Raw genomic sequence first — 72,089 nt, forward strand, 5'->3', positions numbered from 1 at the left:
CCAAACCAAATTCAAGCTACAAAATGTACCTTCAGAAACTTACTGGGGATCCAAATCTCCAACACTCTCTCACAGTAACAGCTGTGCCCTTTATAATCTCAAACCTATCCATCACTTGATTGGCATTCCATGTACAGTATGAAACAGTTCCTTCTTTTGCATTATGGCTTATCTTACATTCTGTTGTCATTCATTTCCATGGAGCGCCGGTGCAGTCATTGTCCCCTCTCAAAGTGTGAATGCAGCACTTGTAGACAATATACATGAAACATTAGACAACAAGCCCTGAGATAATATTCAAAGAGGTCATGATCTAGGTAGCATTTTTGGACATTGTACTGAGACAACAGCTTAGCTTGGGGAAAACGCACAACATGTTCTGACTTGTTTTCATTCACATTGGACACTGCATGACAACAAACACATAGAGTAAGTGTTACATTTAAATCATGTGTTACTTTTCTACTCTTTCACAGCAACTTTTTTTGGATGGTTTATTTTTGGTTGTCATTATTCTTGTGCAATACTTATGTTCTGACTTGAGCCATATATGGAGTCACAGCACATGTTAGACCTCATTAAAGTACTTCCAATCATCTCATTGGCGTCCATTAAATGTGACACTTCATATTATGGACTTTTTATTTATTTTGAGAATGGCATGCATTTTTAATTTCAGATTTTTTTATTTTGCATTGCTTTTATCTTGTAAAACTTGTACAGCCCTTTCTATGTTTAAGGATATTCCAACTTGTATTCCAACTTGGGTCTAGTCATTTTTTCAGTGGTGATAACTTTGTACTCACTAACTTAATTGCTGATACACGGGACCACACCAACATCAAAACAACCAAGACAGACAAGGCTAGAAACAAGAAATCCAAAACTTGTCTTCCTTGATTCCGCCTCCAAAGGCGAAGTCTTCAGTTTGACAATTAGAGGGGATGTATTCTGCCACTCCAGCATCATCAGGTCAGTTTTGCTACATAATTAATAGCCTGACACCTGGGAGGGACCCATCACCTCATTGATAAGTTAGGCTCTTGTTTGCTTCCGAAATCTGCTAAAGTTTTGGAAAAACAATCCAACAGTATTTTTCTGTTTTTACTTTTAGTATTACCTCATTAACAAGCGGTGTGCAGGTCCAGAGAGGATAACCAGTAGCTCCATGCTGGTTGTACAGTAAGACACACACTGTACTGTAATGTCCACATTGAATATGTAGACATTACAGTACATAGCACAAAGGGATAAGTCCTATCTCAGTTTAAGCACACACATTAATAAAGGAGACCAAAGGCACTAATGGTGGTATTTAAAACCTCCTCGTGTAGGAGTACACACAGTCTATGGTCCATTTGAATATGCAGCTCTTTTATTTCAAGTGTTTTCCCAATCTCATTCTCTTTGGTCTGCTCTGGAATAAACCCATTGCAAGCATCCACAAACAGCGGAAAATCAGACAAGCTAGTGTTGCACTCTTTGTCTTCATTCTCATCTTCTCCTTCGTCCTTCCTTTTCCCTTCATCTGCAGTGGATGTGCTGCAGTCAAAAGTGGGCGTGCTGCAGCCGTAGGCCTCACTGTGAGGCCTGCGAGCCTCGGCCGGGATGTTCTTCTTCAGGTCCCGATTCCTGTTGCGCTTGGCCAACTTGGACACGGAGCCCAGGCGGTTGAAAATGTTGTCCTCAGACGTGGTCTGGTGGTTGGAGTTCCGGTCGCACTGCTCTGCCCCTCGCAGGCGAAGGTTGTTCAGCTTGGAGTCGATGCTCTCTTGGGAGGAAGTCTTATAGCTGTTGGTGTCCAAGCTGTTGAAGATGGCACGGCGCTCTGGGGAAAGCATGTCCAGGGACAAGGCACGCTGGTCCAAGCCCAGCTGACGTCCCTCCATGCTCCGGATGGTGGCAGCTCGCTGCAGCTTGTCGTGGACCTCAACACTCATACGCCGACGAGTCTCCCGGAACTCTGCTCGCACATTTGCTTTCCATTCTGCTGCATGAGCCTTGATCCCTCCAACCTTGGCCAAAGACAGTTGCAACAAATCAGTACGTCAGTTATAAGTGTATGTATACCTTGTTTAACAATAATGCTGCCTTGACAGTCATTTGAATTCCGTCAAGAGTGACCAGACTTAATGTCATCCCAATGCGTTCTGTAACACATTAAATCAGCGGTTCGCATTCTTAGGGCCCACTCCAATGCATTTTGAGATAATTAAAAGGATAGGATAGAAACCATATTCTTACTCTAATCTTTGCCTTTTTTCTTGCATATTTAACCAAATATTTACCCTCTCAGGCCTCCACACATCATCCTGATTAATCAGGCTACACCTCGTTAGTTTACTGTATGAGGCAGTATAGAGATTGCTTTGTTTTAAGGGGACACAAAAAGAAAGGTTCATATCTACTGCATTATATAACAATGCAACGCTAATTTTATAGTTCCCCTTTAGAAACACAAAACATACACAATTTGTGGTCTATTAAAGGGCAATCTTAAAATTCACATTCAGCAGGACCTATTGCATGTCCTATCAATAAACCAATCTAATAAATAGGATATACGGCCATTAGCATGGAGTTTTTCAGGATAATGATAGTCGCTGCGATATCCAATTCTAAGTAGCACCACAATATGCATACGCCTTATGGGTTGTGTTAAAATTAGTCCGAGTTTGTTCAAACTTGTGTCATTTGATCTCAATATGCAAATTAGGTAGGAGAGACAGACAAGACACCCAGATAAAAATCCCATATTACAACCAAACAAACATTTGCTCAGAGCTGTGATGGAATTGGAATGTCACAGATATAAACAGGCTAAAAGATCAATCAATTCATAGATACAAATAGTTATTAAATAATGTATAATCAACATGAATATTGGTCGTAGTCCTATTTGATAAGTGATAAATCAGAAGATGTCATAGCTTGTCCTATTCCGGTCAGGAATATAACATGATTATCAACATCTTCATTATGAGAGCATACCTCTTCTTTTGTCTTTTTAGACAGCACCCTCAGCCAGTCACCAATCATGTTCAGCACTGCAGCAAAGTAGGCCAGACCACCCAGGATCCAGAACCACACCAGTGGTCTGTACCACTTCCGGTACTGAATCCTTCTGTCTCCCCCTAATTAGAAAAAAAGTCATGAATGACTGAAGAAATGTACAACACTTTGCTGCTGCCAGCACCTGAACCAGGAATAACCAACGAATACCTTTCACAGAAACTGAATGTCATATCAGCTGAGTGAGGTCTTCATCCATCACACATGCACCAAGAGAGCTCTGAAATATTAGGTCTCGGCCTGTTCGTTTTGTGTTTGTACTTCCTGTTTTATTTTGTTAATTACCTGTTCTCTGTTGTTTCTACTTCCTACCCCCAGGTGTTCCCAATCTGTTCGTTAGTGTCCTCACCTGTGTCTCGTTCCCTCTCACTTCTTGGTGTGTATATAGAGTCTGTTTTGTTTGTCTCTCGTTGCCAGTTTGTTTTTGTACTTCGATGTCAAGAGTTCCAGCATTAGTCCCGTCTTCCTGTTTCCCAAGCGTTTGATTCCCTGGCTTCATCGACCTTGTTTCCGTGACTCGATTCTGCCCCTGCCTGATCCTTGTCTGCTGTGCTGTTACGCTGAGTATCTGCTCGTGTACCAAACCTGTTTCCGTGACCCGACTCTGCTCCTGGATTACCCCTTGATACTTTGTATGATCAACTGTCTATGCGTGTACCATAGCAATTTTGTGAAGATTTATCTTGTTCACTGGTTTATTTAGCTAAGAGTAACATTATACTGGTGACAGCGAGTGTCTGTCAATTCTTGCAGGGAGTTTTGCTGGGGTTTTACAAGCCAAGTCTTTTTTCTCTCCTCATTGTCAACTAAATCTGCTACAAGCTAAGGCTCCACTAGTGACTCGCTAGATTTATTGGTGTAATAAAACGGGCTGTGTCAGACATTAAGTCACCAAGATGGCAACTAAGGACAACATGTGTGATTAACGGACACTAGCAAAGTGGACATATATTTAATTTCTGCACTTTTCATGGATTTTGAAGCTGCTTCATATTTGACAGCTGCTTTTGAACTTGATTGTGTGGGATGGTTACCTTACATAACTCTGGATATTGCAACCTCAGAGCGTCTTGCCTAGCTCAACAAAGCTAAGACTGTTAAATTGCATAAGCCATTCTGAACTTAAAACGAGTTTTAAGAGTTGTGCGCCTTCCAGTTTAAAAGGCGGCCACTTTAATAAACCATGGTCAGTCACTATCCCTTTTGAAACTAACTGCCCTTTCCTCCTGGCACTAAATATTTTACTTCACAGTATTATAAGTGCAATGTTTCTCATATGCTAATGACACATGGAAAAGAGAACTTTTCAAAATGGTGCAATGTGCTAATTATGATGACGTAAGTTTGGCTAAACTCACCTAGGTGCTGCTGCTTTTGGTTACTGGGATAGCCTAATACAATCTGCATTTCAAAGTTATGTCAATGCGCGCTGTCACTTTTGCCTTAGGATTGAGAAACTTCATTGCTGGAATTAAACCATATCTTCAGCTACGCTGTCAAGAACAAGGTCTAAAAACACTAGATTCTGCTCTTCAGTTAGCACTTAAAAATTAAGCTTCCCATCATGCTAGACAGATACTTTCAAGGCATGAAAGACAGACCAGATTCTCTCAATCATTATGGATCATCTGAGTGCCACGCACGTGGCTAAAGCCCATCACCCAGGGACAACACATTAGGACAGACATCCCTCTGACCACTCTCAAAGTCCTAGGCATGTACGGTTCCATTCAAGGTTCACCTTCATCTAAGGTAGATGTGTCAAAAATATGTCGGTTGTAATTGAGGACACTGTTGTGCCATGCTTTTGTTTAAACCGGAACAGACAATTTGATTCTCAGGGAGATTTGACTGGTGTAGTAAAGTATATCCCAAGAGTAACTCATGTTATAGTATCTTCTTACAGTTCCAGCCATGTCATTGTGATCACTGCTAAGCTGTACCACTTAAGACTCGTACCTCATGACTATGCGGGTGTGTTTGAACCACACACTAATCATTCATTAAATGTTTTTCTCTGTGGCAAAAGCTGAACAAGGTTCCATCTATGTAAAAGTAGATTATCCCTCCGGTGAGGAAATAATGTAACATCGTGGCACTAAAACCGAGCTTTCCACCACACTGTACTCGTCTTTGCTGCCAGATGTGACACTCTCATCTCACAAGGAGCCTATAATACTTCTTCTTCCATGAAAGCAGAAATCTGCCATCTGGTGGAGGAACTTAAAGCTCAGGTTTTGATTGAGGACAGTACAAGCCCCTGGGCCAGCAAGATGGTCAAGGTGAAGAAGAAAGATGACACATAGAAATTCAGGAAACTTAACTCAGGAAACTCACTTACCATCACAGATGCATCCTCTATCAGTCAATAATAGTTTGGATACACTGTCTGCCTCTAAATTTTAAATATGTTGAAATGGATCACAACAGGTGATGGTATCTAGCAATTCAAAGTGAAACATTTTCATAGAGCTTGTTTTAAAAGGTCTCCAATGGATAACAAGTGTCATTTATCTTGATGACTTAATTTGTATGTAATCTATATTCATGTGAGAACACAATTTAGTCAAGCAGGTTTGAAACGAAATCCAAAGAAATGTGAGTTTTGATAATCTGCAGTCAAGTATAAGGGACACATTGATTCACGTGACGGACTGACAATGAACCTGGTCAACAGCCGCTGTGTCGGTAAGTGGCTTGTCCTAAGATGGGGGATCTAAAGAACAAACATTTACTAGGATGGTGAGCTTAGTACAGGCGTTTTGTGCAAAAGTACATCCTCATCCTCTTCACAGACTCGCACAAAAGAATATCCCATTTGAACGGACTGAAGGGAGCTCAACTGCATTTCAGACATTAGAAGAAGGTTTCACCTCTCCAATAATGGTATTTCCCAACATTCATCAGCTATTTATTCTCAGTAAAGATGTATCTAACTATGCAGTTAGTATAGTGCTCTCACAGGTTCAAAATGGGAAAGAACAGGTGCCGCACTTTATTTTACGGTACACTAATAAGACATGAGACGTACTTTGTATCAAATAAGACTCAAATTTGAAATATGTTCTTTTTTTAGATTGTAAATGAACTCAGTTATAGCCCTATTAGACCCCATACATATATTAAAAAAAACATATGAATTAGACTAATTTAATGCCAATAGTCAGACAAAACACTGAGACTTCAGAGGACAACACATTCACTTGGTTTTTATTTGACATACACTCACTTTCTTACAGGATCATTTGTTGCTGTACCGTAATCTAAGGTCAAACCACTGGGTCACATGTGGTCGCACACGTCCCTCATAACCTGATTGTTCTCCGGAGTTCCGTAGAGTTTGTAGGTGGACTAGTAGCCTAAGACATGTTTCCTCAACGCCCTAGTCCCATACCAGTTAAGACATCAGACCATTTAATGCCATGTCACTATCCAACCATTATAGGCTTTGGAAGACCCTTGTTAGACTTTCTTAGAGGACAATTTGCGGAACATTACAACATTACGCTGTTGCTAGGTCTCTAGTAAGTGTAAATGCTTATTCAGCAGCATTCACACTACTGTTCTTATACTATTCATTAGTGTGAATGCTGATTCAGCAGAGATCATTCAAGTATCAAAATGTTCTGTTCTTTAACACAATGTGTGCTTACATTCAACTTTTTTCTACCCTTTATAATTGTTTTAATTGCTTTTTTGAAAACATTCTTTTAACAATAAAAGTCAATAGAGAGAATCTTCAAATCCTCTTAAACCTACTCTACTTCTAAATGCTACTCCTTCCACATTCTTTCGATCTCACTCTCCTGTTTCAGTCACACCGACTGTGTTTCACAGTGATACTCAAGCACAAGGCTGTGACACGGTAGTCTACTGGTTTCTTCACACTATAAAAATACTTAAAGTAAAAGTCCTGCATTCAACTTAGGTAAAAGTACAAAAGTATAAGCATCAAATACTAAAAGTAAATATTTTGATTAGGGAGAACTTCAGAATAATATATATATATTATTGAATTATAATTATTGATTCAATCATGTGTTTGTCACTTTAATGTTGCAGCTGGTAAAGATGGAGCTCATTTTAATTACTGTATACACTGCTGGGTGGCTTAATATATGATATGATGGTCCACAAAATAAATTGCTATACAGTTGTGTTGTATCATTATAAAGTGCATATCTACAGATAGGGACTATTTTCAACAATAAAACAAGAATATTGTGTGCATTACTCCCACCCATGTTAGCTTTGGGCCAATAGAAACTCTGATATGATTGTGAAACACAGCAATACGTTCATTATTTTAAACTTTATGTACTTACTGAAAGTCAACTTTAGACTTGTAAATTTAAATGTCAGGATTTATTAGTAATCTGTCAGTCTTGCTACTGTTCATTTTGTAAAAGCTTGGCCGGGATCAATAACATGAAAAGTATAAATGCTGTTAAGTTGAGTCTGAATGTAATTTCAATACAATTACCCTCTTTATGTTGAATTAACATAATTCAAATTGTAATTAATTTCTGTTTATCACTATGAAGCCAATCTGAAGTATTTAGGTTTTAGAATACAAATAGTTCCAATGGCATCTCAGAGTACAAATGGTAGTGAAGGTTAGTCTGTGTTATGATGAGTACAGTACTTGAGTAAATGTACTGAATTACATTCCACCACTGAAAATCAGGGTTTATGCTGTAAAACATATGTGGTTAATAACTATTAACCACTGAGAAGTGGTGAACATTATTGAAGTTCCAGCAACTTCACAAACATACCGTGTTAAACCATGGCCTAAACAAAGACATATGGCTCATTAGTGTACTTCAACTGGTTTATGTGTTTTTATGAAAGAAGCGCCATCTCATGGTGAAACCCTGCAATTGAATGAATGGGCTTGTTGACAGTGGAATCTAGACACGCCCGCTCAGGAAACATAAAGAGGGGGGCAGAATACCAGCAGCTGGGATTTGGAAGGCAGTCGGTGGCAGTTCCAGTACAATTTCGGTACAGTTGTGACGTCAGAACTAAAATATAAACATTCTAAATTTGTCCCAGTTTATTTCTGGTTGCAGTATATATATGAAAGATATTCGCTGACAGGAAGTAAACAAGAACCCAAGCTTTTGCCTTGCGACTGTTGAAACACGCTAAAACTGTGCGTTTCAGACATATACAAGCTCACCTGCAACATAGTCACCTATTCTAACTGTTGTTAGAGTGATGACAACAAAATGTGTTGACTCCAGAGCCGTCCAGCCCTCAATGTGTTTGAATATCACAGCTGGGACAGTGACAAACAAGATGCAGCCAGCCAGGATGAAGAGGAGAGTGGAGGCCACACAGATTTTAGTCTGACTGATCTGGTTGTGTTTATTAAGTCAAACACAAACAAAGTAAAGATAATATGTAAACCATAAAACTTGTCTCGCTTTCAGAAGGGTTCTGATGGTGTTTGGACTCTTTAGTGGCATCCCACAGAGTCGGTGAAAGGATGTTGATGAATCAGTCACTGTGGCTTAGGGTTTTCACAGAATAGTCAACAACTCAACTATCCAAACCGCACGTCGACATCGTGCGTCGTTGTAGACTAATTGTTCTAAGTGAAATAATAAAGCAGTAGCAATGCCTCCCGCTGTAAGAAACCTGTTGCGTTGTTACTGCAGTCAAACAGTATTTCTAGCACAGACAAGCCTGCTGGGTTTAGTCCAATCAGTTTCCGGCTCATTTGTAAATAGCCTCCCAGAGCCCAGGTGGGTCCCGCTTACATTAGTTAACCCTTTTCTACCGCACCGTTTTGACGAAAACAGAGCTGAGCCAGAAGGCAAAGCTTTCGATCTACCGGTCGATCTTCGTTCCTATCCTCACCTATGGTCATGAAGGCTGGGTCATGACCGAAAGAATGAGATCGCGGCCGAAATGGGTTTTCTCAGGCGGGTGGCTGACATCTCCCTTAGAGATAGGGTGAGAAGCTCAGCAATTAATTAAACTATATTAATAAATATCTTTTATTTACCGCAACCAACTGGTTTTATGTTACTCTTTTTTCCCTTCCCGAGCCGGGTCATAACACCAGGCTTTTATATATCTGGAGAACTTGTTTATCATTTTTATTTCCAACATTATCAAAACTTTGCCAAATTCAGGTTTAATTCCATCTACTTTTATGTTGTCTTTCTCATTGCCAGTTCTTGCATTGAGATCTTCACAAATTAAGATGTGACCAAATGACTGGAAACTAATCATTTCATTATGAAGTTCTAAAAGCTTACCTCAGTGAAATAGGGGGACTTTGAGGGCAATATATAGATTGCACACAAATAGATATATCTGGTGTTATTACCTATATCTGTATTGATCTTCATCCAAAAGTGAATTTTTCCTTTTTTTCTGGTGCGATATAATTTTTGTATTGTGTTGTATATCATATTTAATGTACACCCTGAAAGTCTTCCATTTTTAGCACTTTTTTACAGAAGGTACAGCAAGTTAAATGTCATAAGTAGGACAATTAGACAATACATGTCGTAGTGAGAGTAGTTCCAGGTTTCATGTAGGATGATGATATACATATAATTTACACTACTTAAAAATACAGACTTTGTAGATTTATACCACATATGAATTATATATATCACCACAAGTTGTGGAGTACAAAACCTGCATATTCCAACTTCTAATTGAGAATGATGAAATTTTATATATATATATATATATGGATTTGTGTTTCACATATAAATATCTACAGTCTAGTTCAAAACAAATGTAAGTAGTTTAATCTACTATGTACATAATATATTTATATGTGTATCTATGTATAAATATCTACTGTGTATAATAATGAAAATAATGAAAAGAAAAGTATACAGGTGGTGGTACTTGCAGCTATTGTAACGTAGCTTTAAGGGTGAGTAAGGGCTGGAGGTTTGGTAGGGTGTCGTGGGTTCCGATAGAATAGGAGGGTTCGACTGTTTGGAGGGGGAAGGGGAAATGCTGGCATGAGGGAGGGATGACGCCTCAGCTCTTTTATCAAAGCGCGAACATCTGCCTTTACAGCCTGCAGCTGGTTGTTCTGCATGATGGAGTGCTGGATCTTTTTTCTCCCTGCTGTTGTGAAGGCAGGTCAGGGTCTTTTCTTTGAAGGGCACAATCTCTCTCTCTAGGATGGAGAGTCCTTCTCGCAACACTTTAACACCGTTGGAGAGTTTGGGACTGCAGCGAGGAGAGGAGGTCACATGGCTACTACTGAGACTGACTGATCTCCGTGGAGTCTGATTGCTGTCGGTTTCTTTTCTTCTTTTCTGCCACATTTCTTATTGTCTGGAAGCTGTTGTAAAAATGATCCAGTCTATATTCTGATCCCTGTACCATGATGGTGCCATTGTAGTATATGTTGATAGTGAGGGTCGGACAGGTGTTATTCTTCCTTGTAGACTGTAATTAATCTTCCTTTTTTGATTCCATTGTTTTTAGCATTTGTGAAATTTTGACAAAAGGACGATGCGAGAAGAAAAGCAGTTTGATTTTAACCCTGCATTTTTCTTTCATTGCTAAATCTGCAATGACCCTCTCAGGGGAGTCCTGGAAGACTTTCTGGGTTTTATGCGGGTCACATAGGCAGGATACTGGATCTCTAGTCCTTTGAATGTCCGGTGACATAAGTGGGAGATCTTGAATTTTTTAACCGTAGACCTGTTACCGATTACTTAGTATTTACCTTTGTAGATATGTATTCCTGTTTATTTATAAGTGCAATATCTCAACCATCTTACTGTTTTTATAGGTCACAGCAAATAGATTTTAATTTTATATTTGTATTATATATTTGTATTATTATTTTCTTTAACCACTGTAAACAACAGTATTCTCCCCTGTCTTGCAAGACTAAATATAATGTCATTAAATTACATTTTTCTTATTTTGGGTCTAAAAGTATTTCAAATGTAAATAATACATTATGTCTATGAATTTGTTTTTTTATGTTTAAACAACCATTATTGAAAGAAGAAAAACATCAATGTAACGGATTCCAAACGTTTGAGAAAAGATATGAAAGACGTGACATCAGAACTAACTGTGATGGGTGTATTGTCCTCTTGTGTACTAATGTCCTTATTTAAAACCAAGGGACCAAATACAACGTTTCCTATATCATTTCCACAAAGCAGACTCATAGACGTTATGTTGGGACTCACCCGGAACATCTTCTCCACCTTGGCGATGCTTTTGACAAATATGGTACCAAGCCGGTCCCCAACGCCTGCCAGGAGAAATCTAAACAGCGGAATTCCAAATATTGCAAACAGAGTGCAGAAAATCTTTCCTCCTTCAGTGCTTGGGGCAATGTTACCATACCCTGGAGATGTAAAGGAGACAAAAGGGGGTTTTACAGGACAACATGAAGCAAACAAAAGCACTGGGCAGAATTTAGTTACACATTATAATGGATCTAATGGATGTGCACGTAAGAACGGGCGTGCAAGTGGTTATGGGTGTGCACAAGTATGCAAGTGCCTTCATTCAATGGATTAATGTGTGCAAGTGCCAAAGGAAGAACAGTGCCGTGTGTGTATGTGTTTTTGCAAACATTGCAAACATGTCTAGATTCATTTGTTTTATGACTCATTTGAATAAATACCTAAAACTTTACTGTAAACTTTGAAGGGCCATTTTCCTAAAATGACACTGTAACAGCCATTATCAAATCAAATCAAATCTAATTTATTTGTATAGCCCAATATCACAAATTATACATTTGTCTCAGTGTGCTTTACAGACTGTACAGGTTACGACATCCTCTGTCCTTAGACCCTCGCACCGCACAAGGAAAAACTTCCTAAAAGAAACCCCAAAATTAAAGGGGAAAAAATGGAAGAAACCTCAGGGAGAGCAACTGAGGAGGGATCCCTCTCCCAGGACGGACAGACGTGCAATAGATGTCGTGTGTACAGGATAAACAACATAGTACAAATACAACATTTGACAGAAATTATGTTGTGTTGGAAAAAAAAGAAATAGAAAGTATGGATGAATCCAGGAAAATGTCAATAAGGCTTCCCAGTGTCCAGCAGGACCAGGTCAGCAGGCGCTGTCACGATTCATGATCCTGACGTAAACTTTATCAGTGGCAACCTGCCACATGAGAGATAGACACTCCGGGGATGATACCCCGGATGTTGAGTTAGTAAGATACATTTACAGCCAGTGCAGTGCAGCTAATACAGGAGTAATATGATCCCATTTCCTTGTTCTAGTCAATACACGTGCCGCTGCATTTTGGATCAACTGAAGAGTCTTAAGCGACTTTTTGGGACAACCTGATAACAATGAGTTGCAGTAATCCAGCCTTGAAGTAACAAATGCATGGACTAGTTTTTCTGCATCATTTTGAGACAGGATGTGTCTTATTTTTGCAATGTTACGTAGATGAAAGAAGGCAGTCCTTGAGATTTGTTTTATGTGGGAGTTAAACGACAGATCTTAATCAAAGATGACGCCAAGATTCCTTACAGTGGTGCTGGAGGCCAAGTTAATGCCATCCAGAGCTTCTATGTCATTAAAAAATGCGTTTCGGAGGCGTTTAGGGCCAAGTATGATAACTTCAGTTTTATCTGTGTTTAACATCAAAAAGTTGCTAGACAGCCAAGTTTTTATGTCCTTAAGGCATGCTTGAAGTTTAGCCAATTGATTGGTTTCGTCTGGATTAATTGATAGATATAATTGGGTATCATCCGCATAACAATGAAAGTTTATAGAGTGGTTCCTTATAATATTGCCCAAAGGAAGCATATATAAGGTGAATAGAATCGGTCCAAGTACAGAACCCTGCGGAACTCCAAGACTGACTTTGGCTGTCATGGAGGATTTATCGTTAACAAGTACAAATTGAGATCGCTCAGATAAATAGGACTTGAACCAGCTTAGTGCGGTTCCTTTTATGCCAACACAATGTTCCAGTCTCTGTAGTAGAATGTCATGATCAACAGTGTCGAAAGCAGCACTGAGGTCTAACAAGACAAGAACAGAGACAAGTCCTTTGTCTGATGCCAATAGAAGGTCATTGGTAACTTTCACCAGTGCCGTCTCTGTGCTATGATGAACTCTAAATCCAGATTGAAAAACCTCAAATAAACTATTATTATGTAAAAGGTCACACAACTGTTTTGCGACTGCTTTCTCAAGGATTTTAGCGAGAAAGAGAAGGTTAGATATCGGCCTATAGTTGGCTAAAACCTCTGGATCAAGACTAGGCTTTTTAAGAAGTGGTTTTATTACAGCTACTCTAAAGGATTTTGGTATGTAGCCAGATAATAGAGACAGGTTGATCATATTTAATAACGAAGTGTTAATTAAGGGTAAAACTTCTTTAAACAGTTTAGTTGGAATCGGGTCTAAAAGACTGTTGAAGTTAGTTGGTTAAGGTTGATTGGAGTAAAACAGTCTAGATATATTTCAGGAGTTACAGATGTTTTTAAAATTCCAACAGTTGAAGTTAAGTCATTACCAATTGAGGTCAGGAGGAGATTAATTTTGTCTCTAATAATTATAATTTTATCGTTAAAGAAGCTCATGAAGTCGTCACTACTGAGAGATATAGGAACAGAAGGCTGTGTAGAGCTGTGGCTCTCTGTCAGCCTGGCTACAGTGCTGAAAAGAAACCTGGGGTTGTTCTTATTTTCTTCTATTAAGGAAGAGTAATAAGCTGCTCTGGCATTACGGAGAGCCTTCTTATACGTTTTAAGATGATCTAACCAGACTAAACGAGATTCTTCCAATTTAGTGGAACGCCATTTACTTTCAAGATTTCTCGACTTTTGTTTTAGTTTGTGGATTTGTAAATTAAGCCATGGAGCTTTCTTTTTCTGTTTTATGATCTTCTTCTTTAGAGGAGCGACAGAGTCGAGTGTTATTCGCAGTGAGGCTGCAGCGCTATCAACAAGATGATTAATTTGGGAGGGACTAAAGTTAGCATTGGAGTCCTCTGTTATATTGATATTGAGTCCTGGTATTGAATTAAGTGCTGATGGAATCACTTCCTTAAATTTATTCACAGCACTTTCAGATAAACATCGAGCGTAGGATATTTTGCCTACTGGCTTGTAGTCGAGTAACAGGACTTCAAAAGTTATTAAAAAATGGTCTGATAAAAGAGGATTATGTGGACACACTAATAAACTTTCAATTTCAACACCATATCCCAGAACAAGGTCCAGAGTGTGGTTTAAACAGTGAGTTGGTTCATGTACATTTTGACTGAACCCAATTGAATCTAATATTGAGATAAATGCATTATTAAGGCTGTCACTATCAACATCCACATGAATATTAAAGTCACCTACAATAATTACTTTATCTGTTTTAAGGACTAAATTTGATAAAAATTCTGAGAATTCAGATAGAAATTCAGAATACGGACCAGGAGGGCGGTACACAGTAACAAATAAAACTGGCTTTATAAGTGCTTAGGAAGTACAAGTATAGGTTTAGATAGATGACAGGTAATTAGCCGATGTGATCAAGAATATAACAACATTAACTGGGTCAAGCTGGAGCTGCCGAAGTATGCTACCAGCAACACAGAAACATTAACAACCGGAAATGATGCGCTTACCGTAACCAGGAGTGTGCAATATACGAGTTATATTAACCCAGTGGTTCCCAAAGTGGGGGCCGCCCTGCTAGCATAACATGGACACGTTTGTGACAGGGCTCACAGGGGGGGCTCGAAAATATTTGTACTGTATTAGGCTATATATATATAAACATAAAGGCAAACATGGAATAATAAACTACAGTCACTGCAGGTGTTTTCTCATTCAGTGATGTCATACACCGTGTCACACTAAAATCAAAACAAGTGAACATTTCTCCTTAACCACTTTAAAGCATTGGATTTGTCATATCAGAGGGCTATAGATCAGAAGATCAATAATATAAATATGCTGAATAAATATAATAAAAACAAATAAACAATTTTCTAAAAATCAACAGTTTAGAATGATTTAAGTTTATATTTAAGCTTTCATTTTGTTCAACAGAGGTACAGAGGATTTGCAAGATGGATGAGCTATGTGACTATTTAAGGTCACGACATGTGCCTGAGGAAGACAGACAGCGAATGGAGCAGGAGAAGGTAGTTTATACAGGAAATGCTTCATTTTCACATTTTACAGATTAAAAAACCCTAAACTTTGGAAGAGCTTTGTAAATAATATCCAGTGCTGTATATGCAGGTCTTTCATTGTTGTCATTTTTTCACTTGACCTAAAAACTCTTGAAATATTTCTTAATTTTAGATTGATTCCAGTGTCATACATCTCATGACAGATGACCAGCTGAGAGAGTATCTGCCATCCTATGGTGATCCACTGGCTGTTTTTGGATACTGCAGACGGAAGAAAAGAGAACCCAGCAAGACAAAATTTTTTGAGCGACTTAGAGGAAGGCTCTCAAGAAACAAACATGATCACGTGTCTGAAAGAGAGCATCAAACTCCTCCAAATAATAATAGAGGATAATATCACAGTCAGGGAACTGTATGAGAAGATCAAATTACAACCAAGAAGAGAGACATTGCCTGTGACATCAATCTGGTAGAAGACAATAGTGATGCAACTGCTCAAGAAGGTGAAAAGACACATGACGGCCCAGACATGTATCACTTCTCTGCAGACACATCTGCAACAGACGATGTGGAGATAAGTACTTCAGATGACATTTTTGTTGGAAACAGCACCATTTCTGCAAATGCAAGCAGTGACAGTGTTTCCATTTACACCACAGTCAACTCCACTGATGCATCTAGTTTGCCAGAGCATGAAACATTGCTTCATGTTGGAGCTTTAGAGGATCAAATCGAGGTTAGACATATGGTTAAATCGAGATATTTCTCTTTTTAATCCCATTTATATAACAAAGATGGAAAGTCTTTCAACACAAACACAATGTGTACACCGCACGATGTTCCCATCTGGCAGATTCTAGCAGATTCATTCTTTTTAGAAATGGGTCTTTATTTTTCAGTTACTGGATGGAAAACAAATGTGTTCTGTTACCCATGTTCGATGAATCAGGAAACATATTACCTTGTGAGGAATTTAATTATCATCTCACATAGCTGCCTCCCCACATCCCCCTTCATTGATGATTGATGAACATAAGTAATAATAAAGTCATATTTTGCCAAAGGGATCTGCAGTCTCTTTACAAGTGAATTATGTCCTATACAATTCAGCAGAAACTCAGCTTCTCATACATTTTGTCAGCCTACCTTAAATAAATTATGCATTATCTTCCTAAACTTACCTTTGCCTCCAAAAGCAAAAGAGTATAAATATATATATAAAATATGTCCTAATAACTCCTAAAACAACATTGATCACAAACGCTATATTTTCTGTGATGAAGAAATAGAAACCACTGCGCGCTTATTTTTCTCAGTATACTTAATTTACTCTTGAACGTCTAATCGATTAATCAACTAATTGTTGATCTAGCTTTCAATCTCTTGTGCTTGATCCGTTTGTCTGTTAGGAGCAAGCTTAACGCTTGGGGAATCATTATTAACCAGCCTGGTAAGATTTCAAACTTATGTGGAAATGCAGAGGCACCCACTGCAGAAAAGAAGCCACAGTGATGTGTAACAGGATGATCTGGATAAAAGGATAAATGAGTCTTCTGTAGCCGGGCAGGGTGATGATGACACCTGGTCTATTGCAGGGAATGCTCCGGTCATCGGCTGCCCCGGAGGTTGAGTCGGGAGGCGGGCCAGCCCAGCTCCCGCGGGTCGCCGTGCAGAAGATGACGGCGGAGGACGACCCCGAGGCCTTCCTGGACATCTTCGCGGGCACGGCAGAGGCGTGCGGGTGGCCGCAGGCTGAGTGGGGGATACGTCTGCTCCCCCTGCTGTCCGGGGAAGCCCAGCGGGCCGCCCATACCCTGCCTGCGGCCTCCAGATACGACTACCACCAGCTCCGGAGGGCGATCCTGGACCGGTTGGGCAGCACACCAGAGGGACATCGCGGCCGGCTCCGGAGCCTGCCCTTCGAGGACGCTGGCCAACCCTTCGCCTTCGCCCAGCAGCTCCTCGACTCGGCTAGGCGCTGGCTCCAGCCGGGAGTCAACTCTGTGGAGGACATCGTCGGGCAGGTGGCCCTTGAGCAGTTCATCGCCGGACTCCCCCTCTCCTCGGCGAACTGGGTCCAGTGCCACCGTCCGGCCAGCCTTGAAGCCGCCGTCAGACTCGCGGAGGACCACCTCTCCCTGCCCCGGCGGAGCCTGGGGGCCGAAGCCCGGGCCGTCTCTCCTCCACAGCTCCGGCCCGTTCCAGCCCCGAGGAGGTTCCGGCCCGCCGTGGGGGCCGCTGGACCTGGCACTACGCCATCCTCCGGGGGTCCTGCCTACACCCCTGGGACAGCTGGACCCCAGTTGCTCCCTAACCAGTTTCCTTTGTTTTCCCCTCCACAGGACCCAGCCTACGCGTCTGGTCGCCCGGCACCACAGAGGGCTCCTCAAATGTCAGGGCTGGGGTGCTGGCGGTGCGGCAAGCTCGGCCACACCCAGCGGGACTGTCCAGTCATGGAGGTGGGGCAGCTGGTCCGGATTGTGGCACCGCCAGACTCCTCCCCCGGTCCGGAAGGGATGTACCGTGTACCGGTATGTATACAGGGGGGTATTCACCAGGCTCTGTGGGACTCGGGATGTACGCAGACCATGGTCCACCAGCGCTTGGTTCGGCCCGGGGCATTGCTGGAGGCGTCGTGGGTGAAGGTGAGGTGTGTGCATGGGGATATTCACGAGTACCCGGTGGTGACCCTGGTAATTTCATTTAAGGGGAAAAAGCATAGAGTTAAGGCTGGAGTTAGTACTCGCCTCACGCACCCCCTGATACTGGGAACGAATTGGCCGGGGTTTGACAAGATAGCGGGGAAGACTGGGGGGGTGCGTTCACGGGCGGTAGGGAAATGTGAGTTGTGTGCGGTGTTCAATGGGGAGACGGAGGGGGCGAACGCCGGGGAGGGGAGGCTGGAGGGGGCTTGTGATGAGCTTCCACCGTTACGTCCGGTGGAGGACTTTCCCCTCGAGCAGTCTCGAGATGACACCCTCCGTCACGCGTTCGAGCAAGTAGTGTGTGTGGATGGTTCCCCACTACACCCGAACGTCGCACTGACACACTCCCACTTCTCGGTGATTAGGGACAGACTGTACCGTGTGAGCCGTGACACACAGACAGAAGAGTTAAATACCCAGTTGTTGGTTCCGAAAAGCCGCCGGGAAACGGTTTTCCAGGCGGCTCATCATAACCCCATGTCCGGTCATCTCGGGTACAACAAGTCACTCAACCGGATCATGGCCCGATTCTATTGGCCTGGCATTCGCGCGGACGTGAAGCGGTGGTGTGTGTCCTGCCGTGAATGTCAGCTGGTTAACCCGCCGGCCACTCCAAGAGCGCCGTTGCGCCCACTGCCATTAATTGAGGTGCCGTTCGACAGAATTGGTATGGACCTCATCGGGCCATTAGACCGGAGCGCACGGGGATATCGCTTTGTGTTGGTCCTAGTGGATTACGCAACGCGATATCCGGAAGCAGTGCCGCTGCGTAACATCTCGGCAAAAAGTGTGGCGCAGGCACTGTTCCAGGTCATCTCCCGAGTTGGGATCCCGAAAGAGATCTTGACTGACCAGGGCACATCCTTTATGTCACGCACTTTACGCGAGCTGTACGGGCTACTCGGCGTCCGCTCCATTAGGACTAGTGTGTACCACCCGCAGACAGACGGGCTGGGGGAGCGGTTTAACAAAACGCTGAAGAATATGGTTGGTAAGTTCGTTCACGAAGATAGTCGCAATTGGGATAAATGGTTAGACCCTCTGTTGTTCGCAGTGCGGGAGGTTCCCCAGGCCTCCACGGGATTTTCTCCCTTTGAGTTGTTGTTTGGCAGGAAGCCACGGGGTGTTTTGGACCTGGTTAAAGAAAACTGGGAGGAGGGTCCTAGCACAAGTAAGAATGAAGTTCAGTACGTCCTGGACCTGAGAGCGAAACTCCATTCACTGGGACAGTTATCACGTGAGAATTTACTCCAGGCCCAGGCACTTCAGCAGCGGCTGTATAACAGAGGGTCGAGACTGAGGCAATTTTCACCGGGAGATAAAGTACTTGTATTGCTCCCTACTTCTAGCTCCAAATTACTCGCCAAGTGGCAAGGGCCCTTTGTGGTCACCTGGCGGGTGGGGGACGTCGATTACGAGGTGGTGCGGTCGGACAGGGGGGGGGCGACACAAATTTACCACCTCAATCTCTTAAAAGAGTGGAGAGAGGTGGCCTCTGTCTCTCTGGCTACTACGGTGATGGAGAAAGATGAGCTGGGGCCGGAGGTATTAAAAACGGTAAAATCAGCCCCGGTTTTTTGTGACAGCCAGCTCTCACCGGGTCAGAGAGCGGACGTTGCCACGTTGCAAGGGCTTTTTGCCGATCCCCCCTGCCCGGGCTCACCACCCTCGCACACCACCACATAGAGACGCCCCCGGGCGTGACGGTACGGTCACGGCCCTATCGGCTGCCTGAACACAAGAGGAAAATTGTTCAGGCGGAGCTTCAGGCCATGCTGGAGATGGGAGTAATAGAAGAGTCCAGCAGTGCTTGGTGTTGTCCCGTTGTGCTGGTCCACAAGTCCGACGGGTCAATCCGGTCTTGTGTGGACTATCGCAGGGTCAATGAGGTGTCCAAATTCGACGCGTACCCAATGCCCCGGGTCGACGAACTCCTGGACCGGTTGGGTCCAAGGGTTACTGGCAGATTCCCCTGTCTCCAGAGTCCAGGGAAAAAACGGCATTCTCCACTCCGTATGGCTTATACCAATTTGTGACTCTTCCGTTCGGGTTGTTTGGGGCCCCTGCCACCTTTCAGCGGCTCATGGACCGGTTCTGCGTCCTCACTCGGCGTATGCTGCTGCCTACTTAGATGACGTGATCATACACAGCGAGACGTGGGAGCAGCATATGCAGCAGGTGGGGGCAGTGCTCGAGTCCCTAAGGAGCGCGGGGCTCACAGCCAACCCGAAGAAGTGTGCGGTTGGCTACTATCGTCGGTTCATTCCGGGGTTCGCGGAGCTGACCTGCCCCTTGACCGACCTGACCCGAAAGGGTGCTTCAGATCCGGTCCAGTGGACGGAGCCGTGCCAGCGGGCGTTTGAGAGGGTAAAGAAAGCCCTCTGTGGGGAGCCACTACTGTTCTCTCCTAACTTTGCTCTCCCTTTTGTTTTGCAGACCGACGCCTCGAACAGCGGAGTGGGAGCCATTCTGTCCCAGGAGGTGGAGGGGGTCGACCGCCCCGTACTGTACATTAGCCGGAAGCTGGCTCAGCGGGAGGTGAACTACAGTACGGTGGAGAAAGAATGCCTCGCCATACGGTGGGCGGTCGACGCCCTGCGTTATTACCTCCTGGGGCGCTCTTTCACTCTCTGGTCGGACCATGCCCCGCTCCAGTGGCTCCACCGCATGAAGGATACCAACGCCCGGATCACCCGTTGGTATCTGGCGTTGCAACCGTTCAACTTCAAGGTGATCCACAGGCCGGGTAACCGGATGGTTGTGGCTGATTTCCTCTCCCGCTCGGCGGAGGGGGGGGGGGGGGGGAGTTAGCTTGCGGCCGGCGGGCTCCCGGCCTGAGTCGGGCGGTGTGGGTGTGTGGCAGTGGGGTGTGGTTAGGGCGCCGGCTGCTGTGGAGAGACAGGAGTGTCCCAGCTGGAGGCCAGACAGCTGAACGGAATCAGGTAATCAGTCACATAATAAATGCATGGTGATGGCCTGGTTCTGTTCTCTTGCAGTAGGCTGGGTTCGAGACTAGCTGGAGACGCTTCTGCAGCCACGACGGAGAGCAGCCTGGAGAGCAGCGGAGCAGAGCGACCGACAGGAGAGCGACCTGTGTCCGCGGTGCGCCTGTGTATAAACCCTACAAGTGTGACAATAAAGCGTGTGTTTGACACTACCCCTCCTCTCCGTCATAATTATCCCTGACTGTGGACCACAAGGGTCCACAATTACATATAATAATATCACAACATAATTTCTGTCAAATGTTGTATTTGTACGATGTTGTTTATCCTGTACACACGACATCTATTGCACGTCTGTCCGTCCTGGGAGAGGGATCCCTCCTCAGTTACTCTCCCTGAGGTTTCTTCCATTTTTCCCCCCTTTAATTATGGGGTTTCTTTTAGGAAGTTTTTCCTTGTGCGATGCGAGGGTCTAAGGACAGAGGGTGTCGTAACGTAATGTATAATTTGTGATATTGGGCTATACAAATACATTTGATTAGATTTTATTTGATATTGATACAGATTGTGGTCAGTTTTTGTCCTTGTAGAAGGAGATCATATATTGACAGGTGGATACGACCAGGTGTCTGAGACAGAGAGGCAATGAGAGAGAGAGTAAACGGCATTAGCAGGGGAAAAAAGCATCAGAAGAGAATCATCAACATGCAACGTGTTCCCTTATCAATTCAGTTAAAAAAAAAACACAAAAATGATCAGATGTAAGACGTAACTTCCTTCAGCAGAGAAATATTTTATGTATATCGTATTTGTGCTGTGGCAATTGCCACAAGTAAAATCTAATAGACACAATTATTTGTTATTTAATTTCTCAGGAATTTAAATAGGCTCTTGTTTACAGGTATCTTCTTTGCATCTGGCCTTTTAGCGTATACTCATCCTAATAGTTTAGGTTATTTTGATTGTCTCCCATGGGAGAAATTGTCTTGGAGAAAGGGAAATTGCTGCATCAAGACCAGACATAACAATAAAAAACACATTACATAAGAACACATATGCAGACATAAGCCTGAGATAAAAATAAGCAAACAAAAAACAACCAGCCAATTAATCACATTCCATTCACCATGTTAAGAGCCACCAAAATTCACGGTATACATCTCAAGAACTTAGACACAATCTATCACGTCTCACTTTACATGTTTACTAGCGTCCCTGAGTTGAGCATTGATCAGTTAAACTAATAGAGGGACAAATGGAGCCTGTACCGGGGAAAGAAGGCAGGAGTCCAAGTAAGGCAATAGGTCAGGCCCGTGTCTAACAGGCAGACAGGTGACAAGCAAGGGGAAAGGCAAAGGAATCAAAAGAAGTGGACCAGTACATGTAGTTAGTTAGTGAGTGATAATAGAATGAGATGCAGGTGAGGAGGTGGGTGGGGAAGGCCAGGTAACTGCAGGACTGATGAGGAATGTGGGAGCCGGTCTGTAGGTGGGAGGGAAGGTTAGGTAACCATGACTGGCAAGAAGGTCTGAGGGCATATTGTGAATGGTTTGCGGATGGCAGGTGAAAGGAAAGTACATGGCCTGGGGAAAGTAAACAGGGGCTGGAGACAGGAACAGAGAGCCAGGCTAGGGAAAACTATCAACCAATTAGAAAGTCCTCATGACATTAACAGTGATAAGTGTCGCCGCGATGACTGGAATGTTACTCGCCACACAGCAGTGAATAAGCCAATGATTGTGAAGCATATTGCAAACACAATGTCAGCCTATATGACTTCAGTGATCTGCCTGAACTAATGCTATGCTTCATATAATTGGATCAGTCCTGTGACAGTTTGAATAAAAGGGAAACATTATAAGCTGAACAACGACATATTTTCTGTTCAGATATTTTAATTACATAATACTGTATAGAATGGTGTTCCTGTTGTTGTCTCCAACCCGAATTGTATTAGAGTGGAGGGATCGAGCAAGATGCTGAATCCAAATCACATTAAGACAGAATCCTCAACAACCAGAGTAAGAACAAGATTATCTTATGTACCTCTGTCTCTACTTCTCTCCCCAGCACTCTGTGGAGGCTGTGAATGCCGGAGTAAATCCCATAGGTGATACCTCCTACAACTCCAGCCACTGGGATCTGGGTAGTGCCTTCTTCTTTGCTGGGACTGTCATCACAACCATAGGTACTGTGACTATGTCATGACTCAATGGCTCACACTCAATTATGTTCCCTGTACTCAACCTTATGTCTATGGATTCATGCAATTGGATATCCTACTCTATCATAAACTGCTTTGTTGATCTGAAGAAAGAAACATTTAACCAAACTAAACTGTCCAACTATTGTCAGTATGACCCACATTATCTCTGTCATTACTGCCACAGGTGGACCAAAAGTGGTAATTCAGCTCATTTATACTACATCCATTTTCACCCAGTTATTCCTATGGTATAACTGGGAACGTCTGGAGGAAGCCCCTGTCCGGCGGAGCTTTTCAGACATCCCTGTGGAGGTTGGGGGCATTGAACCTGAGTGGGCGATGTTCAAAACCTCTATTGCTGAAGCTGCGGTGATGAGCTGTGGTCTTAAGGTCTTAGGTGCCTCAAGGGGCGGTAACCCTCGAACACCGTGTTGTATCCCGGAGGTCAGGGAAGCCGTCCGACTGAAGAAGTAGTCCTTCCGGGTTATGTTATCCGGGAGGACTCCGGAAACAGTTGCAGTGTACCGAAGGACTAGAAGGGCGGCAGAGAAGCCGTGGCAGAGGCAAAGCAGCAGGTGTGGGAGAAGTTCAGAGAAGCTATGGAGAAGGACTTTCGGTCGGCACCAAGGTGCTTCTGGAAAACCATCCGGCACCTCAGGAGGGGGAAACGGGGAACCATCCAAGCTGTGTACAGCAAGGGTGGGACCCTGCTGACTTTGACTGAGAAGGTTAACGGGCAGTGGAAGGAGCACTTTGAGGAACTCCTGAATCCGACTAACACACTCTCTATGGTAGAGGCAGAGCTGGAAGCTGATGGGGGATCATCGTCAATTTCCCTGACAGAAGTCACTGAGGTAGTCAAACAACTCCACAGTGGCAAAGCCGCAGGGGTTGATGAAATCCGTCCAGAAATGCTGAAGGCTTTAGGTGTTGAGGGGCTGTCTTGGTTGACACGCCTCATCAACATTGCGTGGAAGTCTGGGACAGTGCCTAGGGGGTGGCAGACCGGGGTGGTAGTTCCCCTATTTAAAAAGGGGGACCAGAGAGTGTGTGCCAACTACAGGGGTATCACACTTCTCAGCCTCCCTGGTAAAGTCTACTCCAAGGTACTGGAAAGGAGGGTTCGGCCGGTAGTCGAACCTCAGATTGAAGAGGAACAATGTGGATTCCGTCCTGGTCGTGGAACAACGGACCAACTCTTCACTCTCGCAAGGATCCTGTAGGGGCCTGGGAGTACGCCCATCCGGTCTACATGTGTTTTGTGGATTTGGAGAAGGCGTAAGACCGGGTCCCCCGAGTGATACTGTGGGCGGTGCTGCGGGAGTATGGGGTGAGGCGTCACTTCTGAGGGCCATCCAATCCCTGTATGCCCAAAGCGAGAGTTGTGTCCGGATACTCGGCAGTAAGTCGGACTCGTTCCCAGTGAATATTGGCCTCCACCAGGGCTGCGCTTTATCACCAATCCTGTCGACGAGGAACGTAATCTGTGACCTTTTCAGCTGTAGATCATGGAACCGGATCGCAAAGTTTTCGTGCAGGGTTTCAACCAATGTTGCATTTCGGCTTGTCCGCTTGCTTTTAGCAGAGAGGGAAAATGCGCTAATTGTCCCTTTTGAAGAAGTGTCTTAAACTGTTTCAGTTTGTTAACAAACACAAAAACACTTTGCAATAGGTCAAGCAGCATTTTTATATGAATACGAACTCTCCCATTCTAATAAAACGTCCTATGTTGGTCTTCATATTTTCGCTTAGCTATGCATTTTTTCCCTGCCATTTTAGGATCGAACTCAGATGGTCAGATAGTGTTTACTCTACGATAGGTTTTTCCACCCTCGAAGGTGATTGGTTCACTGCATCGCAGGCATTTTTGTGATTAGCTCTTGGGCCACATCAAAATTAGACGCACTGTCATGCTCTCATACTGACAGCACACATACACACACTCACAAATAATTTGATATGAACTGAAGAGCCGCATGAAACTGGACAAAGAGCCGCATGCAGCTTGTGAGCCGGGGGTTGGCCACCTCTGACATAATGGCTGTTACAGTGTCATTTTAGGAAAATGCAGTAAATATTTAGGTATTTATTAAAATGAATCATAAAACCATAAAACAAATTAATCTAGACATGTTTGCAAAAACACATACACACACGGCACTGTTCTTCCTTTGGCACTTGCACACATTAATCCATTGAATGAAGGCGCTTACATACTTGTGCACACCCATAACCACTTGCACGCCCGTTCTTACGTGCACATCCATTAGATCCATTATAATGTGTAACTAAATCTGCCCAGTGCTTTTGTTTGCTTCATGTTGTCCTGTAAAACCCCCTTTTGTCTCCTTTACATCTACAGGGTATGGTAACATTGCCCCAAGCACTGAAGGAGGAAAGATTTTCTGCATTCTGTATGCAATATTTGGAATCCCGCTGTTTAGATTTCTCCTGGCAGGCGTTCGGGACCAGCTTGGTACCATATTTGTCAAAAGCATCGCCAAGGTGGAGAAGATGTTCCGGGTGAGTCCCAACATAACGTCTATGAGTCTGCTTTGTGGAAATGATATAGGAAATGTTATATTTGGTCCCTTGGTTTTAAATAAGGACATTAGTACACAAGAGCCCAATACACAGTTAGTTCTGATGTCACGTCTTTCATACCTTTACTCAAACGTTTGGAATCCCTATTACATTGATGTTTTTCTTCTTTCAATAATGGTTGTTTAAACATAAAAAATCGAATTCATAGACATAATGTATTATTTACATTTGAAATACTTTTAGACCCAAAATAAGAACATTTAATTTAATGACATTATATTTAGTCTTCCAAGACAGGGGAGAATACTGTTGTGTACAGTGGTTAAAGAAAAGAATAATACAAATATATAATAGAAATATAAAATTAAAATCTATTTGCTGTGATCTATAAAAACAGTAAGATGGTTGAGATATTGTACTTATAAATAAACAGGAATACATATCTACAAAGGTAAATACTAAGTAATGAGCAACAGGTCTACGGTTAAAAAATTCAAGATCTCCCACTTATGTCACCGGGCATTCAAAGGACTAGAGATCCAGTATCCTGTCTATGTGACCCACCTAAAACCCAGAAAGTCTTTCAGGACTCCCCTGACAGGATCATTGCAGATTTAGCAATGAAAGAAAAATGCAGGGTTAAAATCAAACTGCTTTTCTTCTCGCATCGTCCTTTTGTCAAAATTTCACAAATGCTAAAAACAATGGAATCAAAAAAGGAAGATTAATTACAGTCTATAAGGAAGAAAAACACCTGTCCGACCCTCACTATCAACATATACTACAATGGCACCATCATGGTACAGGGATCAGAATATAGACTGGATCATTTTTACAACAGCTTCCAGACAAAAAGAAATGTGGCAGAAAAGAAGAAAAGAAACCGACAGCAATCAGACTCCATGGAGATCAGTCAGTCTCAGTAGTAGCCATGTGACCTCCTCTCCTAGCTGTAGTCCCAAACTCTCCACCGGTGTTAAAGTGTTGCGAGAGGGACTCTCCATCCTAGAGAGAGAGATTGTGGCCTTCAAAGAAAAGACTCTGACCTGCCTTCACAACAGCAGGGAGAAAAAATATCCAGCAGTCCATCATGCAGAACAACCAGCTGCAGGCTGTAAAGGCAGATGTTCGCGCTTTGATAAAAGAGCTGAGGGGTCATCCCTCCCTCCTGCCAGCAGTCCTGGGTCTTCCCCGGGGTCTCCTCCCAGCTGGACGTGCCTGGAACACCTCCCTAGGGAGGCGCCCAGGTGGCATCCTTACTAGATGTCCGAACCACCTCAACTGGCTCCTTTCAACGTAAAGGAGCAGCGGTTCTACTCCGAGTCTCTCACGGATGGCTGAGCTTCTCACCCTATCTCTAAGGGAGACGCCAGCCACCCGTCTGAGAAAACCCATTTCCGCCGCTTGTACCCGTGATCTCGTTCTTTCGGTCATGACCCAGCCTTCATGACCATAGGTGAGGGTAGGAACGAAGATCGACCGGTATATTGAGAGCTTTGCCTTCTGGCTCAGCTCTCTTTTCCTCACAACGGTGTGGTAAAGTGACTGTAATACCGCCCCCGCTGCTCCGATTCTCCGGCCATACTCTCGCTCCATCGTCCCCTCACTCCCGAACAAGACCCCGAGGTACTTAAACTCCTTCAATTGGGGTAATGGCTCATTCCCTACCCGGAGTAGACAATCCACCGGTTACCTGCTGAGAGCCATGGCCTCAGATTTTGAGGTGCTGATCCTAATTCCAACCGCTTCACACTCGGCTAAGAACCGATCCGGCCCCTCCAGGATCCTTGCGAGAGTGAAGAGTTGGTCCGTTGTTCCACGACCAGGACGGAATCCACATTGTTCCTCTTCAATCAGAGGTTTGACTACCGGCCGAACCCTCCTTTCCAGTACCTTGGAGTAGACTTTACCAGGGAGGCTGAGAAGTGTGATACCCCTGTAGTTGGCACACACTCTCTGGTCCCCCTTTTTAAATAGGGGAACTACCACCCCGGTCTGCCAACCCCTAGGCACTGTCCCAGACTTCCACGCAATGTTGATGAGGCGTGTCAACCAAGACAGCCGCTCAACACCCAAAGCCTTCAGCATTTCTGGACGGATCTCATCAACCCCTGCGACTTTGCAACTGTGGAGTTGTTTGACTACCTCAGTGACTTCCATCAGGGAAATTGATGATCCCCCATCAGCTTCCAGCTCTGTCTTTACCATAGAGGGTATGTTAGTCGGATTCAGGAGTTCCTCAAAGTGCTCCTTCCACCGGCCGATAACCTTCTCAATCGAAATCAATAGGGTCCCACCCTTGCTGTACACAGCTTGGAACGTTCCTCTCTTCCCCCTCCTGAGGTGCCGGATGGTTTTCCAGAAGCACCTTGGTGCCGACCGAAAATCCTTCTCCATAGCTCCGAACTTCTCCCACACACGCTGCTTTGCCTCTGACACGGCAGAAGCTGCCGCCCTTCTAGTCCTTCGGTACCCTACAACTGTTTCCGGAGTCCTCACGGATAACATAACCCGGAAGGGCTCCTTCTTCAGTCGGACGGCCTTTCTGACCACCGGGGTCCACCACGGTGTTCGAGGGTTACCGCCCCTTGAGGCACCTAAGACCTTGAGACCACAGCTCATCACCACAGCTTCAGCAATAGAGGTTTTGAACATCGCCCACTCAGGTTCAATGCCCCCAACCTCCACATGGATGTCTGAAAAGCTCCGCCGGAGGTGTGAGTTAAAGATCCCCAGGACAGGGGCTTCCTCCAGACGTTCCCAGTTCACCCGCACTACCCGTTTGGGTTTACCAGGTCTGTCCAGAGTCTTCCCCCACCCTTTGATCCAACTCACCACCAGATGGTGATCAGTCGACAGCTCCGCCCCTCTCATCACCCGAGTGTCCAAAACATGCGGCCTCAGATCAGATGATACGATTACAAAATCGATCATTGACCTTTGGCCTAGGGTGCTCTGGTACCACATGCACTTATGAACATCCTTATGTTCGAACATGGTGTTTGTTATGACCATTTTATGACTAGCACAGAAGTCCAACAACAAACGACCGTTCGCATTTAGATCAGGGAGGCCCTTCCTCCCAATCACACCTCTCCAGGTGTCTCCATCATTTCCCACGTAAGCATTGAAGTCTCCCAGCAAGACTACGGAGTCCCCTACTGGAGCCCCCTGCAGGGTTCCATTCAGGGTCTCCAAGAAGGCAGAATACTCCGAACTGCGGTTTGGGGCATAGGCACAAACAACAGTCAGAGTTTTCCCCCCCATAACCCGAAGGCGTAGGGAGCGACCCTCTCGTCCACCGGGGTAAACTCCAATGTAGCAGCGCTCAGCCGGGGGCTAGTGAGTATCCCCACCCCGGCCCGACGCCTCACACCTTGGGCAACTCCGGAGAAGAATAGAGTCCAACCCCTATCCAGGAGTACGGTTCCAGAGTTCCACGTCGGTGAGGGTAGGAACGAAGATCAACCAGTAGATCGAAAGCTTTGCCTTCTGGCTCAGCTCTCTTTTCGTCACAACGATTAACTTATGTAAGCGGGACCCACCTGGGCTCCGAGAGGCTATTTACAAATGAACCGGAAACTGATTGGACTAAACCCAGCAGGCTTGTCTGTGCTAGAAATACTGTTTGACTGCAGTAACAACGCAACGGGTTTCTTACAGCAGGAGGCATTGCTACTGCTTTATTACTTCACTTAGAACAATTAGTCAACATCGACGCACGGTGTCGATGAATGGTTTGGATAGTTGATTTGTTGACTATTCTGTGAAAACCCTAAGCCACAGTGACTGATTCATCAACATTCTTTCACCGACTCTGTGGGAAGCCACTAAAGAGTCCAAACACCATCAGAACCCTTCTGAAAGCGAGACAAAATTTATGGTTTACATGTTATCTTTACTTTGCTTGTGTTTGACTTTCTCTCACAGAATAAACACAATCAGATCAGTCAGACTAAAATCCGTGTGGCCTCCACTCTCCTCTTCATCCTGGCTGGCTGCATCTTGTTTGTCATTATCCCAGCTGTGATATTCAAACACATTGAGGGCTGGACGGCTCTGGAGTCAACATATTTTGTTGTCATCACTCTGACAACAGTTGGAATAGGTGACTATGTTGCAGGTGAGCTTATCATTCATAGTCAATATATTCATGAATGGAAATGTTCTGATGAACTGATTAGTTTCTTATTTATAGATCACAAACACAGATCAGAACACATATGAAAAGTCCTATCAGACTTGGATGACATTTAGGTAATTTAGAGTTGCAGTTTCTTTTTGATTATAATTTAGGGTTATATATAACTTTTTTACAAGAAAATGAAAAAAGGTCATATATTATTCTCATTTCCCAGTTCTATTTGTATTTTGGGTTTCTACTATACAAAAAAAAAATCAAATAACTATATTTCTCATACTGTCTTGTTTACTTCGTGTCAGCGAATATCCTTCATATATACTGCAACCAGAAATAATCTGGGACAAATTTAGAATGTTTAGTACTGGAACTGCCAGCCGACTGCCTTCCAAATCCCAGCTGCTGGTATTCTGCCCCCCTCTTTATGTTTCCTGAGCGGGCGTGTCTAGATCCCACTGTCAACAAGCCCATTCATTCAATTGCAGGGTTTCACCATGAGATGGCGCTTCTTTCATAAAAACACATAAACCAGCTGAAGTACACTGAAGAGCCATATGTCTTTGTTTAGGCCATGGTTTAATACAGTATGTTTGTGAAGTTGCTGGAACTTCAATTATGTTCACCGCTCGTCAGTGGTCAATAGTTATTAACCAAATATTTTTTACAGCATAAACCCTGATTTTCAGTGGTGGAATGTAATTAAGTACATTTACTCAAGTACTGTACTCATCATAACACAGACTAAGCTTCACTACCATTTGTACTCTGAGATGCCATTGGAACTATTTGTATTCTAAAACCTAAATACTTCAGATTGGCTTCATAGTGATAAACAGAAATTAATTACAATTTGAATTATGTTAATTCAACATAAAGAGGGTAATTGTATTGAAATTACATTCAGACTCAACTTGACAGCATTTATACTTTTCATGTTATTGATCCCGTCCAAGCTTTTACAAAATGAACAGTAGCAAGACTGACAGATTACTAATAAATCCTGACATTTAAATTTACAAGTCTAAAGTTGACTTTCAGTAAGTACATAAAGTTTAAAATAATGAACGTATTGCTGTGTTTCACAATCATATCAGAGTTTCTATTGGCCCAAAGCTAACATGGGTGGGAGTAATGCACACAATATTCTTGTTTTATTGTTGAAAATAGTCCCTATCTGTAGATATGCACTTTATGATACAACACAACTCTATTTGTGGATCACCTGTCAAAGAGAATCCCTGAAGTATAGATAATTTATTTATTCATATTTTGTATCAATATATAGGCCTAATATAATATCATAAGCCACCCAGCAGTGTATACAATAATTAAAATGACCTCCATCTTTACCAGCTGCAACATTAAAGTGACAAACACATAATTTAATCAATAATTATAATTCAATAATATATATATATTATTCTGAAGTTCTCCATAATCAAAATATTTACTTTTAGTACTTATATTTTGATGCTTATACTTTTGAATGCAGGATGTTTTCAAGTATTTGTATAGTGTAGTTTGCTATTTTTACCTAAGTAAATTATGTGAGTACTGCTACTCACATAAAAGAGCATTTTTACATCAGCTTCCACTCAGAGGGGGCAGGGAGACCCGTGGATATAAATGGCCGATGGCCCAAATGACACTGTGATGCTAATGAAGAGACCAGTAGACTACCGTGTCACAGCCTTGTGCTTGAGTTTCACTGTGAAACACAGTCGGTGTGACTGAAACAGGAGCGTGAGATCGAAAGAATGTGGAAGGAGTAGCATTTAGAAGTAGAGTAGGTTTAAGAGGATTCTCTTTATTGACTTTTGTTAAAAAAATGTTTTCAAAAAAGCAATTAAAACAATTATAAAGGGTAGAAAAAAGTTGAATGTAAACACACATTGTGTTAAAGAACAGAACATTGATACTTGAATGATCTCTGCCGAATCAGCATTAACACTTATGAATAGTATAAGAACAGTAGCATGAATGCTGCTGAATAAGCATTTACACTAACTAGAGACCTAGCAACAGCGTAATATTGTAATGTTTTGCAAATTGTCCTCTAAGAAAGTCTAACAAGGGTCTTCCAAAGCCTATAATGGTTGGACAGTGACATGGCATTAAATGGTCTGCTCTCATGCCTTGAAAGTATCCGTCATATCAACATCCAACTAGCATGATGGGAAGCTTCATTTTTAAGTGCCAACTGAAGAGCAGAATCTAGTGTTTTTAGACCTTGTTCTTGACAGCGTAGCTGAAGATATGCTTTAATTCCAGCAATGATGTTTCTCAATCCTAAGGCAAAGGTGACAGCGCGCATAACGACGTAACTTTGAAATGCAGACTTCTCATTTTTTCACAGTCTGTTTTATTAATAAATAATAAATCTAGCGAGTCACTAGTGGAGCCTTAGCTTGTAGCAGATTTAGTTGACAATGAGGAGAGAAAAAAGACTTGGCTTGTAAAACCCCAGCAAAACTCCCTGCAAGAATTGACAGACACTCGCTGTCACCAGTATAATGTTACTCTTCGCTAAATAAACCAGTGAACAAGATAAATCTTCACAAAATTAAATCTTTTTTTTTTACATTAGGATTCCTTCTTTAGGGATCATTAATGTCCATGCTTAAAGTGTGTTAAAGCATTGTCATCATGTATGTGAAACAAAAAACCATTACACTAAAACAATTCAAAGAGTATATTTTATAAAATGATTCCATGTGCATCGCTTTACAACCATATTTTTTTCCTAGTAAAAACTTCATATGAGCTTCTACACACAGTCAATGTTCATTTCATGTAACTGTACGATCAAGACAGAAGGGAGGTCGGACTCAATTGCACAAAGGCAGATAAATGTTGAATGGAAATAGTCTTTACTGAAAACCTTGCAGTTGCTATGGTACACGCATAGACAGTTGATCATACAAAGTATCAAGGGGTAATCCAGGAGCAGAGTCGGGTCACGGAAACAGGTTTGGTACACGAGCAGATACTCAGCGTAACAGCACAGCAGACAAGGATCAGGCAAGGGCAGAATCGAGTCACGGAAACAAGGTCGATGAAGCCAGGGAATCAAACGCTTCGGAAACAGGAAGACGGGACTAATGCTGGAACTCTTGACATCAAAGTACGAAGACAAACTGGCAACGAGAGACAAACAAAACAGACTCTATATACACACCCAGAAGTGAGAGGGAACGAGACACAGGTGAGGACACTAACGAACAGATTGGGAACACCTGGGGGTAGGAAGTAGAAACAACAGAGAACAGGTAATTAACAAAATAAAACAGGAAGTACAAACACAACACAAAACATCTAACGAACAGGGACGAGACCTAATATTTCAGAGCTCTCTTGGTGTATTTTTTTCGAATTAGGGGGAGACAGAAGGATTCAGTACCGGAAGTGGTACAGACCACTGGTGTGGTTCTGGATCCTGGGTGGTCTGGCCTACTTTGCTGCAGTGCTGAACATGATTGGTGACTGGCTGAGGGTGCTGTCTAAAAAGACAAAAGAAGAGGTATGCTCTCATAATGAAGATGTTGATAATCATGTTATATTCCTGACCGGAATAGGACAAGCTATGACATCTTCTGATTTATCACTTATCAAATAGGACTACGACCAATATTCATGTTGATTATACATTATTTAATAACTATTTGTATCTATGAATTGATTGATCTTTTAGCCTATTTATATCTGTGACATTCCAATTCCATCACAGCTCTGAGCAAATGTTTGTTTGGTTGTAATATGGGATTTTTATCTGGGTGTCTTGTCTGTCTCTCCTACCTAATTTGCATATTGAGATCAAATGGCACTACGGGATCAATAAAGCAAATGACAATGCTTACTGATTCCAAGTTCAGATGTTATTATTCAGACACTGTATCCAGATACAGATCACATGTTTATGGAGATGAAGTCTAAGTGAATATTACGTATATTACATAGATATGCAACATTGTACAGAAATGTGTTTATTGTTTATGTGTTTGCAGTGTTATGACCTAAAAGTGCTTTATTCGTCCGAACCAACAGTAATATCATTCAAAGTAGTCAGTTAATGATAAGGAGAGAAGACAGCAACTCTTGTATCTGTGAACAAGCAAATACATTACATACATTCTGCTTGATAAATGCTAAAAAAATAATTAATCCATTACAAAAGTAAAAATTGATTCAGTGTAATCACTATAGTCGCACTGTTAACAGACTAGGGCAGACACCTTTTCAAAAAGTCAAGTTCGAACAAACTCGGACTAATTTTAACACAACCCATAAGGCGTATGCATATTGTGGTGCTACTTAGAATTGGATATCGCAGCGACTAACATTATCCTGAAAAACTCCATGCTAATGGCCGTATATCCTATTTATTAGATTGGTTTATTGATAGGACATGCAATAGGTCCTGCTGAATGTGAATTTTAAGATTGCCCTTTAATAGACCACAAATTGTGTATGTTTTGTGTTTCTAAAGGGGAACTATAAAATTAGCGTTGCATTGTTATATATATTGTTATATAATGCAGTAGATCTGAACCTTTGTTTTTGTGTCCCCTTAAAACAAAGCAATCTCTATACTGCCTCATACAGTAAACTGACGAGGTGTAGCCTGATTAATCAGGATGATGTGTGGAGGCCTGAGAGGGTAAATATTTGGTTAAATATGCAAGAAAAAAGGCAAAGATTAGAGTAAGAATATGGTTTCTATCCTATCCTTTTAATGATCTCAAAATGCATTGGAGTGGGCCCTAAGAATGCGGACCGCTGATTTAATGTGTTGCAGAACGCATTGGGATGACATTAAGTCTGGTCACTCTTGACGGAATTCAAATGACTGTCAAGGCAGCATTATTGTTAAACAAGGTATACATACTCTTATAACTGACGTACTGATTTGTTGCAACTGTCTTTGGCCAAGGTTGGAGGGATCAAGGCTCATGCAGCAGAATGGAAAGCAAATGTGCGAGCAGAGTTCCGGGAGACTCGTCGGCGTATGAGTGTTGAGGTCCACGACAAGCTGCAGCGAGCTGCCACCATCCGGAGCATGGAGAGACGTCAGCTGGGCTTGGACCAGCGTGCCTTGTCCCTGGACATGCTTTCCCCAGAGCGCCGTGCCATCTTCAACAGCTTGGACACCAACAGCTATAAGACTTCCTCCCAAGAGAGCATCGACTCCAAGCTGAACAACCTTCGCCTGCGAGGGGCAGAGCAGTGCGACCGGAACTCCAACCACCAGACCACGTCTGAGGACAACATTTTCAACCGCCTGGGCTCCGTGTCCAAGTTGGCCAAGCGCAACAGGAATCGGGACCTGAAGAAGAACATCCCGGCCGAGGCTCGCAGGCCTCACAGTGAGGCCTACGGCTGCAGCACGCCCACTTTTGACTGCAGCACATCCACTGCAGATGAAGGGAAAAGGAAGGACGAAGGAGAAGATGAGAATGAAGACAAAGAGTGCAACACTAGCTTGTCTGATTTTCCGCTGTTTGTGGATGCTTGCAATGGGTTTATTCCAGAGCAGACCAAAGAGAATGAGATTGGGAAAACACTTGAAACAAAAGAGCTGCATATTCAAATGGACCATAGACTGTGTGTACTCCTACACAAGGAGGTTTTAAATACCACCATTAGTGCCTTTGGTCTCCTTTATTAATGTGTGTGCTTAAGCTGGGATAACACATGTTCCTTTGTGCTATGTACTGTAATGTCTACATATTCAATATGGACATTACAGTACAGTGTGTGTCTTACTGTACAACCAACATGTAGCTACTGGTTATGATGGAAACACATTGTGGTTGTGTAAATGCAAGAACTGGTAGGGTTTCTAAAATCGTGCTATGGCCATATATATAAAAAAAAATGGGTATTTAAAGGTTAAAGGCTATCAGTTATGCAACTTTGGCCATTATTTCTCTCAGTTATGATAACATAGTACTCAAATACCGCAATAGCTGAGATCCAGATACTCTCCATGAGAGATAGGGGGTAGCAAATTCTTTCCCTCAGTATTTGTTCACTCAATATTCAGTGCTACATATACAGTATATATGTGTAGTGTTCACTGAATACCTTCTGCTTCATGTTAACCAGAAGTAATAAACACAACTCCATGTGGCCCATGAGCACTTGCTAAAGTTTTGGCTCTGTTCTTCATCTTCTGCACATTGCACGCAGATCTCTTGTACACAAGGAATACACTGTTCATTTGAGTAAAACATTTACTTTTTGCATCCACATAGCCAGGAGGGTCTACATGCAGCCCAAAATTATGCGCGACCATCCACCTATGCAGACACCCAATGTGCTCTCGAAAGAACGACATCGTTGCCCATTGTCTGTCTTCACATCCATTTTGAAGTTTATCTGGCCCTCAACACACTTTCATATAGCAGGCTGGTGTTTCACTCACTCAGTCACTTGCATTTTGAAACGCAGACCCACTTGTGGAAAGCACTTTTGAAAACTTGTGTGTTTGTGTCTTACTGTACAACCAGCATGGAGCTACTGGTTATCCTCTCTGGACCTGCACACCGCTTGTTAATGAGGTAATACTAAAAGTAAAAACAGAAAAATACTGTTGGATTGTTTTTCCAAAACTTTAGCAGATTTCGGAAGCAAACAAGAGCCTAACTTATCAATGAGGTGATGGGTCCCTCCCAGGTGTCAGGCTATTAATTATGTAGCAAAACTGACCTGATGATGCTGGAGTGGCAGAATACATCCCCTCTAATTGTCAAACTGAAGACTTCGCCTTTGGAGGCGGAATCAAGGAAGACAAGTTTTGGATTTCTTGTTTCTAGCCTTGTCTGTCTTGGTTGTTTTGATGTTGGTGTGGTCCCGTGTATCAGCAATTAAGTTAGTGAGTACAAAGTTATCACCACTGAAAAAATGACTAGACCCAAGTTGGAATACAAGTTGGAATATCCTTAAACATAGAAAGGGCTGTACAAGTTTTACAAGATAAAAGCAATGCAAAATAAAAAAATCTGAAATTAAAAATGCATGCCATTCTCAAAATAAATAAAAAGTCCATAATATGAAGTGTCACATTTAATGGACGCCAATGAGATGATTGGAAGTACTTTAATGAGGTCTAACATGTGCTGTGACTCCATATATGGCTCAAGTCAGAACATAAGTATTGCACAAGAATAATGACAACCAAAAATAAACCATCCAAAAAAAGTTGCTGTGAAAGAGTAGAAAAGTAACACATGATTTAAATGTAACACTTACTCTATGTGTTTGTTGTCATGCAGTGTCCAATGTGAATGAAAACAAGTCAGAACATGTTGTGCGTTTTCCCCAAGCTAAGCTGTTGTCTCAGTACAATGTCCAAAAATGCTACCTAGATCATGACCTCTTTGAATATTATCTCAGGGCTTGTTGTCCTAATGTTTCATGTTAATATTGTCTAACAAGTGCTGCATTCACACTTTGAGAGGGGACAATGACTGCACCGGCGCTCCATGGAAATGAATGACAACAGAATGTAAGATAAGCCATAATGCAACAGAAGGAACTGTACATACTGTACATGGAATGCCAATCAAGTGATGGATAGGTTTGAGATTATAAAGGGCACAGCTGTTACTGTGAGAGAGTGTTGGAGATTTGGATCCCCAGTAAGTTTCTGAAGGTACATTTTGTAGCTTGAATTTGGTTTGGTTTTACTTCTCATCTACAACCTGGAAAATCCAAATATTAACAACATGTAAGGAGTCTGGATGGAGCTGAGTTGGGACAAGCAAGCTGATATGCTTGATAGGCTGAGAGACATAAAAAACATACTTCTTAAGACGCCTTAATACCTGTTTGATGGATTCCTCAAACTCACCCTTATGACGCAAAGAAGAAGGAAAATTAGCTCTTGAGAACGACATTTCCAGTGAAAAAGCTGTATTACTGCAGAAAACACTTTTTGAATGGAATTCTATGCAGGTGGAGAGTGTTTGCAGCCGGCATCTAGTGACACTTAAGGCATTTCGTTCTCGACTGCAGCTTTCAGCCATGGTGGGGGCTACTTGAGCGTTCGATGCTATTCGTACAAAGTACTATACATTTTCGTCCTTGAAATGTTTCATTGTGGGAATTGACACCACACACATAAAAGCTGTAGCAAGTGTGAATGCAGCAAAAGCAAGGACTACGTGTGTTTTAAAAACGCTTCTAAAGGACCACAAAATCTTACAAAGAAAACCAATACATGGAACAAAAAAGGCATGCTATATTGCAAAACTATATTACGATGTATATGGTGTTGATTGTATACCACCACATGCTTCAGAGGATGATGCTTACCATGGCATTTTGTTTTTTTAACTGCCTTTGTTAAAATGCACACACTGCACATGCTCTGTACTTGGATATCGCTTACAGTATCTCTTGTGCAACCATTACATTAAATGTAGTGATTGCCGTTTGGAAATAAAAATCAAAGAATTAAGTGCTATTTTTGAGTATTCGGCAGTGCATTTCAAAGTCATTGACGTGGTTTTGATTCTCATGTACCTCTATCTTTCATATCTACTATCAGTAGCTTTTATTAGGATGGAAAGGAGGATGGATCAGATTCACGGTCACTACCTGTGACCTCCCATACACGGAAATGATCCCCTGGTTTTAGCAGTTCTTTCCTTTTTATACCTCCTGGGAGAAAGTTCACAGAACTTCCTGTCTCGGTGTCTGATTTAAAAACATTGTTTGTTTCCACCAATGCAGGGTAAGCAAGGTGAAATAGAGCTGAATCAGAAGTCAGTTTGAGCTTTAGAAGAGCTTTATATGTGTTCTTTTTTATTACATGCACCTTGATAATTCACCAAGGCAGTAGATTTGGGAGAGGAGCCAGTCAGTTAAGCATCACATCTGATATGAGCCATTGCAGAATGGGTGCGACACCCTGCGTGAACTTGATGTGGCTGGGACGGACGTTAGTTCTTTCCATCAGAATATTTTTATGGAAAAATAGCTTCATATTGTACAAATTGATATATTAAAAGACAGCATTCGTCTAGCAATCAGAAGGTTCCTGGCTTGATACACTCCAGATAGAGCAAGACATTGAACCCCTTACCGCTCCTGATCAGCAGGTTGGCCCCTTGCATGGCATCAGTGTATAAATATGTGTGCTAATGAGTGACTGTTTGCATGTGTAGCGCTTTGAGGTCCATAGACTAGAAAAGCGTTATATGAATGCAGTCAATTAACCAAAGTTTGCCAGCACAATAGACGTCACTACACCTTGAACAAGCAGCACTACGACAGCTTCCGGCCACAGAGACAATGTATTATTTTTGCTCTCAGGGATCTATTACTCAGGTTTGGCAGACTAAATATATACTCTGTACACTGAAATATTACCCGACACCCTAAATTAAATTTGAAAGACTATTCGGGGAAACATCTCAGAAATGCTTACTTATATGACTAATATTATTGTAATGGCCTGCACTTATCACACTTCACTAGCTGGGACTAATAAAGCTACTGTCGGCGTTCACCAGATGAATGGAATGTCCTCAATAAGGTGTCTTTCTACTCTTTCCTGCATTTCTTGACATTGCATGAACAACGACCAGGTGGAGTTGATGAGTATTGCAGTTTACATATGTTCACGGTTTTAATCGTCGCCTTATAAACCAAACCGCCTGGGGTCAGGAACCTACCTCTTTCGATAACGCGATGTGGCTCGCAGACAATTTTGAGCTGACATTTTTTAACATGATTAACAAGTAATAAATAATTATATTGGGTCATTTTAAAGTAAAACATTTAGCAGCGGATTTGTTTTTAGTTCTCCCCTCTCCTTTCCTCTGCTCTGTCTCTGACTGTAGGTGTGTTCACTCGTGTGTGCGTAGGGGGCGGAGCTCACTTTGGGGTGCCTTCCCAGGGTCTTAACAATAATTGGCCCAGGAAAGCTAAATTGAATTCTGAATCCATTGTTCTTATTTGTGGAGCACTGGCATTTCCCCCGCAAAGTTATGTTAATAAAAGTGTTTTTTCATGTTTTTATTATTCAGAATATTTGCATTCGGAAGCACATGAAAAGGACATGGAAGAACATACATTTGGGGTGCCTACCCAGGGTCTTAAATAAGCAGAGGTGTCCATGGAAAAGGAAATTGAATTCTGAATACCTTGGTGCTATTTGTGGAGCTTCTTCTCCCACAAAGTTATGTAAATAAACATGTCTTTACATTTCTTTCCATATTCGGCCTATTCCGTTTACACCCACCTGGAGGCAGCATCATTTTAGGGTAGCTCCGCCTGAGTCCACTAGATAGAGCACGTTCTGCCATAAATTCATACTTTCTATGATTAATATCTCCACAATTATAAGGGCTAGCTGGCTGGATTTCTTTTGACCGTATCCAACAGTGCATATGAACTGGTGGTGTTACTTTCGAAAAGATCGGAGAAGGATTCATTTTCGCCATTTTATGGCTATTTATATTTTATTACATTGTTACTCAATGCTAAGAGCTAGCTGGCTGAAAAAATCAAGACAGTATCCAACACCACGAAGGGAGCCAGCACCTTTTCAAAAAGATCTATACATTATTCACTTTATTACGATTTTCTCCGTTTTTAAATAGCCAGAGTCAATAGAAAAAAGCATGTGTTTAAGACGGTATCGCCCGGCTCTGATCCATACTTGAACGCACTCCGGAAATTATTTTTGGCTTTAGTTCTTACTAATCGTGTGCATCTTCCGGGAGCATTCACAAGACGATCCATACAATATTCACGTTTTAATTGAAGTGCCAGAAGTAGCTCAAATGTTGTCTTTCAATGCTTTATTGCCCGTTTATGCTCCAGATTTACACACATTCCGGAGCCTTATTTGGGGCATTAATTAAACACAGTATTGCACTTTTTTTAAGACTCACTTTTGATTTCAAAGATTGCAACAGCTGTTCATGGGCTTTTATCAATGTGACTATGTTCAAGATGGATATGTTTTTTTTTTACTGGAAACGAAGTGTGGACATCGACAATGAACCCGGAAGTGTTTATTTTTATTTTTATCATTACTGCAAACGGGACAATAATGAGACCTAATAGGTAAGTTATGGGTTTGATTGTGAGTGTGCTTGCTTATGTGATATGCCTATTGTACTTTCTGTTGTGATTTTGATCAAAACTGTTTATCTCACTAAATAGATGAGATTCGAAACTTTCTAAAAATATGCGACATTGCACAATAACTCCAACTACAGCTGTAGTGCCTCTTAACGTGGTAAGAGGTTATGTTGTTTGCTCTGTTTCTCTTTCGTATACTAACTTTCTATGTCATTCCAGGTCCAGCCACTCCCTCCTGCCCTATAGTTACTTCCACCTGACCCCCGCCCACTCACTCCCCTGCTCCTCATTTTCTAGTCCACAATATATGTATGTATTGGCAAGATTGTATAGTTTGCATCTGCACTAGTTTATCAGCATTATATGAAATTATATGAAAATATTTTTTTTGTTTTTTCGGAAATGTATAATTTTTTTGAAATTGAGGTAATTTATCGAACATCTTTTTTGAAAGGGAAGTCAATTATCACAAATCAAGTCCTTTTTGGAAAGTGAGGAAACGTTTTGGAAAATGAACAAAGTGAAGATATCTTTTTGACATGACATTCGGAAGGTGAATTCATTCTTGAAAAGTGAAGTCATTTATCAAAATTTAAGTGATTTTGAAAGGTGAAGACATTTTTGCAAAATTACTAATTTTACGGAAATAAATTCCTTTTTGTAGAGTGAGGTCAATTATTCAGGAACAAAGTCATTTTTGAAAAGTGAAATCTTTTCCAAAAGATAACTTATTTCAAATTTTGAACAAATTGAAAATATTTTTGAAAGGTGAAATATTTTATGGAATTGATGACATTTTTTGAAAACAAAGTAATCTTAGTTTAATCTGTCTCTCGACAAACACCCAACATTAATTTTTTAACATCCCAATGAGGATGTACAATCCTGTAGTCAGCTGGAAGCAAATTCATTGAAACTCATGGAAATCATAATTTAACTGACTGATCACCAGATAGGAAAGGGACATAAAATACTGTGTTTGGTTTGGGCGAGGTCTGCAAGAGGCAGGACATGACGCAAAAAAAACTTGCTGCCGTTGTAATTCATTTTTTGCCCTGTCATCATTCACACAACCAATGTGTTTATGATTAAATTGTTTATAAGAGCACAATGCATGCCAGAAATGGCAGGATCAGAGGTGTGCTTGTGAAATTGCAATTTGGCAGGTAAACTAACATGCTTTATTGAGCTACACTGCTACTATCACTAAAATTAAATTTCTTCCCCAATCTAAAAGAAGCTAACTACATGTTCTTTGTCATAACATTTATTAACAGGTTTTGTCCTTTAAAGAGATATTTTGCCTCATTTTCGCAGTGTGTGTGCAAGCGCCCCCGTCGGGACTGCCCATTATTCCAAAGGCCCATTGTTCTGAAAATCCCAAAAGTCTGAAAAATGTCCCATTGGAGCCAAAGTCCATTTATCCGATGGTCCATTACTCCTAAAACAAACATCCATTGTTCCGAAAAACACACACTCTGCTACTATGGCGGAGGCATGACCCGTCCTACTATGCCTCTGATTGGCTAGAACTCGTTGCCTTCATTGGTTGGTTTGGTTTAGGCATGAGGAGTAAGATTGGTTAGGGTGAGTATAACAAAATCAATTAGAGGCAGAGTCCGTGGGTCATGCCTCGCTGTCTGTTCTGTGTGTTCAACTGCCTACACTGCAATAGCACAGACTCAGTGGAAAATCCGTAAAGTAGTAGCAGTAGTGGTAATAGTGTTACTTTGTTAAATCCTTACTAGCTACTTTTCAGAAAGGAAGTATGATGTTCTACTTCACTTAAATGGACATAGCCATGGTAATGTTGAACAAATCATTAAAAACCTAGAAACTAGTCAGTATAATTCCCGACTTGAGTGTACATAAATATGATAACTTATCATTACTGACAGTCATTGATTGAGTTATTCAGGATCTATTTGTGATAAATTCAATAATTATATGTTCCTTCTCTACTTGTTCCTTTCTCTGACTTTCGTGCATTTCAAGTCTCAGATCAAGCAGCAGTACACTTCACAATTCAAAATAATATATAATAGCAGTTTTATTTACAATTTTGTGTCACTCAACTTTACATTTCAGATATGTCACACTTGCTTTATGAAGGCTTCTCGTTAAAGAAATGGGAACAGTAAAATGACCATGCTGTCTTTCATGTTTGTTGCACCGGATTTTACAATATCATCCCAGTGAACTGTATACTTTTAAGTTTCTAATTATGTACTGAAAAATCTTATAATATCTGGCAGATCTTTTGAATCGGTAGGCCTAATGAAAAACATTGTATATATACAGTTTGATGCATTGATTCAAATATTGGTGAATGACTCCGATGCACCAGTGCTTCTTGAGTTTGTAGCTTCTGACATACGGTAGATATCTGAAAGACAAAGGACAAATAGTTAATAAGAAAACATATTCAAGTAAACGGACAAACTGCTGAATTTAGAACAACAACTTGCTTCTACGCAATCGACGTATCCAGTTTAGTCCACTGAGAGAGGAAATGCCACCACTTGTACTCTAGAGTAGAAAAAGAAAAGTAGAACATTAAGTGATTGCAGGAAACACTCTTGCATATTTTCATTGAGATTGATCGTAATAATGTCTGTAGCATTTATCCAAAATGTAGATTTAACTACAGGTAGAATACATTGAGAACACCTGCAAAGTAAACCTGTATAAACTAAACATGTATGCAATAGTTTTGGTACATTTAAAAACAAAAAACAAATCACTTACTCTTGTTGTATTAGAGGTTGTGCTTGTTGTAGGGAATTTCCTTGAGAGGATAGAACGGATCTACAGGCACAATCAAATTCATGTCAATGTCAAAATCAATAGTATTCAACGACTGTGCAATATTAGGAAATATTTAGCAAGATTAACACTTTAAAATTACAATAGTTTGACATTTTGGGAAATAACCTCATTTGCTTTTGATTGACTGACTTATTTTGTGTTGGTAGGCAGATTGTGTACAGAGCCAACTGCTCCCAGTCACTATGATAAGCTAAACTAATTGCTTTCTGCCTCTAGCTCTACTTAACGTGCATACACGTGACAAGTGGCAATGGTGGAAAGTACCTGAGTAGATCTTCTCAAGTACTGTACTATTGTACTGTACACTTTTGAGGTACTTGTACTTGACTTAAGTATTGTCTATTCCACTACATTTCTGAGAGAAATATTATACTACTTTATATATTATATTTAAGCAATAGCTCACGACAGACCGTGGTATATGATCATTATATCACAGTTAAGGGGCGTGGTACAACCCCCTTAACTGTGATATAATGAGCATATATCACGGTCTGAAGTGAGCTATTGTTTTTATAAAACGGTTACCAAGTGGGGCAATATGAAAGAAAAATACACACTCCAATTTAAATAGTTTTTATTATTAAATAATGATGTTTAATATAAAATAGTCCCTCCGTTGCCTTCTGCACAAAACATAGTGGGAGGTGGTTGCTATGCAACAACACTAACAGCTAGCGAACATATTAGACAGACAACGTTGATCGATTATTTGGTCTACCTGCTCTTCACGTAGCTCTGCATGTCGTCTTTTAGGGGCTTTTTTCTCTGGAGATAGGCACTGATCAATCCACTCCTCCAGAGTAAAGCTTTGTAAATTTGTTTCCCTTTAACACCAAATGTGTTGGCGATTGCAAGCAAAGTTTTGGATTACCGTAATTATGCCATAGTTTACGCAATCGAAAATATTTTAACGGTTTCTGAAAGCTGAGACTCTGCGCTTTACATCACATATCATTACGGTAACTTCACTTACGGCCCTCCCAGAAGCCCGCGAAACAGCGCCTTTGTTCTGAGCGAATACACACACACCGTGGAGAAATAGAGCCGGAAAACAGCGGATTTAATGAAAATGGAAGCAAGACGGTATGTAAATCAACCCTTGTATTGCGTGGTGACTTGTTTAGAACAGTGTACCAAGTCTGTAAGGTTGTACTAGGTGTGTAATTGTACTTAATCAATAAACTAACAGACGTAATTTAACCTCTCTGGGAACCATCACCTTATCGTGGTGGAGAGGTTTGTGTGTCCCTATGAACCTGAGAGCTGTGTTGTCTGGAGCCTAGTGCTCCTGGTAGGGTCTCCCAAGGCAAATTGGTCTCAGGTGAGGGGCCAGACTAAGAATGGTTCAAAAATGACTTCATGAAAGAAAGGGAAAGGAAAGGAGAGACCCTGCCCGGAGGAAGCCCGGGGCCCCCGTCTGGAGCCAGGCCCAGAGGGAGGGCCCGACAGCGAGCGCCTGGTGGCCGGGTTTGCCACGGAGCCCGGTCGGGCACAGCCCGAAGAAGCTACGTGGTGCCTCCCATCCATCCATCCTGTGGGCCCACCACTCATGGGAAAAAACGCTGGGGTCGGGTGCGCTGTCACACGGGTGGCAGTGATGGTCAGGGACCTCGACGGACCAGACCCGGGCAGCAGAGGCTGGCTCTGGGGACGTGGAACGTCACCTCTCTGTGGGGGAAGGAGCCGGAACTAGTGCGGGAGATGGATCGCTACCAGTTGGATCTGGTGGGGCTTACCTCCACGCACAGTCTTGGCTCTGGAACCGTACTCCTGGATAGGGGTTGGACTCTATTCTTCTCCGGAGTTGCCCAAGGTGTGAGGCGTCGGGCCGGGGTGGGGATACTCACTAGCCCCCGGCTGAGCGCCGCTACGTTGGAGTTTATCCCGGTGGACGAGAGGGTCGCCTCCCTATGCCTTCGGGTTATGGGGGGGAAAACTCTGACTGTTGTTTGTGCCTATGCCCCAAACCGCAGTTCTGAGTATTCGGCCTTCTTGGAGACCCTGAATGGAGCCCTGCAGGGGGCTCCAGTAGGGGACTCCGTAGTCTTGCTGGGAGACTTCAACGCACACGTGGAAAACGATGGAGACACCTGGAGAGGCGTGATTGGGAGGAAGGGCCTCCCTGATCTAAACCTGAACGGTCGTTTGTTGTTGGACTTCTGTGCTAGTCATGGAATGGCCATAACAAACACAATGTTCGAACATAAGGATGCTCATAAGTGCACGTGGTACCAGAGCACCCTAGGCCAAAGGTCAATGATCAATTTCGTAATCGTATCATCTGATCTGAGGCCGCATGTTTTGGACACTCGGGTGAAGAGAGGGGCGGAGCTTTCGACTGATCACCATCTGGTGGTGAGTTGGATCAAGGGGTGGGGGAAGACTCTGGACAGACCTGGTAAACCCAAACGGGTAGTGCGGGTGAACTGGGAACGTCTGGAGGAAGCCCCTGTCCTGGGGATCTTTAACTCACACCTCCGGCGGAGCTTTTCAGCCATCCCTGTGGAGGTTGGGGGCATTGAACCTGAGTGGGCGATGTTCAAAACCTCTATTGCTGAAGCTGCGGTGATGAGCTGTGGTCTTAAGGTCTTAGGTGCCTCAAGGGGCGGTAACCCTCGAACACCGTGGTGGACCCCGGTGGTCAGGGAAGCCGTCCGACTGAAGAAGGAGTCCTTCCGGGTTATGTTATCCGGGAGGACTCCGGAAACAGTTGCAGGGTATCGAAGGACTAGAAGGGCGGCAGCTTCTGCCGTGTCAGAGGCAAAGCAGCGGGTGTGGGAGAAGTTCGGAGAAGCTATGGAGAAGGACTTTCGGTCGGCACCAAGGTGCTTCTGGAAAACCATCCGGCACCTCAGGAGGGGGAAGCGAGGAACCATCCAAGCTGTGTACAGCAAGGGTGGGACCCTGCTGACTTCAACTGAGAAGGTTATCGGCCGCTGGAAGGAGCACTTTGAGGAACTCCTGAATCCGACTAACTCTATGGTTGAGGCAGAGCTGGAAGCTGATGGGGGATCATCGTCAATTTCCCTGATGGAAGTCACTGAGGTAGTCAAACAACTCCACAGTTGCAAAGTCGCAGGGGTTGATGAGATCCGTCCAGAAATGCTGAAGGCTTTGGGTGTTGAGCGGCTGTCTTGGTTGACACGCCTCATCAACATTGCGTGGAAGTCTGGGACAGTGCCTAGGGGTTGGCAGACCGGGGTGGTGGTTCCCCTATTTAAAAAGAGGGACCAGAGAGTGTGTGCCAACTACAGGGGTATCACACTTCTCAGCCTCCCTGGTAAAGTCTACTCCAAGGTACTGGAAAGGAGGGTTCGAGCGGTAGTCGAACCTCTGAAGAGGAACAATGCAGATTCCGTCCTGGTCGTGGAACAACAGACCAACTCTTTACTCTTGCAAGGATCCTGGAGGGGGCCTGGGAGTACGCCCATCCGGTGTGTTTTGTGGATCTGGAGAAGGCGTATGACCGGGTCCCCCGGGTGATACTGTGGGAGGTGTTGCGGGAGTATGGGGTGAGGGGGTCACTTTTGAGGGCCATCCAATCCCTGTACGCCCAAAGCGAGAGTTGTGTCCGGATACTCGGCAGTAAGTCAGACTCGTTTCCCGTGAATGTTGGCCTCCGCCAGGGCTGCACTTTATCACCAATCCTGTTCGTGATCGAGGCGTAGTCGTGGAGGAGAGGGGTTGCAGTTCGGTGACCTGAGGATCTCATCGCTGCTCTTTGCAGATGATGTGGTCCTTATGGCATCATCGGTCTGTGACCTTCAACAGTCACTGGATCGGTTCGCAGCCGAGTGTGCAGCGGTTGGGATGAGGATCAGCACCTCCAAATCTGAGGCCATGGCTCTCAGCAGGAAACCGGTGGATTGCCTACTCCGGGTAGGGAATGAGCCATTACCCCAAGTGAAGGAGTTTAAGTACCTCGGGGTCTTGTTCGCGAGTGAGGGGACAATGGAGCGAGAGATTGGCCGGAGAATCGGAGCAGCGGGGGCGGTATTACAGTCACTTTACCGCACCGTTGTGACGAAAAGAGAGCTGAGCCAGAAGGCAAAGCTCTCAATATACCGGTCGATCTTCGTTCCTACCCTCACCTATGGTCATGAAGGCTGGGTCATGACCGAAAGAACGAGATCACGGGTACAAGCGGCCGAAATGGGTTTTCTCAGACGGGTGGCTGGCGTCTCCCTTAGAGATAGTGTGAGAAGCTCAGCCATCCGTGAGAGACTCGGAGTAGAGCCGCTGCTCCTTTACGTTGAAAGGAGCCAGTTGAGGTGGTTCGGGCATCTAGTAAGGATGCCACCTGGGCGCCTCCCTAGGGAGGTGTTCCAGGCACGTCCAGCTGGGAGGAGACCCCAGGACTCGATGGAGAGATTATATCTCCTCACTGGCCTGGGAACGCCTCAGGATCCCCCAGTCGGAGCTGGAGGATGTGGCCTGGAGAAGGGAAGATTGGGGTTCCTTACTGGAGCTGCTGCCCCCGCGACCCGATCCCGGATAAGCGGTAGACGATGGATGGATGGATGGATGGACGTAATTTAACAGCTGTAGCTTTTTCTCAGACGCGGAGGGATACTGACTTGTTGTGAAAAGTAACTACAATTCTACCCATGATATGCACACATTATATCACGGCTAAGAACCAATCAGATTGCTTGATTTGGCATGTCCGTTTTATAAATATATATATATATTGTACTTTGTAGTCCACTACTATTATTTGATAATTAACAGTTACTTTGCAGATTACATAAAAAACAACGGATTGCGTGTAAAGTAGTTAAAATGAGCTCCACCTCGGCCAACGACAACAGTAATAACTTTGAGTTCTCTGAGGTTCTCTGAGTAGCATGAGTGAGTGTCTCACATTGGGAAGCTCAACATTGCATTGCATTGTGCCAGCCAGGATTGGCTGGAATAAAGCATGTTAGTGTTAAGGAGGGTGGAGACCCTCCCCCTATAAAAAGGCTTTACACTAGGCTGCCAGTCATTCCAAAATGCTCACCTAATGTTACGCTGTACCTGTGTGTTCCAATTGCTAACCCGGTGTGGCTAGGGGATAGCAAAATCCGATTTGGAGTGTTGCCACTTCTAGGCGGGTTATACAGCGGGAGTATTGCTACTCTGTAATGCATTAGCCAAGTGAAGCCATCAATATTTTGGGAAAATTATTCTACTTTCTACTTCTGTCCACACAAAGTGTTACCATTCAGTTTGGCTAGCTGCTGAAAGCTCAAGTAACTAAACACAGCGAGAACAAATTACCCTATGGCCGAGTTTTCTCTCATATCAAACGACAGTAAAGTCCAGGAAAGAAATGTTTTGGTCGTAGCAAGAAAATATTTTTGAATGACTGGCAGCGTAGTTTCCAGCGTTAATAGGGGAATGGTCTCAACTCTCCTTGACACTGATGTGCCTGATTCCTGCCATTCCTGGGTGGCAGAATACAACAGTAGCTTCTGATGAGGTCACGCCATAGGCGTTTCCAATGTGAGACACAAAACGAATGCTCATAAATAGAGCCTGCTTACACATTAAAGCAACATCACGTTACTATTTGGCGGGCAGCAATGCCGGTGTTGTGCCAGAAGCCGGGCGGGCAGGGAACGGAACAGGGTTTAGTAATATGCAAATGCTACATTATGTTGCTCTTATGCATCATAATAATCCCATTATGGAATTTCTAACATAACATTGATATGAGCCCTTCTGCTCCATAAGGAGTACTTTAATTTGTGTATACTTTAAGTACATTTTGATCATAAAACTTCTGTACTTTCACTTAAGAATAATTTTGAATGCAGGATATCACAATATGTCATAATGGAGTATTTCTACATTGTAGTATTGCTACCTTTACTTAAATGAAGGGTTTCAATACTTCCACCACAACTGTCAAAGAGGTATCGATCATCTTTCCCCAAATAAATAAGTGTATTTCCTAAATTATTATTTTGAAGTCAACATACCTTTGAATCAAATAGTGTCCCAAACACTAAAATGAAGAAACCCTGAGGAGAAACAGATGGCATGCACATTTCTTTATCATCATATCACAAAAATAAAATGTAGTACACAAAAATACTGCCATGTAAGAATTTTACAATCTTGTATTTTAATGGATGCAAATACCTGTAGTGAATTGAAGAGTGCAAAGGTAATATGGATTCCGTTGTTGTTTGATGTTACAATGGTTCCCACTCCTAAAGACCAGGTCAGTCCAAATAAAGGTGTCAAAATAACCACACACCTTAATATGACCACCAGCGTCTGCTTTTCATCGTTTTGGGCGACATCTCCCACACCTCTTCTCAGCATTTTGAACAATACCACGATTACGATTATTATGTTGATGAAAACTACAGTTAATGCAGGTATCACCATGGCCAGCAGGGCTTTTGTCGGAGACCAGTTGAGCCAACAGACATTGTTTTTGCTGATGTATCCATCTTGTGGTGCTGTGACAGCAACAGTAATAACAGCAATGATCAGAGGGGCCCCGTAGCCCAATATGAAGCCTATCGCCAACATGGTTGACTTGGACATGTGGGAGAAGACCATGACTGTCCGGTAAAAGAGCAGAAGGCCTGAGACAAGCATCCAAAAGAACACAGCAAGGTAGAAAAAGTGCATAAAAAATGTTATTGTGCTGCAAGGTTCAACTGAAGCTTTATAGTCCTCCTCTAGGTTCTTAGAAATAGAGGCACCAATGATAAAACAGATGTCAGCGATCAACAGAGACAGGGCAGTGTTAATGATGGAAACATGACGCATGAAGGCAGTGCTCTTTCTAGTAATGGCTTTCCAAACGTATCCTTCAATAATGAGACATATAACTAAACTTGCCAGAAAAATCCCAACTCCAACATAAGTGATTATTTCCAAGGCTTCTCTCACTGCTCGAGGGATGTCTGTTGCCATCAGAATTGAAAAGGAGGTGAGATGGTTGCATCTGCAGGTTACAGTGTTGTTTATTTCAGAAATAAACTCACACCCCTCATCATCCCAGGCACCCAGATTATTTAAGAGTGTGAAGTTCCAGAAGACGCACTGGGGATGTAGTGACAGGGACTGATTTAACTTGCTGTAGCTCAGAGTTACATTCTGAATTGTTGCATTTAATTTGACTAGCACCACAGCAGCGTTGATGGCATTATCGGGGAGGGTGTCATTGCTGTTGGTGTTGATGTTAAAGCTGGTGTTTCGTGCGGGCATAACAATATTAAGGGTAAAGAAGGTAATGGTGGTGATAGGGATGTTGCTAATGTCGGTGTTTGGAATGTCAAGGACAACGCTGTTATTCAGATCTGCCTTAAAGGAGTTGTTAAATGTGGTTCTGTCGAGGAAGATCCGTTCAGTGGCAATGGAAAAAGTTCCGATCAATACGTCAGAGAGGATCTCCATTGAAGACAGTAATTTTGAGCTCACATTGCGGGTTTCATTTGCATTCAAAACTACCCAGGACTCTCTCGAGTCATCACCAACGATGACATCAACTGTGTCAAGGATATCCTGTGGATGAAGAGACATTTCATTGTGAGAATACAACCTAGTCAAAAAATTGATTTGTTGACATAAAATATACGCTTAACTAAGATGCTAAAGATGGGAAAGTTTAACCTACCTGCATGCTATCTCTACTGACTTCCTGAATGTTAAGCGCTGCAATGTTGTCTAGGATCTCAACGATAGCTGATATGGTTGCAGTTGAATTTACAATTTGTTCTTTAAATTCTCCGACAGTGTCACTTAGATTTGCCACAAAATTTGCCACATCGTCCACAATCAAATCCTGAAAGAAAGAAATATTAAAATCACAAAAACGTGTGACACTATATTTTAATCAATGTGAGATATTCATGAAAAATGCAGAGCTGTTTCTATCTGACAACTACAAACTGTTACAGACAACAGCTGTGCAACCTTTAGGTCACACGAGTGCTGTGGTATTAGGGATGTCCCAGTCCTTTGATATTTGGTATCTGACCTTGTTAGTCGAATACAATATTTACTTAAACTAGTTCAGTGCCTGTTCGGGATGTGCCCGTGCCGCTGCTTTTTGGGTTTTGAAGTGAGTCTATGCAGGCATTTACGGGAGCAACGCTACAGTGTACACATCATAAGTGCAAAGGATGCCATGAAAATGTTTTATGTTTTGGCCTTTAATAAAGTCAAAGCCCAGTTAAATATACATGCCCCAGGTTCAGAAAGCAAGTCCAAGTTCAGACTGGCCGACGCAATTCAACTATTTTGTTCAGGGGGCCAGATTTGAAGAAAGCTAAGGGCCAGACATTTGACAGTTGAAAAAAGATTGCTCATATATCCTCACCATGGAATTGTAATTTCAAACAAATTTCCTGAGTTTCAACACTATCTTGGATTAAGTCAAGAAACAGACGCAGACGCGTTAATAACAATGCTGTCAGAGCGATATTTATGTCAGTAACCGTTCAGGCAGAGAGTGGTACTGCAGCACGGGAGACGGTGAGAGGCTTTCAAATCAAAATGATAATAAATTCATACCAAACATACCAAGAAGTCCCATAGTGGCGTTTAGCGAACGTGGCTGCGCTGTTGTGTGGATGTTGATGCATGTGTGAAAGCTCTTTTGGTGTTAATAAATAATATTTGTCAGTATGGTATACTGTATGTTCCAGAGATTTCAAATGGGGATGAAGTGTTATTCTCAGCTGATCACCAACCTCTGAACTAAGGAGTAAATTCTTGAATTCTGTTATGATGCAGGTGTCCTCCAAAAGTTTCCACTCTCCATCTGTCTGACACACCGCAGTCTTCATTCCCTCTTGACCTATATCGCATCCGATGCTTGATGTGCTGCCTTCTGGTCCAGTCCCATACTGCTCATCATCACATACAATAGCTGAAGAGATATGCAATCAATTAGTGTTACACAAAAATATTGTAAAAAAACAAACAGCTATGGAACAGTACAATTTAATATGTTACTCTTACCTTCTTTGAAAATGTTCAATACTGTTGTCCTTTGAAAATCTCTGCCATTGACCATTGCCTTACAAATAAAACGTAGTGTCGTTGTTTCGCTGCAGCTCTCCAGGTTGCGATTATACGTCATGCAAAAGCTTTCTCCATTGCTAGTAGTGTCAGCTGTGAACATTTAACACGTGTTGATAATAAAACAAACTGTTAATGGATGTGTCCAGCTTTTCAGTGTGATAACATTAAGGCGTTTTTCTCCATCACTTCATACTTACAGTTGAGTTCAACTAAGTCCTCATTGAACCACTGGACCTTATAGGGGGACTGCACTCAACACTGAAGTGATGCTTGTTCCGTTGTCCCCTCGCATTTAACATTAACTTGACTCCGTGATTGTATAATGGGAGCTTGTATGATATCATCTCTTGTCACATCTGTATTTTGTTTGAAAGTTATTACTTCGCCCTTCAGAGTACATTCGTAAGGTCCTGTGAGGAAGAGAAGTATTAAAGATTGCATTGGTATACTGTAAAATAAAAGAATGATCACATGCCAGTATTTTACTATAGCTGTGACTAAATACCGATACATTGACAGTATTTGTGTATTATTGGTGGATGTAATTTAATGTAAGATATTGTCTCTTATTTGTAATACAGATATGATAGTCTAAGCAAGGAATTAATTTATCTATAAACTTTAATAGAAAATACTTAATTTTACTCTAACACAATGTTTATGCTTTTTCACAATATTCTGATGAAATATAATATTAATCTTAAACTAGGATATATGTGAACTTGTTTCACAGTGTCATGGCATTTAGAACTTTATATGGTGTTGGGTAAATACTGCAGTAATTGTATAGTGATTTCCTGGTTACTGATTTCTTAGTAATTAACTAATTCAGCTAACTTTGACTTACCAATGTCAAGAAGGTTGACGTCCTTAACCGTAAGAATTGAATTCCGGCTAGAAGTGGTTATTACCCTACGTGTATTCTCTTTAATAACACTTCCTCCAAATTTCCACTCGGAACCAGACATTCTTCCCACATTAAGCTCTATTGATGGCTCACACTTCAGCATCATGGTTGTACCAGTATAAGCGGGGGTGGGGGAGGTAATGCTGATTGATTTTGGACCTTTGGAGAAAGTAAATAAAATATCAGTTTGGAATTCAATCAAGTTAATTGAAAAGTAATTACCTACTAGCTTCTTTGAACTTACTGTTGTAGAATGCAGAAACTGAGCCAATGACAGGAGCAATAGACCGTAACGCATCTAGAAGTCTTTTATTTACTACAGACACTTGCGATGAGTTAACTTGTGTTGTCTGAACAAAAAAGTCTGCAATTATGCTTCCTTTTCTGTAAGAACAAACACAAGCCAAAGTGGTGGTGTAAAATGTGTATGTGTAATGTGGCTATTATTTGTTTGCATTACCCGTGAAGATCAAGGGTATTTAAAAGTATTTATCTCAAAAGTGTTCATATCCTATTAAGCCAGGGGTCTTCAACGTTTTTCAGGCCAAGGACCCCTGAACTGGTGTAGCAAGGAGCAGGGACCCCCTACTGTATATATTATATAGAAGAGGCTTGAAGAGGTCCGTGTGACGGGGGGGTGCATGGCGCAAACTTCTTTTAGTTCACCCCTCTCCTTTCCTCCCCTCTGTCTCTGACTGTAGGTGTGTGTGTCGGGAGCGAAGTCCTGCCCTTCGCAATTTCTTTTATTAATTTGCTTTATCTACAAACAATTTTGCGACCCCCCCTGCAGCACCCTGTTGAAGACCTATGTATTAAGTTATCCATTGCTACCACAGATTTGAGATATCACGTGGTAGGCAGAATTTAAATAGGCAGAATCAATATTCAAGTAGTAATTCATTGAATGGTAGAGAATTAATTATTCAATCTGTTAAATTGTGACATACTGAGCTTCATACTTTGTATATGGGAAGGAGCCAAAAAACAATCCAAGAGGTTAGAAAGCTTGTGTGATAAAGGGGCCTTCTGAGGGACCACACTTGCACAATTAATAGAGCCAAGAAAAAACGAGTGAAAGTAAAACATGCTGTCCTCAGAAATGATTTAGAAGCACGTTGGTGCAGTGAGAAGAAGGCTGTACAAGACATTACAGCATAATGTAACGTTTTTACTTTTAGGACCCAAAAGAATGCAGGTAGGTGTCATCTTGGCTAAGTGGTCTTAGACTGTGTAGGTTTGAAATGTGGAGCTCCAATGACATCATGCTGAGGAACTGAGAGAAGAAATACTTGCACTCTGAAATTCATTCCTTTGTGCCTTCATATCACTGCCTCTTCCTTGAACCAATGAAGCAATCCTGACGTCATGTTTGAATATGAAAGGCAACCCTTTCTACAACTAAACTACATTCACATTTCTGTTTTGAGGGAATTCTCCTGGATTACGGTGACAGTTTTAAACATTTGGTTAACGTTGTGAATTGAAAGAAAACACACAAATGCGGAACAACGGTCTCCTGGGTGAAAGTCCTGTCTTTGTTTGAGCCACACGTGTACCTCGTCCTTCTCCCTGCGCGGACTTCCAAGGACTGATTTGAAACGCGTCTGTGATAGATCAAAAACTAACATAATCCGGGACAAGATATGTTTTCCTCTAAACATACTTGACAATGCAGTTCAGATGGATGGAAACGTAATTCTTCAGGATATCAGGCTGCTAATGGCCACTAAATGTCACAACTGGAACAGTAGCGTTTAAAAGCGTGTTGTGGTAACTGTTGCTATATAAACTGTTGTTGACATTTTAAGAACATTTGGAAAAGAAAAAGTAGTCTACAAATGATTTTAAAGGTTGACTGTTGTTGACGGTGCAGCTGTTTGTCATGACTCTAGATTTCTGTTCCTGTTTTATTTTGTAGAGTTCACCTCCCTTGTGTCATGTCTTGTGTCCGCCATCGTCAGCGTTTGCCCCGCCCCTGATTGTTTCCACCTGTTCCCACTCACCTCTTGTATAAATTGTCCTGTCTCCCTTTGTCTTGTGACAGTTCAGAGCCTATGCCCGTACCAGCGATCCATGAAGTGTGCTTATCTGATAGTTTTGTATGTCCTCCTAGTGAGAGTTTTCAGTTGTTGTTTTGATTTATGGAAGTAAACCTTTGTTTATTGTACACTACCTTTGTGTCTGGAGTCGTGCAATTGAGTCTTCCTTCCCTGTGTCCGAGTCATAACACTGTTTAGATGTGTTTTGGCAATAGATGCTGAGTCAATCAATCAATCTTTGCATTAAATTATATAGTCGGTCACCTAAGACAATAGCTGCCAATATGGAAGAGTAAGGTAGCACGTTTTTAGTAGCACTCACTTGTTGAGATTGTTGGTGTTGTAGTGTTCACAGGTGGCAAAGTAGTAGGAGTTGAATCTGAAAAAAAACCTTTTTAAAATCTTATATTACATTTCACAATAGAAAACAAAATGATTCACACCCAGATTAAGTACTGTTGATATATTAGCAATAACGAACAAACGACATCCTGACAACTTCCCTCAAGGTCTCTATTTCACCTTTCTACAAGGTTGCCTTATCACAACTGCAGTGACACAGGAATACAAGTGTCGGTTCACACTGTTAAATTAAGAGGTATGTTTTTTTCAAATCACCATGGTTCACGACATTCTTGATGGTAATAAAAAATATTACCAAATCCAATGGCGGATAAAAAATAAGGCTCTCCAACAGAAGGGCACCCTATAAGGCCCTGCATTTCGTTTTCTTCAGAGGACAGACAGTATGTAGACCGTAGCTGTATCACATGTATTCAACACTGTGTTTGTCTTTATGCGTTTTCATAAATTAAATACTGTCTTCTTAGTCTTACTTGTTGGTGGTGGAGTTGTTGTCGGAGGACAAGCTGTAAAGTCTGTGAGCAGGAATAGAGAGAAGAGTAGCTGCTGAATAGATACAACTATAGAGAGTGACACTTCTAAGATATTTACTACTGTACTTATAAGATGCACACTTTAAGAGCTTGAATCACGGCTGTCAGAATATTTGATTTTCGTGTTTTTGCTCTTTTTACAAGTATAAGAGGGTTGAGAGTCTGTATACAAGAAGAATGCTGGATTATTTACACAATATTATCATATGTGCATTATTACCATGATATTCATATCTAATGTCTTTAATATCAAAGTTAACATTAATACTAGTATATCGTGACACCCCTAGTTTGAATATAACTTGCAATTCTTAACTGGATGTTATATTTAAAAGAGTGGAGTCATTTTATGAGTAAATGACTTTACAGTGTAGTTATGCATTCTCTACAACAGATGGCAGTGTTTCCAAAGGTTTCCTTCTGACTCAAGCAAGCTCCTATCTTTGTATAACTCGAAAGCCAGCAATTACATAGTGAGACACAGTAATCGGAATGAGATTAAAAAGTGTCTCACAAGAAGCCAGTTATGCTCGTTTTCCAAGACTTCACTGAGTTATGATAAACGGTTATGGTCATGGTTATCAAAGTATCAAATATTAGTAAATGTGCAAGCAAAGTACTCACTATGATGGTGTGTTGACTGACAGTACTGTCAATCCATGGGAATAGCTTTGATGCACCCACATGTGTTGTTTGTATTACCATCACATTTCCCATAGGTAGAGCACTTGTCACAAGGCCACAGGTAGTCATCCTCACAGCGGCACTGGAACCCAAATTCAACTTTGCTGCAAACTTTAAAAAAGAACACAGTATTTTCCCTTGTAAAAAGGTCCAAGGTTTAAAATAGACAGCTAAATAAAATAATACCATGTTTGTTTTGAAAAGCCATTATTGCAGAGCCCCAATCTTCTGGACCGATAGCCCATTTGTCCCATTTACACTCTTGCTGCAACAAACATAATCCCATATTCTGTCTCTGATTAGCTATATTAGCAAAGTACAGATTGCCTTTGTTGATTTGTTTAAGCATTAGAGGTGAGATTGGTTAGGGCGTCCTTTGCTATAGTAATCTTGGCCGCATAAATAAAATAACAGAAGGTTCAACTACATCATTATGCATAATAATCAACCCTGTGCTTCTGTTCCTTGAACTGAGAGAGTGTATTTATGGAGTAATGGGCCTTTGGAACAATGGTTTGTTTTCGGGATAACGGGCTGTCAAATATATTGTACCTCATTGTACCTTATAAACCAACTAGAGCATTGCGCTCCCAGACTGCAGGGTTACTTGTGGTTCCTAGAGTCTCTAAGAGTACAATGGGAGCCAGAGCCTTCAGCTATCAAGCTCCTCTCCAGTGGAACCAGCTTCCAGTTTGTGTTCGGGAGGCAGACACCCTCTCCATATTTAAGAGCAGGCTAAAGTGTTTCCTTTTTGATAAAGCTTATAGTTAGGGCTTGCTCAGGTTTGCCCTGGATCAGCCCCTAGTTATGCTGCTATAGGCTTAGACTGCCGGGGGACACCTCCCTGCTCTCTTCCTTCTCTTCCTCTCTCCTCCCCTCCCTCTCTCTTCTTCTCCCTCTCTATCTGTATGCATTTATGTAAATGTATGTTACTAACTCATCATCCGGGGCATCATCCCCAGAGTGTCTATCTCTCATGTGGCAGGTTGCCACTGATAGAGTTTACGTCAGGATCAGGAATCGTGACAGCGCCTGCTGCCCTGGTCCTGCTGGACACCGGGAAGCCTTTTTGACATTTTCCTGGATTCATCCATACTTTCCCTTTTTCAACAACATAATTTCTGTCAAATGTTGTATTTGTACTATGTTGTTTATCCTGTACACACAACATCTATTGCACGTCTGTCCGTCCTGGGAGAGGGATCCCTCCTCAGTTGCTCTCCCTGAGGTTTCTTCCATTTTTCCCCCTTTTAATTGTGGGGTTTCTTTTAGGAAGTTTTTCCTTGTGCGATGCGAGGGTCTAAGGACAGAGGATGTTGTAACCTGTACAGTCTGTAAAGCACACTGAGACAAATGTATAATTTGTGATATTGGGCTATACAAATAAATTTGATTTGATTTACAATCAGACAGTTTGTTGCACCTTTTGGAGGAAAATGAGACTGAACATCGTGACATAGGCTACCACGCCGCTGTCAGGTGGCTCAGCCTGGACAAAGAGTGTGGGACCTGAGAGAAGGGTCAAGACTTCTCTGTGAAGAAAGGAAAAGATGTCCCACATCTTTCAGATGCAGACTGGATGGCAGACCTTGGTTTTGCTGTTGATGTGACTGCACTAATGAATGAACTAAATGTCAAACTGCAATGCAAGGGCCTTTTTGTGCATGAAATGTACAGCGCAGTGAAGGCTTTCATGAGAAAGTTGCAGCTTCAAGCCAAATGGAGGATAACATTCTCACCCACTTGCCAACACTGAAGGAAGCCACACCATTAGCTGATCACCTCCACAGGAACTCATCCATGTTAGAAGCACTGCATGGTGAGCTTTGGAGGCGATTTCAAGACTTTAAAACAGTTGAGAATGAAATGCACATGATTTTTCCCCCATTTACATGCAATGTGGACGATGCACCCAGTGATGTTCAGCTCATTGACCTGCAGTCTGACACACTTCTGTCAGAGCACTTTGGGTCAGTCTCACTGCCTGAGTTTTACTCTTCCCTGAAAGAGGAGAACTTTCCACACATGAGGAGACATGCTCAGAAGATTCTGGTCCTCTTTGGATCTACCTACATATGTGAACAGACATTCTCAGTGATGAAGTTCAACAAATCCAGATACAGATCCTCTATCACTGATGATCAGCTGTCCTGCGCATATCCACCTCAGACATTCAACCAGATCTCAGTGCACTTGTTCAAGCTCAAGACAGACTGGACTTTTCTCACTGAACAAGTAAAGTGAACTGAAAAACATCAAAAGCACTTTTTGTATAAAGTTGATTAATTGCTGATCTTTACATACTGTAAAACACCTTTTCAGTATTGGTCTGTGAAGATTAACATGTTAAAAATAAAATACTGATGTAATGATTGTTTTTACTGTTTATTACTTCTCTAGGAGTATTTTCCTATTTGACCCGCTCCATAATTTCATATATTTATTGGAAGAGAATATCCTTATTATTTAGATTACTAGTCGCAGCTAATCAAAATATATAATGTACTGCTTTTTACAATGGGAGAAAATTAATGTTGAGCAGAATTAAGTTCAATTAATTGTTGATTCGGCCCTCCAACACAGCTCGGGATTCTCATGTGGCCGCTTGTAAAAATTAATTGCCCACCCCTGTACTAGTAGAAACCCAAAGTACAAGAATTTACCTGATAATAAGGACGTTATGTCCCCTTTAGTCTTACGTCTAAAGCTTGTATCTGCTGCCCCCTCATGGTAAAAGAAAACAATCCGTTATTGCGGTATAAATAGACTTAGCATAGCAGAACGCAGACACAGATAACATGTACAAAAATCAGAGACTAAAATATAAATGACTAAATATATGAAAATGATATAAACACATCAATAAATGTTAATGTCCAGGTTTACTGTCACTGTCACTCATGTAATGAAAAATACATGATCCCTCGCTTCGTACCCCGCACTCAATGAAGTCCCTGGCTAAAGACCTCACCTGGAATTTGAACCTATGTTCCCGTACAATTGGCCTAATTTTTGACATATCTATGGACATACAGTATGTCCATGTCCATAGATTTAACAAATGCTAAATGTTATAAAATATAACATATAAATGATTGATTGAATAGGTGTAAACACATCTATTCAATCAATCATTTATAGGCCAACTGTGTTTGGTCTCATAGTTCCAAATGTGAAATTTATATTTATATTTGTACTGTCAACATTTCTACAGGTGGGACGTTTCCAATGGCCCATTATTCCAAAACCCCAATAATAATAATATTTTTTTTTTAAAGTCAATTTATTTGACAGCCCGTTATCCCGAAAACAAACCATTGTTCCAAAGGCCCATTACTCCATAAATACACTCTCTCAGTTCAAGGAACAGAAGCACAGGGTTGATTATTATGCATAATGATGTAGTTGAACCTTCCCTGTTGATATTTTATTTATGTGGCCAAGATTACTATAGCAAAGGACGCCCTAACCAATCTCACCTCTAATGCTTAAACAAATCAACAAAGGCAATCTGTACTTTGCTAATATAGCTAATCAGAGACAGAATATGGGATTATGTTTGTTGCAGCAAGAGTGTAAATGGGACAAATGGGCTATCGGTCCAAAGGGACATCTTTCAGAAGATTGGGGCTCTGCAATAATGGCTTTTCAAAACAAACATGGTATTATTTTATTTAGCTGTCTATTTTAAACCTTGGACCTTTTTACAAGGGAAAATACTGTGTTCTTTTTTAAAGTTTGCAGCAAAGTTGAATTTGGGTTCCAGTGCCGCTGTGAGGATGACTACCTGTGGCCTTGTGACAAGTGCTCTACCTATGGGAAATGTGATGGTAATACAAACAACACATGTGGGTGCATCAAAGCTATTCCCATGGATGGACAGTACTGTCAGTCAACACACCATCATAGTGAGTACTTTGCCTGCACATTTACTAATATTTGATACTTTGATAACCATGACCATAACCGTTTTCATCATAACTCAGTGAAGTCTTGGAAAATGAGCATAACTGGCTTCTTGTGAGACACTTTTTAATCTCATTCCGATTACTGTGTCTCACTATGTAATTGCTGGCTTTCGAGTCATACAAAGATAGGAGCTTGCTTGAGTCAGAAGGAAACCTTTGGAAACACTGCCATCTGTTGTAGAGAATGCATAACTACACTGTAAAGTCATTTACTCATAAAATGACTCCACTCTTTTAAATATAACATCCAGTTAAGAATTGCAAGTTATATTCAAACTAGGGGTGTCCGATATACTAGTATTAATGTTAACTTTGATATTAAAGACATTAGATATGAATATCATGGTAATAATGCACATATGATAATATTGTGTAAATAATCCAGCATTCTTCTTGTATACAGACTCTCAACCCTCTTATACTTGTAAAAAGAGCAAAAACACGAAAATCAAATATTCTGACAGCCCTGATTCAAGCTCTTAAAGTGTGCATCTTATAAGTACAGTAGTAAATATCTTAGAAGTGTCACTCTCTATAGTTGTATCTATTCAGCAGCTACTCTTCTCTCTATTCCTGTTCACAGACTTTACAGCTTGTCCTCCGACAACAACTCCACCACCAACAAGTAAGACTAAGAAGACAGTATTTAATTTATGAAAACACATAAAGACAAGCACAGTGTTGAATACATGTGATACAGCTACGGTCTACATACTGTCTGTCCTCTGATTGAAGAAAACAAAATGCAGGGCCTTATAGGGTACCCTTCTGTTGGAGAGCCTTATTTTTTATCCGCCATTGGATTTGGTAATATTTTTTATTACCATCAAGAATGTCGTGAACCATAGTGATTTGAAAAAAACATACCTCTTAATTTAACAGTGTGAACCGACACTTGTATTCCTGTGTCACTGCAGTTGTGATAAGGCAACCTTGTAGAAAGGTGAAATAGAGACCTTGAGGGAAGTTGTCAGGATGTCGTTTGTTCGTTATTGCTAATATATCAACAGTACTTAATCTGGGTGTGAATCATTTTGTTTTCTATTGTAAAATGTAATATAAGATTTTAAAAAGGTTTTTTTTCAGATTCAACTCCTACTACTTTGCCACCTGTGAACACTACAACACCAACAATCTCAACAAGTGAGTGCTACTAAAAACGTGCTACCTTACTCTTCCATATTGGCAGCTATTGTCTTAGGTGACCGACTATATCATTTAATGCAAAGATTGATTGACTCAGCATCTATTGCCAAAACACATGAACACTAAACAGTGTTATGACTCGGACACAGGGAAGGAAGACTCAATTGCACGACTCCAGACACAAAGGTAGTGTACAATAAACAAAGGTTTACTTCCATAAATCAAAACAACAACTGAAAACTCTCACTAGGAGGACATACAAAACTATCAGATAAGCACACTTCATGGATCGCTGGTACGGGCATAGGCTCTGAACTGGCACAAGACAAAGGGAGACCGGACAATTTATACAAGAGGTGAGTGGGAACAGGTGGAAACAATCAGGGGCGGGGCAAACGCTGACGATGGCGGACACAAGACATGACACAAGGGAGGTGAACTCTACAAAATAAAACAGGAACAGAAATCTAGAGTCATGACAAACAGCTGCACCGTCAACAACAGTCAACCTTTAAAATCATTTGTAGACTACTTTTTCTTTTCCAAATGTTCTTAAAATGTCAACAATAGTTTATATAGCAACAGTTACCACAACACGCTTTTAAACGCTACTGTTCCAGTTGTGACATTTAGTGGCCATTAGCAGCCTGATATCCTGAAGAATTACGTTTCCATCCATCTGAACTGCATTGTCAAGTATGTTTAGAGGAAAACATATCTTGTCCCGGATTATGTTAGTTTTTGATCTATCACAGACGCGTTTCAAATCAGTCCTTGGAAGTCCGCGCAGGGAGAAGGACGAGGTACACGTGTGGCTCAAACAAAGACAGGACTTTCACCCAGGAGACCGTTGTTCCGCATTTGTGTGTTTTCTTTCAATTCACAACGTTAACCAAATGTTTAAAACTGTCACCGTAATCCAGGAGAATTCCCTCAAAACAGAAATGTGAATGTAGTTTAGTTGTAGAAAGGGTTGCCTTTCATATTCAAACATGACGTCAGGATTGCTTCATTGGTTCAAGGAAGAGGCAGTGATATGAAGGCACAAAGGAATGAATTTCAGAGTGCACGTATTTCTTCTCTCAGTTCCTCAGCATGATGTCATTGGAGCTCCACATTTCAAACCTACACAGTCTAAGACCACTTAGCCAAGATGACACCTACCTGCATTCTTTTGGGTCCTAAAAGTAAAAACGTTACATTATGCTGTAATGTCTTGTACAGCCTTCTTCTCACTGCACCAACGTGCTTCTAAATCATTTCTGAGGACAGCATGTTTTACTTTCACTCGTTTTTTCTTGGCTCTATTAATTGTGCAAGTGTGGTCCCTCAGAAGGCCCCTTTATCACACAAGCTTTCTAACCTCTTGGATTGTTTTTTGGCTCCTTCCCATATACAAAGTATGAAGCTCAGTATGTCACAATTTAACAGATTGAATAATTAATTCTCTACCATTCAATGAATTACTACTTGAATATTGATTCTGCCTATTTAAATTCTGCCTACCACGTGATATCTCAAATCTGTGGTAGCAATGGATAACTTAATACATAGGTCTTCAACAGGGTGCTGCAGGGGGGGTCGCAAAATTGTTTGTAGATAAAGCAAATTAATAAAAGAAATTGCGAAGGGCAGGACTTCGCTCCCGACACACACACCTACAGTCAGAGACAGAGGGGAGGAAAGGAGAGGTGTGAACTAAAAGAAGTTTGCGCCATGCACCCCCCCGTCACACGGACCTCTTCAAGCCTCTTCTATATAATATATACAGTAGGGGGTCCCTGCTCCTTGCTACACCAGTTCAGGGGTCCTTGGCCTGAAAAACGTTGAAGACCCCTGGCTTAATAGGATATGAACACTTTTGAGATAAATACTTTTAAATACCCTTGATCTTCACGGGTAATGCAAACAAATAATAGCCATAATTAACAATTGTCTCTTCTCTTGTATCTCTACCTGACCTGTTGTTCAAATCACAAAAAAATGCAAATGTTCTTCCATAGCTTTGCTCATGTTTTTGATCTTGTTTAAATAAACAGGATTGAATGTGGACATGACAGTGGAATTAAACAAGACATTCACAGAAGAATTTGATGATACAACAAGTTCTGCGTACAGGAACCTTGAAAAAGCCATTACTTCCGTGGTAAGTGCATTGATGAATACCATATCCAATTGTAACTTGTATTTTCACTTTTAATGTTGATATTATGAACCATGTCTCTCCCACAGTTAAAAACGCAGTATCAAGGACTCACAGGATTTAAGGATGCTTTTGTGAAAGGATTCAGGTATGGTAATTCTGCCATTAAAAACATTTGGAGCCAGGAATCTGTACACATTTTACACCACCACTTTGGCTTGTGTTTGTTCTTACAGAAAAGGAAGCATAATTGCAGACTTTGTTGTTCAGACAACACAAGTTAACTCATCGCAAGTGTCTGTAGTAAATAAAAGACTTCCAGACGCGTTACGGTCTATTGCTCCTGTCATTGGCTCAGTTTCTGCATTCTACAACAGTAAGTTCAAAGAAGCTAGTAGGTAATTACTTTTCAATTAACTTGATTGAATTCCAAACTGATATTTTATTTACTTTCTCCAAAGGTCCAAAATCAATCAGCATTACCTCCCCCACCCCCGCTTATACTGGTACAACCATGATGCTGAAGTGTGAGCCATCAATAGAGCTTAATGTGGGAAGAATGTCTGGTTCCGAGTGGAAATTTGGAGGAAGTGTTATTAAAGAGAATACACGTAGGGTAATAACCACTTCTAGCCGGAATTCAATTCTTACGGTTAAGGACGTCAACCTTCTTGACATTGGTAAGTCAAAGTTAGCTGAATTAGTTAATTACTAAGAAATCAGTAACCAGGAAATCACTATACAATTACTGCAGTATTTACCCAACACCATATAAAGTTCTAAATGCCATGACACTGTGAAACAAGTTCACATATATCCTAGTTTAAGATTAATATTATATTTCATCAGAATATTGTGAAAAAGCATAAACATTGTGTTAGAGTAAAATTAAGTATTTTCTATTAAAGTTTATAGATAAATTAATTCCTTGCTTAGACTATCATATCTGTATTACAAATAAGAGACAATATCTTACATTAAATTACATCCACCAATAATACACAAATACTGTCAATGTATCGGTATTTAGTCACAGCTATAGTAAAATACTGGGATGTGATCATTCATTTATTTTACAGTATACCAATGCAATCTTTAATACTTCTCTTCCTCACAGGACCTTACGAATGTACTCTGAAGGGTGAAGTAATAACTTTCAAACAAAATACAGATGTGACAAGAACTGATATCATACAAGCTCCCATTATACAATCACGGAGTCAAGTTAATGTTAAATGCGAGGGGACAGCGGAACAAGCATCACTTCTTTTTGAAGAAGATCATAAAACAGAAAAAGAAAGCTCCATGGCTTAATTCACAAATCTGCAAACTAAAACAAAAGTCGAGAAATCTTGAAAGTAAATGGCGTTCCACTAAATTGGAAGAATCTCGTTTAGTCTGGTTAGATCATCTTAAAACGTATAAGAAGGCTCTCCGTAATGCCAGAGCAGCTTATTACTCTTCCTTAATAGAAGAAAGTAAGAACAACCCCAGGTTTCTTTTCAGCACTGTAGCCAGGCTGACAGAGAGCCACAGCTCTACAGAGCCTTCTATTCCTATATCTCTCAGTAGTGACGACTTTATGAGTTTCTTTAACGATAAAATTATAATTATTAGAGACAAAATTAATCTCCTCCTGACCTCAATTGGTAATGACTTAACTTCAACTGCCGTAATTTTAAAAACATCTGTAACTCCTGAAATATATCTAGACTGTTTTACTCCAATCAACCTTAACCAACTAACTTCAACAATCTCATCGTCTAAGCCATCAACCTGTCTTTTAGACCCGATTCCAACTAAACTGTTTAAAGAAGTTTTACCCTTAATTAACACCTCGTTATTAAATATGATCAACCTGTCTCTATTATCTGGCTACGTACCAAAATCCTTCAAAGTAGCTGTAATAAAACCACTTCCTAAAAAGCCTAGTCTTGATCCAGAGGTTTTAGCCAACTATAGGCCGATATCTAACCTTCTCTTTCTCGCTAAGATCCTTGAGAAAGCAGTTGCAAAACAGTTATGTGATTTTTTACATAATAGTTTATTTGAGGTTTTTCAATCTGGATTTAGAGTTTATCATAGCACAGAGACGGCACTGGTGAAAGTTACCAATGACCTTCTTTTGGCATCAGACAAAGGACTTGTCTCTGTTCTTGTCTTGTTAGACCTCAGTGCTGCTTTCGACACTGTTGATCATGACATTCTACTACAGAGACTGGAACATTGTGTTGGCATAAAAGGAACCGCACTAAGCTGGTTCAAGTCCTATTTATCTGAGCGATCTCAATTTGTACTTGTTAAGGATAAATCCTCCATGACAGCCAAAGTCAGTCTTGGAGTTCTGCAGGGTTCTGTACTTGGACCGATTCTATTCACCTTATATATGCTTCCTTTGGGCAATATTATAAGGAACCACTCTATAAACTTTCATTGTTATGCGGATGATACCCAATTATATCTATCAATTAAATCAGATGAAACCAATCAATTGGCTAAACTTCAAGCATGCCTTAAGGACATAAAAACTTGGATGTCTAGCAACTTTTTGATGTTAAACACAGACAAAACTGAAGTTATTATACTTGGCCCTAAACGCCTCCGAAACGCATTTTCTAATGACATAGAAGCTCTGGATGGCATTAACTTGGCCTCCAGCACCACTGTAAGGAATCTTGGCGTCATCTTTGATCAAGATCTGTCGTTTAACTCCCACATAAAACAAATCTCAAGGACTGCCTTCTTTCATCTACGTAACATTGCAAAAATAAGACGCATCCTGTCTCAAAATGATGCAGAAAAACTAGTCCATGCATTTGTTACTTCAAGGCTGGATTACTGCAACTCATTGTTATCAGGTTGTCCCAAAAAGTCGCTTAAGATTCTTCAGTTGATCCAAAATGCAGCGGCACGTGTAATGACAAGAACAAGGAAACGGGATCATATTACTCCTGTATTAGCTGCACTGCACTGGCTCCCGGTAAAATACAGAATAGAATTCAAAATCCTTCTCCTGACTTACAAAGCAATTAATGGTCAGGCTCCAGCATATCTTAAAGATCTCATAGTACCTTATAAACCAACTAGAGCATTACACTCCCAGACTGCAGGGTTACTTGTGGTTCCTAGAGTCTCTAAGAGTACAATGGGAGCCAGAGCCTTCAGCTATCAAGCTCCTCTCCAGTGGAACCAGCTTCCAGTTTGTGTTCGGGAGGCAGACACACTCATCCACATTTAAGAGTAGGCTAAAGAATTTCCTTTTTGATAAAGCTTATAGTTAGGGCTGGCTCAGATTTGCCCTGGATCAGCCCCTAGTTATGCTGCTATAGGCTTAGACTGCCGGGGGACACCTCCCTGCTCTCTTCCTTCTCTTCCTCTCTCCTCCCCTCCCTCTCTTCTTCTCCCTCTATCTGTATACATTTATGTAAATGTATGTTACTAACTCATCATCCGGGGCATCATCCCCAGAGTGTCTATCTCTCATGTGGCAGGTTGCCACTGATAAAGTTTACGTCAGGATCATGAATCGTGGCTGCGCCTGCTGCCCTGGTCCTGCTGGACACCGGGAAGCCTTTTTGACATTTTCCTGGATTCATCCATACTTTCTCTTTTTTTCAACACAACATAATTTCTGTCAAATGTTGTATTTTTACTATGTTGTTTATCCTGTACACACGACATCTATTGCACGTCTGTCCGTCCTGGGAGAGGGATCCCTCCTCAGTTGCTCTCCCTGAGGTTTCTTCCATTTTTCCCCCTTTAATTGTGGGGTTTCTTTTAGGAAGTTTTTCCTTGTGCGATGCGAGGGTCTAAGGACAGAGGGTGTCGTAACCTGTACAGTCTGTAAAGCACACTGAGACAAATGTATAATTTGTGATATTGGGCTATACAAATAAATTTGATTTGATTCAGTGTTGCGTGCAGTCCCTCTATAAGGTCCAGTGGTTCAATGAAGACTTAGTTGAACTCAACTGTAAGTATGAAGTGATGGAGAAAAACGCCTTAATGTTATCACACTGAAAAGCTGGACACATCCATTAACAGTTTGTTTTATTATCAACACGTGTTAAATGTTCACAGCTGACACTACTAGCAATGGAGAAAGCTTTTGCATCACGTATAATCACAAGCTGGAGAGCTGCATCGAAACAACGATTTTAATTCTATCCAGTTATTTACCCCTCTTCTCACGTAGCTTACACCATCGTGTTTCTTATAACGTGAAATGGACAGAAAGGAAAAGCAGTCCCGCAAAAGTGACTTTCTTTTCACTAACACAACTTCGACACAATACAGCGTTTCTACAGTTACTGTGGTGTCTTCCTGATCCCTCATCCACTTCTCAGAGAACTTCATCTGAATTTATTATCATTTTGATTTGAAAGCCTCTCACCGTCTCCCGTGCTGCAGTACCACTCTCTGCCTGAACGGTTACTGACATAAATATCGCTCTGACAGCATTGTTATTAACGCGTCTGCGTCTGTTTCTTGACTTAATCCAAGATAGTGTTGAAACTCAGGAAATTTGTTTGAAATTACAATTCCATGGTGAGGATATATGAGCAAATATCTTTCTTCAACTGTCAAATGTCTGGCCCTTAGCTTTCTTCAAATCTGGCCCCCTGAACAAAATAGTTGAATTGCGTCGGCCAGTCTGAACTTGGACTTGCTTTCTGAACCTGGGGCATGTATATTTAACTGGGCTTTGACTTTATTAAAGGCCGAAACATAAAACATTTTCATGGCATCCTTTGCACTTATGATGTGTACACTGTAGCGTTGCTCCCGTAAATGCCTGCATAGACATTCCAAACACCGACATTAACAACATCCCTATCACCACCATTACCTTCTTTACCCTTAATATTGTTATGCCCGCACGAAACACCAGCTTTAACATCAACACCAACAGCAATGACACCCTCCCCGATAATGCCATCAACGCTGCTGTGGTGCTAGTCAAAGTAAATGCGACAATTCAGAATGTAACTCTGAGCTACAGCAAGTTAAATCAGTCCCTGTCACTACATCCTCAGTGCGTCTTCTGGAACTTCACACTCTTAAATAATCTGGGTGCCTGGGATGATGAGGGGTGTGAGTTTATTTCTGAAATAAACAACACTGTAACCTGCAGATGCAACCATCTCACCTCCTTTTCAATTCTGATGGCAACAGACATCCCTCGAGCAGTGAGAGAAGCCTTGGAAATAATCACTTATGTTGGAGTTGGGATTTCTCTGGCAAGTTTAGTTATATGTCTCATTATTGAAGGATACGTTTGGAAAGCCATTACTAGAAATAGCACTGCCTTCATGCGTCATGTTTCCATCATTAACACTGCCCTGTCTCTGTTGATCGCTGACATCTGTTTTATCATTGGTGCCTCTATTTCCAAGAACCTAGAGGAGGACTATAAAGCTTCAGTTGATCCTTGCAGCACAATAAAAAATTTTATGCACTTTTTCTACCTTGCTGTGTTCTTTTGGATGCTTGTCTCAGGCCTTCTGCTCTTTTACCGGACGGTCATGGTCTTCTCCCACATGTCCAAGTCAACCATTTTAGCGATAGGCTTCATATTGGGCTACGGGGCCCCTCTGATCATTGCTGTTATTACTGTTGCTGTCACAGCACCACAAGATGGATACATCAGCAAAAACAATGTCTGTTGGCTCAACTGGTCTCCGACAAAAGCCCTGCTGGCCATGGTGATACCTGCATTAACTATAGTTTTCATCAACATAATAATCGTAATCGTGGTATTGTTCAAAATGCTGAGAAGAGGTGTGGGAGATGTCGTCCAAAACGATGAAAAGCACACGCTGGTGGTCATATTAAGGTGTGTGGTTATTTTGACACCTTTATTTGGACTGACCTGGTCTTTAGGAGTGGGAACCATTGTAACATCAAACAACAACGGAATCCATATTACCTTTGCACTCTTCAATTCACTACAGATATTTGCATCCATTAAAATACAAGATTGTAAAATTCTTACATGGCAGTATTTTTGTGTAATACATTTTATTTTTGTGATATGATGATAAAGAAATGTGCATGCCATCTGTTTTTCCTCAGGGTTTCTTCATTTTAGTGTTTGGGACACTATTTGATTCAAAGGTATGTTATGATGCATAAGAGCAACATACAGGACTGTCTCAGAAAATTAGAATATTGTGATAAAGTTCTTTATTTTCTGTAATGCAATTAAAAAAACAAAAATGTCATACATTCTGGATTCATTACAAATCAACTGAAATATTGCAAGCCTTTTATTATTTTAATATTGCTGATTATGGCATACAGCTTAAGAAAACTCCAATATCCTATCTCTAAATATTAGAATATCATGAAAAAGTATACTAGTAGGGTGTTCAACGAATCACTTGAATCGTCTAATTAACTCGAAACACCTGCAAGGGTTTCCTGAGCCTTGAAAAACACTCAGCTTGGTTCAGTAAACTAAATCACAAGTATGGGGAAGACTGCTGATCTGACTGCTGTCCAGAGGACCATCATTGACACCCTCCATCAGGAGGGTAAGACACAAAAAGAAATGTCTCAAAGAGCAAGCTGTTCACAGAGTGCAGTTTCAAAGCACATCCACAAAAAGTCTGTTGGAAGGGGGAAATGTGGCAGGAAACGCTGCACAACCAAGAGAGATGACCGCAGCCTTAACAGCATTGTGAAGAAGAGTCGCTTCCAGAATTTGGGGGAGCTTCAAAGACAGTGGACTGAAGCTGGAGTCCAGGTATCAAAAGCCACTGTTCACAGACGTGTCCGGGAAATGGGCTACAATAGCCGTATTCCCATGGTCAAGCCACTTCTGAACTCAAGACAACGGAAGAAGCGTCTGACTTGGGCTATGGAAAAGAAGCACTGGACAGTTGCAGAGTGGTCCAAAGTCCTCTTTTCAGACGAAAGCAAGTTTTGTATTTCATTTGGAAGTCAAGGCGCCAGAGTCTGGAGAAAGGCTGGAGAGGAGCAAAATCCAAGTTGCTTGAAATCCAGTGTGAAGTTCCCACAGTCAGCGATGGTTTGGGGAGCCATGTCAGCTGCTGGTGTTGGTCCACTGTGTTTCATCAAGCCCAGAGTAAATGCAGCTGTGTACCAAGAGATTTTAGAGCACTACATGCTTCCGTCTGCTGAAAAGCTCTATGGAGATGAGGAATTCATTTTCCAGCATGATCTGGCACCTGCCCACAGTGCCAAAACCACCAGTAACTGGTGTACTGACCATGGCATTACTGTCCTCGATTGGCCTGCCAATTCCCCTGACCTGAACCCAATAGAGAATATGTGTGGTATTGTGAAGAAGAAGCTGAAAGACACCAGACCCAACAATGCTAATGAGCTAAAGGCCGCTATTGAAGCATCCTGGGCATCCATAACACCTCAGCAATGCCACAGGCTGATTGCCTCCATGCCACGCCGCATTGATGCAGTAATCCGTGCAAAAGGATTCCCAACCAAGTACTGAGTGCATTAATGGACATTTTCAAATGTTTGATTTTGTTTTGCTGTTATAAATCTTTTTTTTTACTTGGTCTGAGGAACTATTCTAATTTTTTGAGATAGGATTTTTGAGTTTTCTTAAGCTGTAAGCCATA

At 41.8% G+C, this 72,089-nt stretch overlaps 4 protein-coding genes and 1 long non-coding RNA gene across 5 annotated transcripts in view; 3 read left to right on the forward strand and 2 right to left on the reverse strand.

Annotated features, from left to right (window-relative positions):
• Positions 1-821: 821 nt before the first annotated feature.
• Positions 822-13,586, reverse strand: LOC115003597 (potassium channel subfamily K member 10-like; the record flags this gene model as incomplete). Its single annotated transcript, XM_029425456.1, has 5 exons — positions 822-2,015; positions 2,992-3,134; positions 8,258-8,435; positions 11,268-11,428; positions 13,577-13,586. Coding segments are annotated over 5 exons (1,227 nt in total), but the record flags the coding sequence as incomplete, so codon positions are not given.
• A 3,208-nt stretch (positions 13,587-16,794) lies between these two features.
• On the forward strand, positions 16,795-35,589 carry LOC115003952 (uncharacterized). Its single transcript, XM_029425893.1, has 8 exons — positions 16,795-17,655; positions 19,488-19,607; positions 20,338-20,391; positions 22,917-23,034; positions 25,415-25,575; positions 29,527-29,719; positions 33,115-33,257; positions 34,668-35,589. Exons 1-8 carry the CDS (start codon positions 16,795-16,797, stop codon positions 35,400-35,402), a joined length of 2,385 nt encoding a protein of 794 aa, XP_029281753.1. The 3' UTR covers positions 35,403-35,589.
• Positions 35,590-42,887: 7,298 nt separating this feature from the next.
• Positions 42,888-52,691, reverse strand: LOC115003633 (adhesion G-protein coupled receptor F1-like). The gene is made up of 8 exons (XM_029425510.1): positions 52,637-52,691; positions 52,366-52,544; positions 51,288-51,455; positions 49,796-51,175; positions 49,633-49,674; positions 43,583-43,642; positions 43,297-43,363; positions 42,888-43,220 (listed from the first exon to the last, which is right to left on the reverse strand). The coding sequence occupies exons 1-8, from the start codon at positions 52,689-52,691 to the stop codon at positions 43,150-43,152; spliced, it is 2,022 nt and encodes a 673-aa protein (XP_029281370.1). The 3' UTR covers positions 42,888-43,149.
• An 11,709-nt stretch (positions 52,692-64,400) lies between these two features.
• Positions 64,401-64,978, forward strand: LOC115004036 (uncharacterized). The gene is made up of 4 exons (XR_003831723.1): positions 64,401-64,485; positions 64,572-64,630; positions 64,719-64,858; positions 64,944-64,978. It is a non-coding gene; the product is annotated as an uncharacterized LOC115004036 (long non-coding RNA).
• Positions 64,979-69,353: 4,375 nt separating this feature from the next.
• Positions 69,354-72,089, forward strand: part of LOC115003953 (adhesion G-protein coupled receptor F1-like) — a 6,471-nt gene continuing 3,735 nt past the window's right edge. Inside the window, exons 1-2 of the mRNA XM_029425894.1 lie at positions 69,354-70,436; positions 70,558-70,599. Coding sequence (XP_029281754.1) covers positions 69,354-70,436; positions 70,558-70,599 — 1,125 coding nt within the window. The remainder of the gene's footprint in view (positions 70,437-70,557; positions 70,600-72,089) is intronic.

Source organism: Cottoperca gobio, chromosome 24 (genome assembly GCF_900634415.1).
Source record: "Cottoperca gobio chromosome 24, fCotGob3.1, whole genome shotgun sequence".
NCBI classification, from domain to species: Eukaryota; Metazoa; Chordata; class Actinopteri; order Perciformes; family Bovichtidae; genus Cottoperca; species Cottoperca gobio.

Coding starts and splice junctions, on each gene's coding strand:
- LOC115003952 (XM_029425893.1), top strand. CDS start 16,795: ATGCTCCGGTCATCGGCTGCCCCGGAGGTTGAGTCGGGAGGCGGGCCA. Junction 20,392..22,916: donor TGTCCCAGGAGGTGGAGGGG/GTCGACCGCCCC, acceptor TTCTCTCCCCAG/CACTCTGTGGAGGCTGTGAA. Junction 33,258..34,667: donor CTAAAAAGACAAAAGAAGAG/GTATGCTCTCAT, acceptor TCTTTGGCCAAG/GTTGGAGGGATCAAGGCTCA.
- LOC115003633 (XM_029425510.1), bottom strand. CDS start 52,691: ATGGTCAATGGCAGAGATTTTCAAAGGACAACAGTATTGAACATTTTC. Junction 51,456..52,365: donor ATTTACTCCTTAGTTCAGAG/GTTGGTGATCAG, acceptor TCTTTCTTTCAG/GATTTGATTGTGGACGATGT. Junction 49,675..49,795: donor CACTCTTCAATTCACTACAG/GTATTTGCATCC, acceptor GTTTCTCCTCAG/GGTTTCTTCATTTTAGTGTT.